The sequence below is a fragment of the Dioscorea cayenensis genome, chromosome 4 (assembly GCF_009730915.1).
Source record: "Dioscorea cayenensis subsp. rotundata cultivar TDr96_F1 chromosome 4, TDr96_F1_v2_PseudoChromosome.rev07_lg8_w22 25.fasta, whole genome shotgun sequence".
Lineage (NCBI taxonomy): Eukaryota > Viridiplantae > Streptophyta > Magnoliopsida > Dioscoreales > Dioscoreaceae > Dioscorea > Dioscorea cayenensis.
The window spans coordinates 22,152,681-22,224,320 of NC_052474.1; the positions used below are offsets into that span (position 1 = coordinate 22,152,681).

The window sequence follows — 71,640 nt, forward strand, 5'->3', positions numbered from 1 at the left end:
TCAGCTAATGTAGCTCCTCCAATATCATTGCTGGAGCCCGGAAGACATTGCCGAACCTCTCCTGGCATGGGATTTGAACATGCAGTCTTAAGTCAATAATTAAATAAGTAAATAAATAAAATTAACATAATATCTTGCCAAACGCATTAGCACAATGAAAATCCTCAAACAACAAGTTCCATGTCTCATAAATTCTAACATCCATCATAATGTGATAATATAAAGTATATGCTAACTAACCTAGACAATAGAGCATACAAGTGCTGACCAAAAGGAATCTCAATAGTCTATTCTTGAAAAATTTGTGGCAAAAAAAGCTGTCCACTTCGTAGATATTATACTTATATATATATATATATATATATATATGCAATCATATAATACAATATAATTAAGAAATTAATAGCATGAAATCAATCATACCAATTTAATTCTCAATTATTTACCCTATTCTCTAGCATCATCTGTTACTCCATTTAATCTAATTGGGCCCTGCTTAACCTAGCTAAGTATGTCTATTAGTTTAATGATTATATCTCATTCGGGGTATGTGCTATCTTCATCTATATGGATACACAGTCTAATCTCATCACCCTCAAGTACTACGATCATCACTTTTATGAACACAATACCTTGACACCCTATCGTCTACTATATGGATAGATATTTATATGATCACAACATATATAATATCAATCTCTAGGCCGAAAGACAAATCCAATCAAGGCAAACACTAATCTTCTATCCCTACCAATTATTCTATATCTCACATCTCAATATCAAACCAAATTCATAATTACACATTTATTCATATTATTGTCTTTCAATCACATCCATATTTCAAACAAAATAATGTGTAATTATCATATGACAACGCAAATCCTAGCATGTCATCAATCTAAGAACAACAATATCATAGTCAATACTTTCGCAAGATATTTGTACAAAACAATCACTCCCTCCAATAAACTCAATCATACATATGTATATATGTTAAAATCTTTTATTATTGGAGTGTTCTTGTTTATCTTTTCTATTGTTAGAAGATCAATTGATGAGAGACGCTCACTTTAAGTGAGACAAAAGACTTATGTCGTGGGTTCGACTCCGAGAAAGTGCGAAATACCTGACTAAGCAAAACAATACCTGGCTTGTGATGAGTTTGGTTCTGGGTCTTACTGAGGTGGGCTGGTCTACTTTTCTCCTTTTTAGTTTTTTCTGTATTATGTAATTTTCTCCATTTTTAATTCATATATGATTTGTTTTCATATCATGTAATTCCTATTATAATTTGTAACCTCTCTATATATAGAGAGAGCAAATTTTCTCAATAAAATCAAATCATTACTCCCTCCGTTTCTTTTTATCAGTCACCAATCCATATTCCTTTTTATCTGTCATTTTCTAACATCAAGAATCATTTATTATTATTTTTTTCAAAATTACCCTTAACACTCTATTCAATTTTCTTCTTGGAATTAAATATGAGAGAAAAATGTAAATATATAAATTAGGGGTAATTTTAGAAAGATAACTAATTTTTATAAAATTTTGTGAAATAACTAAATTTCGTGGTATGTAAGATTCGGTTAACCACGGCAAATTAAAAGGAACAGAGGGAGTACATCACATTATACCAGAGCCAGCAATTGTATGATAAGAATTTAGTTTTCTTTTTCCTCTTTAGATTGGCACAGTTTCACGTGTCCTTCTAGGCATCCTTATTGCGCCTCACCGTCATCTATCACACCACCTATTGTTGATCATTCTCGTCCATATCTTCTTGCAGCATCATCACTCGATCTTGGTTGTCGTCCTTTGCGCTACCTCTAAAGATGTCTTTCATCATCTTTGTTTGCGTGGCCTGAAGTTTTCATCTTCTTCGTGTCCTTGTCTTGTGTTGTCTCCCATTTCCAACTAATAATCTTCTAATTATTCCTTAGCATCTGTCATAAGGGGAACTGATCAAAGACTTTATTCTTTTTTCCAGATTCCTATTTGGTTGTGATTTCTTCTTGGGAGATTTCATTTATGGAGAACAAAAGATAATGTTTCCACCACTTTAGCATCACCCAACTCATCTGTACATGACCTTCAGGGGCACTACAATCAAATTGGATGGATCAAACTTTCTATTTAGGGATGTCAATGGCACCGGCACCGAAGATGAACCTGATTCCCCGCCCAGTTAGGGCTGGGGTAGAGGAAATTTTTTGAGGTCAAGGCCGGGTGTCACGAACTCGGATTTCTCTCCCGATCACTCCGTGCGGCACTTGATCACTTGAGCTTGATCAAGTCAGCCCTTTTGATTCCTCGGCAAGAAAGTTAACCTTTGGTGGCTAAAATTGAACAAGTATGGCTCTTGAGAAGTGTTGTGGGAATGAACTCTTGAATTGCTTGGAAACTTAGTTAGTTACAAATGAAGTCCCTTTGGCTATTTATAGGCCAAGGGTGCCCTAATGGACGGCCGAGATCTATTTGATCCAACGGCCCATATCATCCTTCTAGAGTATTCTATATTACTCTATATATTTCCAAGAAATATCTAGGTTTCTCCCTCCTTCCTAGAAGTTTCCTTCTCTTTTCTAGGATGATGGAGAAGACTCTAGATTATCCTACACATACAAGGACAACTCTTCATACATCTAGACTTATCTAGAAGACTCTACTTAGTTTACATGATATTATACATCAAAATACTTAGAAAATATTCTAAGTTAGGAAGAGAACCTCTCTTCCTCTCGGTCATGACACAATGTCACGCTCCTTGGCGCGCCGTACCGGCTCCCATCGTGCTAGGGCGTGACACGGGGCCGGGGATTATCCTCCCCACCCTGGCCCCGCACCGAAATATTAAATATTTAATTTCAATATTATATATATATATATATTCTATTTTATGTTATAAATATCTAAATAAAAATTGAACAAAATCGCATATATTTATTTATTTATTTATTTAGCAAATTATTAATAATTATATGAACATTAGTATAAAAATTAAATAAAATCCCAAACTTATATTAACTATATTACATTTTTAAATTTTTTCTAAATTTTGTAAATAATTTATTAGTGATTGTATATATTGGTATTTTGTGTTAGGTCATATTTGTAAATAAGATTCTCAATAATTATAAATTTTTATGGTTTTTTAGCAAATTTTTATAAATTTTATTTTAAATAATTATAATATTTTAATTTATTAATCGGGGCCAAAAATCCCCAAACTCAAAAAATCCCCATGGGATGGAGACAGGGAAAAAAAATAACCATATTGAGGTCAAAGCCGGGGTCGGGGGATAGGAGTAGAATTTTGGGGCGAGGCAAGGTGGTTGAATGTATTCCCAGGTGAATTCCCGCCCCGTTGGCATCTATATTTCTATTGTAGTCCACTACTTTTCTCCTATTTGTTATCTCCCAGAAGAAGAAGCATATACTTATAGATCCTGCACCAGAGTTTCAATGTTGACTGGGAATCTAATAATATTCTTGTAGCCACTTGGATGGTTAATAGTATGAAACCTCAATGTGCACAACCTATGATCATGCTCCCAACAACAAAGAAGTGTGGGATACTATTCATTGCTATATTAATCATATGATGCATGACTGTATGAACTAATTGAGAAGATCCTGAATCAAGAAAGGCTCTATGCCTTCAACGGCATATTATGGTGCTATTCAAAATTTATGGGATGAACACGATTTATGCTAACCTATTAGTTAAGATATTATGACTATGACTAAATGTAGAGAAGAGATTGGTAGTCGGGTCCCCAATAGAACTCTTCACAAGTGGTGAGAGTTCAAATCTTGAGTGAGGGCACATTTCTGGGAGTATGAGTAGTGATTGTGTGTGGGTGGTCCCAGCACCCATGTGTGCTCGGGCCCTGCTCCCACTTGCTCCGCCGAGGCTTGTGCACACGCCCCTGCCTTTCTTAATGGCTAGGTCGCTCATCTTGGCAAAAAAAAAATGTAGAGAAGAGATTCGTACTATTTAATTTTTAACCGACCTTGGCCTTGAATATGATTCAATCAAGGATCAACTCATGACCGGTGAGGAACTTCCCTTCGTAGATAGTCTCTATAGCCGGATATCACGTGCATGTTTCGGGAATAATGAATGACTCCCTTCATATGCAATTTCCTGAGATCTTTGCTATGGTTGCTTTAAGAGGTTGTGGTAGTGGCTATCCCTTTACTCATGGATGTGGTCATACATATTTCTCAAGTCGTGGTAAAGATCACGATGATTCTTGTAAAAGTGATCATTGTCATAGAACCAACCACAATTCTATTCATTGTTGGGATAATTTTGCTTATCCTTCACCACATGCCAATCAAACTACTATTGAAGTATCTTTTTTTGCTCTAGAGCAAGTGACCATCTCCAAGAAGGAATATGAGCACTGGTTTGCAATATCTCTGGGAGTTTCTACTTCTACTGGTGCATACATCATGACTACTTTATTGCCTGCAAGTAAATATGCATTAACCACTTCTTAGGCTAAATGGATTGCTGACTCAGGATCTCCTAACAATGAAGGGCATCCATCATGACTACTTTATTGCCTGCATGTAAATATGCACTGACCACTTTTTGGAGTGAAATGGTTAGTTCACATCAGCATATGACATGTATAAATGCGCTCCACATGGCTTATTAGGTGTTTATGTCAGATATTTCTCACTGAATTTAGTCGGGTACACTTTTGTTGAAATTAAATTGAAGTAGGGTAACCAAAAAGATATAAATTAAAGTTTGGTATCCAAATTGAAAATATAGCGATAGTTTGATGACCTCTTAAGATTTTTACATTAAGTTTTACAAACTTGATTATATAAAAATTTGGGTAAGTTGAATACCATCAAATCTGCAAGAATATCATCTTAACATGCAACCATCCGGAGCCGTGAAAACTTAACTTAAAAAAAAGGAAATATAAGAAATCAAATAAATTTAGTTTACAAACAAGGGTGCAAAGTTACATACTACTCAATATAGAACTTGGGGACATCAATCTGTAAAGGACGTTGCAAAGTTACATCCTTCGTCCAATCGCCCTTTACAACATCCTTTACAGATTGATGTCCAAGGTGGTGGCAAACATGCTAAAGACATTGATACCTCACATAATATTTGAATTTCAATTAGCATTTGTACTAGGACAAAGCATCATTGACAATGTGCTGCTTGCTTTCGAAACAATGCATTATTTGAAATGCAAATCAAGGGGAAAGGAAGATGCAGTGGCCTTAAAGATGGATATTAACAAAGCTTTTGATCGGGTACAATAGCCTTATCTTGAACAGGTTCTTTCAAAATTAGGCTTTCACCTTGAATGGATTGCTCTAATAATGTCTCTTGTATCTACTATCTCGTATCAAGTAAACTTCAAAGGGAGATCTGCTGGAACCTATTAGGGTGTGGTGTGGATTACGGCAAGGCGACCCATTATCCCCATACCTATTTATCTTATACATGGAGGGACTATCCATTCTCATCTCCAAAACAGAACTCGATGGAGCCATTTAGGGGATTCGAATCTATAGGCAAGCCCGTCGACTTTCGCATCTTCTCTTCGCAGATGACAGTCTCTTCTTCTTCCAAGCCACACGCGATGAGGCAAGTGCTATGAAACAGTTATTGGACTACTATGCGCGTGCTACAGGTCAGACCATTAACCCCACAAAATTAGGAGTACTTTTTAGCCCTAATTTCCAGAGCCAAACTATGAACATCATCAAGAGCTTGCTGGACGTTTACTCCATGTTGGAGAATGGAAGGTATCTAGGACTGCCTTCCTTTGTTGGGAAAGGCAAGAAAAGCAATTTTTTGCTTCATAAAAGAGCGGTTGTGGCGCAAGCTCATCGATTGGCAAAATCGATATTTCTCCATGGCCAGTAAGGAAGTTCTTCTAAAGACAATTGGTCATGGGACTTCATCCTGCGAACTTCCGCTATGATGAATTCATTTTGGTGGGGATCAAAAGCCAATTGTTTTAAAAGGTTTGCACTGGATATCATGGGAGCGGCTTTGTGCTCGAAAAGAGCATGGTGGATTGGGCTTTCGGAACCTTAGAAGCTTCAATTTGGCAATGCTAGCAAAGCAAGGTTGGAACTTCATCCTGCGAACTTCCGCTATTGCTACAAGGATCTTCAAAGCTAAATACTTTTCGGATGGGAATTTCTTTAATGCCACTTTGGGGCATAACACAAGCTTCGTTTGGCAGAGCATATTAGCATCACGAAGGATTTAAGAGCAAGGTTGTCATTAGAGGGTGGGTAACGGATCTCGCATTCACGTTTGGTCTGACGTATGGCTCAGCAATGACTCAGACTTTTACATTTAATTTGCAATCAATCCTAAGTTGGCTGACCTAGTAGTGAATGACCTGCTAATCCCTAATACAAATGAATGAGATGCAGAGCTCCTACATGAGCTGTTTGATGAAAGGGATGTAACAACTATCTATAACATTTACACGTGTGGTAGTTCCGATGATCAAATGATATGGCATTTCAGTAAGAATGGCTACTATCAAGTTAAATCTGGCTATCGAATTGCTCAAGAACTATTGACATCTACTTCGATGGGCATGGGAGAATGGCTTGCACTATGGAATTTTTCCATCCCTAATAAAGTAAAGCATTTCTTATGGCGCCTCCTTTGCAAATGTCTTCCTATACATTCACGGTTGCATGAGAAAGAGCTTAACATTGTCAATGACTCTTGTGTCCTTTATAACCAGATGAGTGAGACTCACGCTCATCTTTTCTTGAAATGTGAATCAATCTCCTATATTTGGCAGCAGTTAGGAGTCAACACAGGCATGATCACTGAAGAGGGACTTAATGGGTGGTTCTTTGAGCTTTTAAGTGATGGACATTATGATGAAGCCTGCAACTTATGCATGATGCTTTGGAGCATCTGGAACTTGCGCGATGCCAAGCTATAGGAGGCGCACCCTTCACCTCTCTACACCTTCAGCAGGCAAGGCTATGACTTGCTATCATCATGGCAACAACAACAACAAGCCCATAGTCACCACAATGATGTGGCAGGAGACACGCACTTGCGGGGAAACCTGTATTGGTCGTCGCCTCCAGAGGGACATTTTAAATGTAACTTAGATGGGGCTGTGTTTGCTGCCCAACTACAGGTAGAGTATGGAGTTATTCTTCGTGACTCTCTCGGTAATTTTATCACAGGTTTCACAGCTACATTTAGGGTCCGTTTGGATTGCAGAATAGGAATGAAAAGAGGGGGAATGAGAAGAAGGGAGGAGTGTGAATGAAAATAGGGGGAAAGGGGAGGATAATGATAAAGGTGTTTGGTTGGAGGATTGAGAGTTAGGAATAAAAAAAAGTAGGAGAGAGAAATATAGTATAATTACACCTATGCCCTTTTATGCAAATGAGATGATATTTTACAAAACAATGTTTATATTTAATAGTAAATAATTATTATAATTATCATTAAATATTTGTAATATATTTAACTATTTTAATTTATTGTTATTAAATATTTCATCTAATTAATATAACTTAAAATAAATTGTTATTTTAAATAATAAATAATTAGCATGATTTATAATTATTAAGTATTTATAATATATTTAATTATTTATTTTAATTAATTAAAATGAAATATTATAAGTAATTAATATAATGTAACAAATGTTTGTTATATTAATTAATAAATAAATAACATGTTTTATTGTTATTTAATATTTTTAATATGTTATTTATTTGTTTAATTGTAATTAACTATTTCAACTAATTAATATAATTTAACAATTATTTATTTATTAATTAAATAAATAACTAATATAAATTTATTATTATATAGGAGGGGTATAAAAGTCATTTCATTACCAAGGAGTCCAAATCCCCCAATTTTGGGAGGATTGGAAATGCCCCACATGCATGCTTCTTATTCCCATGCCAACCCACTATTCACTCCTTTCATTGTTGCCAAACATGGGTTTAAATATTATGAGTGTATGTCATTCCCACTCCCAAGGCATGAATCCATAAACCAAACGCCCCCTTAATGGTTTATTCTCCCCCATGGTAGTTGAAAGTTGAAACTATTGCTTTGAATGAAGCATTGTGTTGGTTGCGGGTTGTAGAGGTGGGCATAGGCCAGTTAACCAGGCCCGTCCCGTTTGACCCAGTTTTATTATTAAATTTAAATATTTTATTTACAAGTTGTTAAATAACAAAAAATTGGTGGCACAAATGGGGTTTGAACCTAGGACCTCTCACTTGGGATAATCACATTAACCAATTGGCCTACAAATCTTTTTTATTTTAGTATAAAACATAAATAAATATAAAGAAGTTGCAAAATATTTTTTAAATTTAATCCCAAACAACAAAAAATTTAAAATAACTTATAATAACTTAAAAAATTTTAAGACATATCAAAATAATTATAAAAAGGATAAAAAAAAAGCTACATTTTAATTTGTTTATCTATCAAATTAAATTATTAGCACACCTTTTTAAGTGCAACAAAAATTACATATTAAGTAGTATTCTTATTTTAAATTGAAGTTATCATCAACTTATTTATTTATTATAATTAGGGTTGGCTCTAGATGTCACTTTGGTCTCTAACTATAGGGTTATTATTATGCTCATCATGTTGTCATTGAAAAAAGTTACTAATCAAAATAATATGGTGTAACCATTATTCAAAGATATTCCTTTTTTACTAATATATTTTTTTTATAAATTGATATACATAATTTAAAAACAATTTTTTGTAATTTTATTTTTATTTTATAAATTGAAACAAAATAATTAAATATATGTGACAAATAAGAGTGCCCCTATTTAAGAGAATTTAAGAGTGTGCATGAGTAAGGACTTAGTGCTTATAAGCCAAAAAATGATTAACAAAATAATTATTTAAAAAAAAATATTTATGAAAATTTATTGTTTGATACTTTGATATTTTACAGATTGATTTATATAATTTTTTAATTTATTATATGGTCTCTTAATTTTTTATAAATTATATATATATGTAAAATATTTTTATCCATATTCTACATCTATCTATATATAATTTTTTTCCAATATATGTTAAAACAAATTGTAGCTCAAGTGATTAAGTTTTTGCGAAGTCCGTTTCTGAGCATCTTAGTGACTTCCAGGATATTATTAACAAGTTGACTACCATGAAAATTTGTCTTGATGATGAATTGCAGGCTTTGTTTCTATTGAGTTCTTTGCCAGACAGTTGGGAAACCTTGGTTGTGACTATTAGTAACTCTGCTCCGGATGGTGTTCTATCTTTGGATGTTATCAAGGAAAGCATGTTTAATGAGGAAATTAGAAGAAAGGAGATGGGAGTTGATAATTCACAGGCTCTTGTTGTTGAGAACAGAGGAAGAAGCAAGAGTAGGGGTTTCAAAAGTCACAATAACCCAAGGAGCAGGTCCAAGTCCAATGATGGGAAGAATGTAACTACATGTCATTATTGCAAGAAGCCTGGTCATATCAAGAAGTATTGTTTCCGTCTGAAAAGGGAACAGAGCTAGAAGAATGACTCACATAAAGAGGAAGATGACAAAAACACTGCAGCAACAGCTTCTAAGAGTGATGATGATGTTACTTTGATTTGTGCAACTTTTGAGTGTTATCATGTTGATAGTTCAGACTCAAAGTGGCTTGTAGATACAAGTGCTTCATACCATTGTGTTCCTAGAAGGGAGTACTTCATGAACTACCAAGCTGGTGATTTTGGTAGTGTTAAGATGGGTAACCAGAGCTCAGCAAGCATTGTTGGTTTAGGTGATATTCGTTTGAATACTAGTCTTGGGTGCATACTTACATTGAAACATGCACTTTTAATAATTAAAAAAAAACCTAACTAATTCAGAATTTGGGGCCCGGTTTGGAACCAGGTTGGTTCCAAACCGGGATGAACCGCCAGGCTGGTTCCGGGTAGGGCCGGTTTTTCGGACGGCCCATGCCCACCTCTAGTGGGTTGGTAACTACTCTAATGTTGTGCTAGAAATGGATGCTCAAGCTGTTGTTTGTAAGTTTCTGCAGTAGGAATGCTTGTTACAGAGTGTAAATCCCTCTTAAATCAATCCCTATCCTTCACCTTATAGTTTAGTAGGAGATAATCTAACCGAGCTAGCCACATGTTGGCAAGATCAGCTCCTTTGTTTTGGGTACTATCATGTATGGCACTCTTCACCTTTCCAAATAGTGGAGATCTTGCTCAAAGAAGCTTCTATTTATCAATGAAATCTCCTCTCTTTCCTTAAAAAAAAAAAACTTGGGGGGAAAAAGTCAATACATATCAGGAAACTTAAAAAAATATATATATATTTACATTTTTTTTTTTAATTGAGTGGGGTAGCGATTGTCACAATTTAGATCTGAGTTTGCCCATAGATCCAAATAATGAGAAATTGGTCAATTTGTTGAATTATATATGTGCTTATTAATATATATTATTCTGTAACCTTATTTTCACATTTTCGATTACATCATGCAAGCATTTTGATTTTGAGGTCAATATCAAGTGTTTTATGTAATTATATGTTCGATTAGATACATTTGATTTAGTTTGACATAGACAATAGGTTCATAACCCAATGGCATTGGTGCCATTGAGAAACCCATTTTATCAGATGCTCAGGTGTCCAGAACTCAAGTCTCATTAAACGCACGGATCTCCGGTATGAGTCTAAGCTTGCAACTTGAATCCTGTGTCGCTAGATGAAGTTGTACAAACTAGATGACTAATTCTTTGCCCGTATGTGACTAACTAAACTTGTTGTATTTGTAAAAAAAACATAAAAAGCAAAAATTGCATTTTACCAAATATCAATTAATTTTAAAAAAATTATAAAAATATTTTGCTCTGACCTTTTTTTTATCTGATCTATTGTTTTATGAAACATAATAGAGAAAAAAAAAAGTTTATTGTGAAAACTGTATTTGTTTTTGTTTTTTTGTTTTTTAAATTAAAGGTGGATCATATTTATATGGGAATATCCACCTAAAAAAAATCGTTGTCCTTACTCTATCTTCTAATCTGATCATCAAATCTAATGCATATATAATATACATTTATAGTCAGTGTTTTATCGCACTCAAATATTTCAAATGATAGCTACGTACAACTAACTGAATCCATTTTAAAAAAACAAAAATAAAAAAACAAGAAAGCCTTATTTAAAATGTTTTTCTAATCTATTATATGATTAATAAAAAAAATGATTCACATGCAACATAATGGGAAAAAGAATTAGAGCAAAACTATTTATCTCTCTCTCTATATATATTTATATCAAAAAGGAAAAAAAATTGACAAATATTAACCACAAGGATATATATATAAATATATATGTATAGCTTTGCATGGTCCACATGAGAGGGGAATGAATATAAAGTTAATATATTGTTATTTATAGTACAGAGGTGGGTCAATTACTCATATTGGGTGGGTTAATATATTTGATAATGATGACATACCACATGCACATTTAAGATAATATATCATGGATCATTACTCTACAATAATAAAAATAATTTTGTAAACTTTCAAAATAAATATTGGGGGAATCTAATGAATAGTGATTTTTTTTTTTTTTTTTAAACCATGTTTAGGTATTACGCATTTTCAATACCAAGGTGTTTCGATCTCTAAACTACTCATTCACCATTTTAATGAGATACCATTAGGTAATAGCTAGGTAGTCAAAACAGGGTTGGCCTGGCCGGACTGGATCCAGTACTAGGCCGGTTTGGTTCAGTCCACAAAACCGTTTAAATATAGAACCGGCCTTAACCCGGATGAATCGACAAGTTCAATTGAGAACCAGATGAACCAGGCCGGTTCACACAGTTCCAACAACCAATTAAAAAAAACCTCAAAACCTAATATCTATTATCATTGACACATTGACTCAGCCATCAAGCAAAAGAAACAATCTTCACTCAATTCTTCTCCAATCTCCAGTTCTCCACTTGTGATCTTGGCGACAATGGTGGAGTGGTGGGCGAGGCCATGGCGGAGGATGTGAGCGTGGGCTTGTTTAAGCTGGGACAACGTACGGGTTTGATTAAGGAGACAGAGGGCGACGGGCTGATGAGGTCCGGAGGAAAATGACTGGAAACTAACGTCGCTGGCGATGTTGGTGGGAAGCGGGTCAGGGATGGTTGGGAGGCAAGAGATCATCACAGGAAGAAACCGATAACGGCCCGCGATGCTTGCCGGATTAGATTTCATTTATTAATTAATTTTTTGTTTTCGGATTCGGGTCGAATATTTGTGGATCTGATTACTTTTGGTCAAAGAGCCTACAACCACACAAGCTTGTTAGAATCATCACTCTCATCCTCAAAGAAGTACAAACTATATAATTTGACCTTGGTCAGACCTTTTGACTCTTGAACTTTGGTCTTCTCCGGTTCAAAAGATATCTGATCGTGGTCGGACCTCTTAACTCTTGAACTTTGGTCTTCTCCGGTTCAAAAGATATGTAGGGTAATAGTGGTTATGCATTGTTATTTATTTATTTTATTATTATTTTTTTTAAATAAGAAATAAATAAAAAGTGGAGGGAGTCCAATACAAAGGCAGTTTCCCTGGTTTTAAGAAAATTTTAGTAAGGGTGGTTTTGTTTGCAAGTTGGAATTAGTTTTTGAGAATAATACAAAAACACAAGGAACACAGCATGCGCGTTGGCACCGTGGGGACTGCGCAGAAAGATGGAAGGCATGCATGCACTCAAGCAACACTGCCAAATGGACTACGTCTCTTTCTCTTCTTCTTGCCAGTTGCCACCATGCCTAAATCTAACACAAGCCTTCCTTTTTCCACTTTATTTCACTATTGCCCAAACATCAATTTCCCCATTTTGCCCCCTCCTCGCCAATCCAAATTCCAAAAGGGGTGATTAATATTAATTAATTAATTAATTAATCATTTATACCCTTACAAAAGTTGATTATTATATGTATACTTACCAATTTTTTCTTTAATATATATATATATATACACACACCACATAAAAACCAGTTTAATTTGATCCCTGAACCACCTCCCCCATAAAAAAAAACAAAAAATATATATATTTTTATCTTAACTTAGAAAACAGACAATATATAAATATAATCCAACTTTTTATTGCATCAATCAGAACATTTTTTTAATTGATGGACAAGGATGCATAATTCCTACTCCAATTTTGCGTTTACATCTTAAACAAAAGGAAAAATAAAAAGTTAGAAAAGTAACTCTTGATTTGATTTTTTTTTTTTTCTGTTTTATGTTTAACCCAGACAGAAATTGAGCAGAGTGTTTTATTTTAACATTGAGATCTAGACTAAGTTTTGATGAAAAAGACAATTGCTAAAACTGTTAAGAAATGTTTTTTGTTGCAAGTGAAAAAAAGTCTCATGTAGATTAGACTTGACTTTTTGACACATCAGTTCCTCTGGTAGTCTAAAAGTGGGTGAGAAGAGACCAGTCATGGTAGTTTATAATTAATATAAGGAACCAAACTTGGAGAGTTATACATCTACAAGCCAGTGGTTAGATATTTCCGCAAGACAATGTTCAAGGATACCCCTTTCAAGAAACACCATTATATATATTAAGCTCATTAATTAAGTCTAACCAGATACCTATCATTATTTAATATTAATAAACTAAAAATAAATAAAATATCTTTTATAAAATATATATTTATGCATTTTAATAAAATATAAAAATTATATATTTATTTTTATATAATATGTTTTCACAGTTTGAGTTATAATTATTTATAAAATAAATTTTAAAAATAAAGATTTTATAAAGAAAAAATAAACTTAAGGTATTTAAACGAGAGTTACAAATTAATTTTTAACATTGTCAACAAAAAAAAAAAAATTCTGTTCACCCGAGATTCTTATACTATTCTCATACTGTACATATACTATACATCCGGGTTCCAGTACTGTTTGGTACTGTTTATATTTATATAAAAAGGCCGTTTGTCGTCTATTATTCAAAAAAAAAAAAAGAAAGAAATTCTTTAATAAATCTATAGAGAATCCTTAGATTTTCAAAATATATGTCAATAGAGGAATTTAATAAAGGTATACATAAATTTCATGTTCTTGCAGGGTATAGATAAAAAATAATAATAATAATAATAATAAGAACCTTATTGGTACAACCATTGCATTATTCCAAAAATAAAAAATAAAAATAAAAACTCAAATTAAAATTAAAAAAGAAAAAGAAATAAAGGGCAAAATGGTAAGTTGGTCGAAATAGATGGGATGGTTGCCATCCCAATTCCCAAGTGTGGTTCTGATTTAATTGAGCCTACTCGCCACCTGTTTCTCCCTCTCCTCCTCAGCACCCAAGCACTATAAAACAGAGCTGCCTCCTTTTTCCTCTCTTCCGCCCTTCAACCGAGAACCACTAGGCGGCTGCCTTCCAGACCTCATCCATGGCCTCTACCAGGCTCGCCTTCAGGCCCGAGGCCTTCCTCTGCTTCTCCTCCTGCCCTCCCAAGAGGGCTGCTGCCAGATCTCCTCGCGTTTCCATGGCTTCCACCATTCCCTCCTCGAAGTGAGCTTTTTTATTTTTCTGCTTTATTTTCTGGTTTAGGCTTTTTTGGTTACTTTGTGTTTCTGTGTGGCTTCTTGTTGATTGCGCTGGTGAAATGTGTTTTGTGCTATTGTTTCTGATGTTTTTGGTGTGCTTTGATGGGTGGATTTCTTGATTTGGTTTGTGGATGCTTTTATTCTTTGGTTGTTACTTTTGTTTTGTGGTGAATTGAATTGGGTTCTCGTAATTTCTTCTCTTTGATTTTGGCATGTGAGGAAAAAAAAATTGTGTATTTGTTTTTGATTTCTTTACGCGATCTGGAAATTTGATAGGTTTTAATTATCAGTATGCCTTTTCCAGGGGCTCATGTTTTATGATTTTTCTTCGATCTGTGTGTTTTTTAATCTTTCCTTTTCTTTTGGGTTTTTTTTTTCTTTGCTTTTGATTCACAATCAAATTCTTTATATATATATAGCTTTAGCTTCTCATCTTAATGGACTAGCATCAACTTTATTTTCAAATTTTTTAATGATTTCACTGGATTGCGATGTAATTTTTCAGTTGTTTGTCTTGAATGTGTAGAATGCAATTAAAAAATTTTTTGCCAACTTTTGGTGTTCATATTATTGGCTAATGATGCCATTGTTCTACTGTAAAGATTTTGAATCAGGCGGGAATACTTATTTATCCAAATTGAGATTTTCATCATGACTGCTGGTGATATGTGTTTCTTAGTTGAAGGTGGTATTTCCTACAACAATTCTTCATAATTCCTCATTGATCTCACTGTTTTCTAATTTGGGACCGTGGGGGTTTTGTTTGATGGCCTGATTGATGCCAGATGAATGTCTACCATTGGTTGGAATACCATATTGTGCTTGATTTTTCCCACATTATTATGAGCAACCAACCACATTCTTTGTTGTTGGCCGTCCCAAAGTAGCTTAATGTTTTTGTGTCTTCAATTTTGTGATCATGCTTCTGTGTGGTTGTATTACTCAATTTGGGGTATTATTAGCTGAATTTTGGGGGAAAAATCATAGGTGATTCACAGTTGAATACTTCCCATTATCATTACTTGCCTGTAACTTTATATTGTTGATCTTATTAGTACAGAGCATGGAAAAAGAGGTGGCATAATTGATGCAGGTTTCTTGGTTTCACTGTATGATCATCTACGCAAGGGATTAGCTTTTGGTTTCTTCATCCATGCCTTTAAGGCCACCACCTGTATCCTTGGATGCATTGTAATTTTTATTCTGATGACCATCTTTAAAGCTTTCAACATGCTTTGCATACCTTTCAGAGATGTAGTGTTTTCAGCTCTTGTAGGATATATCCATTTGCCGGTAGTTTACAGATTCTAACTACCATGCATCAAAAGCAAAGCCTTTCTACATTAGAACTTAAACTGCCGATTGCCAAGGCAAATTTCCTACTCTGCTACCCATTCTTTTATCCATTTTTGATGGCTTGCCTTTCTCCTGAACAAATTCTTTCCTGGTTAGGAATTAATAAGAAAAAAATAAAGAAAACATATCTCTATTTTTGTGTGTATATTTACACCTTTTGTTGAGCTGACCTTCCTCGGAGCTGCGATCCATGGCCATAGAATCTTCTTCTTGAAAAATGAACAGACCATGATGTTCAATGAATGGAGCAACTTCCTGGGGCAAGTTCATTGGTATAGAAACCTCTAAATTGAAACTGTAATAGAATTTTTTTTTCTTCTGTGTGTTAGTAGTGCTTTTTGTTACCAGGAGAATAGGCATATATTTATGTGGTAAGTCTTAGGTCATGAAAAACGTTGGTCGTTTACATGCTCTATGAACTTCTTTGTATGCTAGAAGCGGGAAGATGTCCTAATAAGCTTCATAAATTTGAATTGCTCTGAAATATTGAAAGATGACATGTTGTCATACATGTGGCTCTAAACTATCCCTTTGGTTGATATTTGACTAGAATGCCTATTCACTGACTTAGAAATACCCCAGGTCCTAGGATTGAATGTTCAGTCATTGTATGTAATTTTAGGATTTTCTCAGAAAGGACAGCTGCAGCCTTGTTGCTTAAATAGAAGCTTTTAGGAATAGAATTAGTTTTGTGCTATACCATGTTCCCAGTACTTTATTTTCTTCTTATCTTCTGTTTAGTGATGCAGTTCTTGAATATTCTAGGACTGTTAAGTATTTTCCGAGCAGCTAAGGTTATATTATTGAGTTCTTCAGTTTACCTTTTCTGCTTTTAATTATTTACACTATGCTGACATCTAGCTTCAAAATTGTTTATTCCCTGTGTTGTCAAAAGATAAGGTAGTGAGCCACTGAAATTTTCTTCTTACGATGCTTTCATAATTGTTTCTATTATCTTTTAAGATCTATGGTTTTATTTGCATGTTCTCATTAGAACAAACGTTGTAATATGAGTTTTTTTTATTCATCCTAAATTACTATAAAGAATATGTCAAGGCTCACATTTGTTTATCTTTGGTGATCATATCAGGGTTGAGAATCTGAAAAAGCCCTTCACTCCTCCTCGTGAGGTCCATGTTCAAGTCACTCATTCCATGCCACCTCAGAAGATTGAGATGTTCAAATCACTGGAGGAGTGGGCAGAAAATAATGTTTTGGTGCATCTGAAGTCTGTGGAGAAGTGCTGGCAGCCACAGGACTTCCTGCCAGATCCTTCCTCAGATGGATTTTATGAAGAAGTTAAAGAACTAAGAGAAAGGGCCAAAGAAATCCCCGATGAATACTTTGTTTGCTTGGTCGGAGACATGATCACTGAGGAAGCTCTTCCTACATATCAAACAATGCTCAATACCCTTGATGGTGTCAGGGATGAAACAGGCGCAAGCCCTACTTCTTGGGCTGTCTGGACAAGGGCATGGACTGCTGAAGAGAACCGACATGGGGACCTCCTGAACAAGTACCTTTATCTTTCTGGGAGAGTTGACATGAAACAAATAGAGAAAACCATCCAATATCTAATTGGTTCTGGAATGGTAAGATCTAACTGTTTTAGTCGCTGTTAGTTGCTGCTAGTTGCTGTTAGTGAATTTGCTTCCTTTGCTTGCCTGTGATACTATTGAATCTTATTGGTGTAGAAATTTTTTTAATCCTCCAAGTGCAGTGAACCTATTATTGACTAGTTTCAGATATTAGGAAATTATCTGAGGAAACTATTAATTACTCCACCAGTAGTTTCAAAATTTCTGATTAAGGATTGGCGAGTATCGTTAGTGTTTCAATCTAGAGGAGTGCATTTTATGAAAGGTAAATATAAAACGTGGAATATCACTGCTAATAACCGGCATCAATGCTTAAATAAAGATACAGGTGTATTCTTGTTGATCACTGTAGCATCACATCTGATAACGCGGTTAGTCCTTATTGACAAAATCAGAGATGATAATATATGATTCAAACTTTTGATGGCTTCTTTTGCTGTCTGCTATTAGGACCCAAGAACAGAAAATAGCCCCTACCTTGGTTTCATCTACACCTCATTCCAAGAACGGGCAACCTTCATTTCCCATGGGAATACTGCAAGGCACGCGAAAGAACATGGAGACATAAAGCTAGCTCAGATATGTGGGATTATTGCTGCAGATGAGAAGCGCCATGAGACTGCATATACTAAGATTGTAGAGAAGCTGTTTGAGATGGACCCAGATGGCACTGTGCTTGCTTTTGCTGATATGATGAAGAAGAGGATCTCAATGCCTGCTCATCTGATGTACGATGGCATTGATGACAACCTGTTCGAGCACTTCTCAGCCGTTGCACAGCGCTTGGGTGTGTACACTGCCAAGGACTATGCTGATATACTCGAGTTTCTTGTGGACAGGTGGAAGGTGGGTGACCTGACTGGCCTTTCTGGGGAGGGTAACAAGGCCCAAGACTTTGTCTGCGCCCTGGCGCCCAGAATCAGAAGACTAGAAGAAAGAGCTCAGGGGAGGGCAAATCGAGCTCCCACTAAATCCTTCAGCTGGATCCATGGCAGGGAAGTGCAGCTTTGAGCAACTGAGGAAAATAGAAGAAAGAATGAGTTTTGGTTTGATAGTTTGTGTTGTCCTAGTTTTTTAGTATACAGGGTTTTGGAAAGTAGTTTTAAGGCAAAAGTACTATGTTATCTTTTTATGCATGGTTTCATCTGTACTGTCAAAGGTTGTTATTCTGGGTTGCTGTTGGTTGGCTGTAGATACTCTATGAGACTAATGGATGTATTGGAGGAGATGGTATTTGCCATAGGAGGTGTTCTGTTGTCAAAGTCTGTAATAACACTTTCTTTCCTTGTAGCATCCGATGGAGTAAATTGTGTTGCATGTGCTCATCATTAATATTTGTTTTGCTGCATTGGTTAAATCTGGAAATAAGTAGTTTGGGTAACCATGTGTCTGGCCCTCTTGTGGCTTTTGGCCGTTTGGGTTGTTTTCTTATAAAGTTCTTTGCTTTCCTGGTTTTGCTGAAAGGTAAGCATTTTGGTTTTTTTAATTTACTTGAACAGTGACCGACCGATATTTGCTTATTGCCATCATCTACAATGGTGTGCGCAGGAAAACAAAAAAAAAATTCTCTTGGTAATTGTCATTAGTTCCGTTGCATTGTCTGAGTTGCAGGATAAACAGACAATTTGAAACAACTTCAAAGAAAGGGGCTCTTTGAAATTAAACTTTCTTGAGGTGTATTTAGGCAAATTTGCGGACCATATCTCTAAAACCCCTCGGCATCCTCGTCCAGCTCCGGAGCTTCTCCGAGTCGCATCAATGGCGACCAAGCCATAGTACGGCACTTTCCTCCATGGACTCCGCCCTCCGCTCTCCCTTCCTTTCTTCCTCCATTATCCTCTTCAATCCCTCACATCATCCCCCCTCTCTCCTCTCCAAATCCCGTCGCTCTTCCTTCCATACCATCGTCTCAACGTCTCGAACTCCCCCGAACCCCAAGTTCCAACTCCTTGATCTTGCTCGGAAACCTCTTGCGATTCTTATCTTCTCCGCCACCGTCTCTTTCTCGCCATTCGTTGCCGGCCCACTTCCGGCCATCGCTGCCCCGACTGTGACCTCGACCATCGAGGACGAATTGGAGATTAAAAACGGGGATCATGAATTCTCCGGCTACACGAGGCGACTCCTTGCCGTTGTCTCGGACCTCCTCCGTGGGATCGAAGAGGTGAAATCTGGAAATGGGGACATGAATTTGGTTCGTGAAGCGTTGAAGATGGTGAAGAAGAAAAGGCGTGAGATTCAGGGAGAGGTTTTGAAAAAGTTGAACGCGGAGGTTAGGGAATGGAAGAGGGAGAAGGCGGAGGTTATTAAGAAATCGGGGGAGGTGTTGGACATGGGGTTTGCAGCGAGGAAGGAGAGGGATAGGATTTTGAAGGAGGATGAGGTGGATGGGGGTATTGGGGAGGCAAAGGAGAAGGTGGAGAAGTTGGAGGAGATGATGAGCGTTGCAGAGGACGAGTACAATCTGTTGTGGGAGAAGGTTGGGGAGATTGAAGATAGGATTTTGAGGAAGGAGACGATGACATACAGTGTGGCAATTCGGGAGCTGTCATTCATTGAGAGAGAATGTGACATCTTGGTTGACCGGTGTAAGATTCAGTTGAAAGATGGCGATCTTGCAGAGTAATTTCTTAAGCTTTCTTTTCGTATGTGATATATGCACCATATGCAAAATTTATGCCTCTTTCAGGTCCATAAAACGTGCCATTTCCATCATGAAGGCTGAGTGCATATTTGTAGCTTTGTTTGCTTGGACCCTTCTTTTTTTTATTTTTTTAATTGATTGATTAGTTGCTTGAACTATGGAACACTACAAATTCAAGCTGTGTTAAAAAGAAACGAAGAAACCTTTTTGGCTTTTTTTTTCCATCACAAATGAGTTGAGGAAAACCCATCCTCCTAACTCTGCCTTCTCACCATCAATTTTGATTTTAACATCCCCCTTGACATTATACTTTTAGCGTCATTCCTCCCAAAGTATCATATTGCCATCTTTCTCATTCTTTCAGACTTCTTGAAAGCTAGTTCTAGACTCCGGTAAACAATTTTTTAATGGTATTGAGGTTAATGCCTTATTACAAATGATCATGCTGAAGCACTAGTGCTTGCAACTCAAATCCATCGTTGTTGCCTTCAAATTATTGGAAAAGCTTTAACTATGAAAGTGTAATATTTCATGAAGCTTCATTATGTGCCAATTGCCTCTGGTTTTAAACTAGTCTGTCACAAGATGTACATTTATTCCTGTCATTAGTGATGTATTTTGCAAAACCAAAACTCTATTAGATATTATAGAAAGTCTATAAGAAAATATCCTCAGTGCTAGATGATGGAGGTCTGAAATCATGCAATCAATTGGAAGGGCCATTTGTTCGTCCTGTTCTATGTCTTCATATCCTTTATTTTTTATAACCATAGAATAATATATATTTTTTTCTTGCATTGCTTCTTGCAGGCAGCCAATGAGCTATTCTAGTAGGCTCTCGAAATACGACATTCAGAAAGAATTAGAAAATGCACATAAAGACTACTGGGAACAGTTGCTCTTGCCGACTGTTTTGGAAGCTGAACATTCTGAAATTTTTGAAAATGATACAATTCAAAGTTTTGCCATAAATGTGAAAAGAATACTTGAAGAGTCACAGCATATGCAAACAAACCTTGAAGCCCATTTCAGACAAAAGTTAAAGAAATTTGGAGATGAAAAGCGTTTTTTGGTGCACACACCAGAAGAAGCTCTGAAGGGCTTTCCAGAAGTTGAGTTGAAATGGATGTTTGGAGCGAAAGAAGTTGTTGTTCCAAAGGCTGCCAGTCTTCACTTATTCAATGGGTGGAAAAAGTGGCGTGAAGAAGCTAAAGGCAACTTGAAAAAGGATTTGCTAGAGAACGAGGAATATTATAAGCAGTACATTGCTAATAGACAGGTGATCCTTGTTATTCTTTTCTGTATGCAATTGTCCATCTTGATGCACATTGTCGCATCTTAGACTAAGGACCAGTTGTATATATGCGTGCTTGTGAGTGCATGAGATGCATGTGTGTGTGTGACTCCAACTTACCTACTGTTTTGAAAGTGCTCAATTCTGGTCTAGTTTGTGTTTTGCAATATTATTTGTTACACAGTGGTGATGGATTTGAAATTAATTATGTGAGAGATTGTTTGCATTGCTGTTTGGGTTCATCCATTTGTTTTTCAAGAGGCTTATTTTACTCTCTTTCCATTATAGTTCACTATGCCCTTTATCAAGAGTTATTTGGCTTGACTCTGAAGTATTTCACTCCTAGTCGTTTTTAGAATTGCCGTAACATATGATCATGCTGCTCAGTCTCTCTTATTTGGTGAAACTTGGTTTCTAGACCATTCAACTTTCCTTGTATGATTTTTATTGTAGGAACGTATCCTTTTGGATCGAGAGAGAGTCATGACTCGGACATGGTACAATGATGAAAGGAATAGATGGGAAATTGATCCAGTGGCAGTTCCATATATTATTTCAAAGAAGCTAATTGAAAGTGCTCGCATTAGGCATGACTGGGCTGTCATGTATATTGCACTTAAGGGTGATGATAAGGAATATCTTGTTGATATCAAGGTTTTTGCTTATCTATATTTAAAGCCAGTTTCAGTTCATATGTTTTATGAAGTTATCTTGTGTTTGATTCTGATAATTTGCTTCTTACCCTTTTCCTTTTCCTTTTCCTTTTCTCATACATGTGATGATTGATGCAGGAACTCGATCTACTCTTTGAAGATTTTGGAGGCTTTGATGGCCTCTATACTAAAATGCTCGCCTGTGGCATTCCAACTACTGTCCAAGTGATGTGGATTTCATTCTCAGAATTAGATATCCACCAACAGTTTCTTCTTGCTTCAAGGCTCTCATATCAATGCTTAAATGGATTTTGGAATTTAGGGGTCATGTCATATATCAGAGGATGGGGATTCTCTAAAATAAAGAATATAACAGATGACCTTATGGTGACCATTGGTTTTCCTCTTATAGAGCTTTTTATTCCGAAGCCGGTAATGAAAAGACAAACTTGCTAAAATATATTTTTTTAGCTTTTTTACATAAGATAAGCTCTTCTTTTGCATATTCAAGGTCTCATTTTTGAAAACGATGGACTTATCCATCAGCTTTTTATTTGTCTATGTTCTAGGTAAGGTTGAGCTTAGGAATGGTATGGCCTGAAGAAGTAGATCAAGCTGTTGGTTCAACGTGGTTCTTGAAATGGCAGTCAGAAGCTGAAATGAATTACAAAGCTAGAAAAAGAGATACCATCCGATGGTACCTTTGGTTTTTTATAAGAAGCATGATTTATGGTTTTGTTATATTTAATGTGCTACGCTACCTGACCAGAAAAGTACCAAGGCTTCTTGGTTATGGACCTTGGCGCAGGGATCCAAATTTATGGAAATTAAGAAGATTGGTAAACATTTTCTGCCTTTCATGTTTATTGTTGTTCTCTCATACCTTAGATGAGCTATGCTATAGGTAACAATGGGCGAGAAAAGTTCATTTCACTTACAAGTGAAATTATTAAAAACTCTGAAGTTAAATATCAGGATTGATTGGAAATTGGTATTTACTGACCTACTACTGTGGTCAATGTAATCTGTACAGCATTGTTTAATGCCCTTGGTGGTTGAACTCATCTTTAAATTTTTTTTTGTTGTTTTCACTTGCATTATGAAATTGAACATTAATTGGGTCTACAACATGATTTCTCATGTTTTATTATAAACAGGTAGCCATTTCATGTGTATTAAATCTTCAGTTTCGTGGTGGAGTTTGAGCTAATTTTATGCCTTTATTATGTCTATCTGCAGAAAACTTATCGTCAATTTCAGTTTAATAGAAGAATTAGGAGGAAAAAGGAGGGCATTGATCCGATCAGATCAGCTTTTGATCAGATGAAGGTATGATAGTGACAGTAGCTTAATATTTGATCATGATATCATGGTTTTCTCTATTTAGAACTGTCAAATTATGTGGACTATTTTGGGAAAGCTTTATTGTAAAATATATTCTTGTTTTGGAGATTTGATTAGCTGTAAATTCAGAAAGTCTATTTTCAGATTTGTAGGAGATTTTGTTGCAGATTCTTAGGCTGTTATATGTGTATATAAACCTCCTATTGTAACCTATTGTAATCTAATTTTGCATGAATCAAATTGAGCCTTTCTCTCATTCTTTTTCCTTATGATATCAGAGATTTAGGTTTCTTTCTGAGTTTTTTTCTCAAGTTCATTCTTTTCTTGTCTGGCCGAATTCCTTTCTCCCGTTCCACTTGTCCATTCTCTCTTCTTTCTAGTCAATCTTTTTGATTTTCTCTTAATCATGTATGAATCCATGGAAACCACAGCAACATCGGATGCTCTTGTAACAGAGAGTGTATTCGCTATCCAATCCGGAGACTTGCAAAATATTCAGGCAGCTTATCGATTGAACGGAAAGAATTATTTGAAATGGTCTTAGCTTGTTCGGACTTTCTTGAAGGCTCGAGGGAAATTAAGCCATTTAATAGGCACAGGTCCTTCAAAGAATGATCCGAAGTTTTCTGCATGGGATGAACAAGATTCAATGGTAATGTCTTGGTTATGGATTTCGATGCTACCAGAGATCAGCGATACATGCATGTTTCTCGAATCCACCAAAGAAATTTGGAATGCTATCCGACAAACATATTCCAAGGTCAATGATGCGGCCCAGATTTATGAAGTTGAGACAGATTCAAGCGGCCAAACAAGGAGCAAGAACCGTCACAGAATCTTCGAGTTTTTTGCAAGGCCTGTGGCAGGAGATAGACCACTATCAATGCATTCAGATGCGCTGTAGTGAAGATGCAGCGATTTTAAAGCGATTTGTTGAGAAGGAACGTATCTATGACTTCCTTGCTGGTAGGGGTGTAAATGATACACCTCTACTCACAAGCTACTCGGGCTTGATTCGGTGAAAACTCGAACTCGGCTCGGTCACAGTCGAGCCGAGCTCGAGCTCAAGTAGCTCGAGTAGTCGAGCGAGCCGAGTTTGAGTATTGTGATACTTGGCTCGAGTGCTTGCGAGCCTAATCGAGCATGTATGTATATATATAATATTAGATTTATTTGATAAAAATCAAGGGGAAAAACTTTCGAGCTCGAGTCGAGCTCGAGCATAATGTTTATGGTTATTTTCAGCTTTTTTGAGCTTAATCGAGCGAGCTCGAGTAGCTCGATTTGTGTACCGAGTCGAGCTCGAGCTATAAAATAAATACTCGATCGAGCTCAAGCCGAGTATCGATTACCAAATTTTCAGTCGAGCTCGAGCTCGCTACTGCTCGGCTCGAACTCGATCGATTACACCCCTACTTGCTGGTCTCAATGTTGAGTTTGATGCTGTCAGAGTACAGATTTTTGGGAAACCAGACTTGTCCTCATTAAATGAAACAATTTCGATCATCCGTGCTGAGGAAGGTAAAAGAAGTGTTATGATGGAAACTGATGGAGGAGACGGATCTGCCATGGTGTCCAAAGTTGTCAAGGCTACTGAAGGAAAAGAAACCAACCCTATTTCATTTTTTGTTCCAGCCCATCAACCCAAGTCTTTCAATAGGGATTCACTTTTTTGCACATACGGCAAAAAACATCGCCATACCAAAGATCGTTGCTGGAAGCTTCACGGGAGACCCAACCGGACCAATAATGACAGAGGACAAGCACATGTTGCGAGCATTCAACCACATGATGAAGGAGGTTCAGGTTCACATGATCTAACATAAAAATTTCACAAGGAATTGACAAATTGAGAAGTCTATTGGAGGCACTGGAGAAACCTTCTACGGCAGGTACTTGTTCATTGGCGTTTTAAGGTATTTCTTCCTCTTCTTGTGCTATTAGTGTCTTAGAAAAAATTACTTGGGTGATCGACTCTGGAGCCATTGACCACATGACTTACACCTCTAAATTTTTCACATCCTATATACCATGCTTTAGCCACTGAAAGATAACTATTGCTGATGGATCAGTTACCACCGTAGCAGGCCAAGGAGACATTTATATGAATAATTTCCTCACCCTTAAAAATGTTCTTCATCTTCCGAGATTGTCTGCAAATTTGGTTTCTATTCAAAAACTTACCAAAGACTCCAATTGCAGTGTAACGTTTTTTCCATCACATTGTGTCTTTTAAGAACAGGGCATGAAGAGGAAGATTGGACATACTAGTGAGAGGGATGGTCTTTATTACCTGGAAAATCAAAGTGTAAGAGCTAAAGTTTACATTTCTCTCAGAGTCGGTCATGTCAAACAACAATAAAATTTGGCTTTATCATCGTCGTTTAGGTCATCCTTCCTTTAGTGTTCTTAAGTTAATGTTTCCTTCATTGTTCCAAGGGTCCAATCTAGAGTCTTTCTATTGCAATGATTGTGAACTTGCCAAACACAAACATGTCTCATTTCCAATAAGTAATACAAGAGCTCTCTATCCTTTCTTTCTTATTCACAATGATATTTGGGGCCCCTCAACTGTTCCAAACATTTCTAGTGCTAAGTGGTTTGTTTCATTCATTGATGATTGTACTCGAGTAACGAGGATCTACTTGATAAAAAATAAATATGATGTTGGTAATGTTTTTCCGAATTTTTATACCATGATCAAGACACAATTTGATGTACAAATTTAACGATTTCTTTCAGACAATGCCAAAGATCACTTCAATCAAATCCTTTCTCCATTTTTCCATAAAGTAGGAATCATACACGAGTCTTCTTGTGTCAATACACCACAACAAAATGGGGTAGCCGAACGGAAAAATGGCCATCTTTTGGAGATTACTAGAGCCCTATTGTTTCACAAACACGTTCCTAAACAATATTGGGGGGAAGCTGTTCTAACAGCTGCTCATTTGATCAATAGACTTCCCACAAGGGTTCTTAATTTCAAAAGTCCCATTGAGATTCTTACAAGTTTTTTCCCTAACTTCTCTGCTTCTAATAACCTCATTCCCAGAATTTTTGGTAGCGTTGCCTATGTTCATGTCCATTCTCAAAACAGGGGGAAACTTGATCCAGGTGCTTTTCGTTGTGTCTTTATCGGTTATTCGTCTACCCAAAAGGGATATAATTGTTTCCATCCATTCACAAAATTTTTTTTGGTGAATGCCGATGTTACATTCGTCGAAAATGAGTCATTCTTTCAACATACCTATCCTCCGGAGGAGAATTTCGTCAAAGATAAAGCGAAGGACTTGTTTCTTCTTGAATTTCCAACTAAATCAGAAATTCAGCCCATTTCTTTTGAGCCCGTGTCTATACCATCTATCTCATCTAAGTCTCTTCCAAATCCAGCATCTGCTACAACTCCACCTGTACCTTTTGTTAATACATTAGAATCAGATACGGGAATCCAAGACAATAATCAACCACTGAAGCATTATTTCAGGAAGAAAGTTTGTATTCCTCAATCTGTGCAGCTACAATTTCTTGTTCGTGCTACTATTCAGGTTCCTGAAACTGATATCATAAACTCAAAAAGTCAACCACCATTAGACAAACCTAGCCAACTCCTAGATGAGCATGAAAAACTAAATGATGCAGACCTACCTATTGCACTCAGGAAAGGAACTAGAGCTTGCACCAAACATCCAATGAATCTATTTCTGATGTACCAAAACTTTTCCCAAAGTCATAAAGCCTTCCTAAGTAATCTCCATACCATAACCATTCCAAGAAATATATCTGAGGCACTAAGAGACAAGAAATGGGAAAATGCTATGAAAGTGGAGATGGAGGCACTTGTGAAGACTAATACATGGGAGGTTAAGTTGCCGAAAGGGGTCAAACCAGTTGGATGTAGATGGGTGTTTACTGTAAAGTACAAGTCTGATGGTTCAATTGAAAGATACAAGGCGAGGTTGGCTGCCAAAGGGTATACTCAAACCTATGGCATCGATTATCTCGAGACGTTTGCACCAGTTGCAAAGATGAGCACGGTGCGAGTTTTGTTGTCATTGGCTGCAAATTTTGGATGGGATCTACAACAGTTTGATGTTAAAAATGCTTTTTTGCAGGGAGATTTGGAACAAGAGATATACATGGAAGTTTCTCCTGTCTTTGAATCTAAAGAAGGTATTGTATGTAAGCTGAAAAAGGCGCTCTATGGGCTCAAGCAATCACCTAGAGCCTAGTTTGGAAGACTCACCAAGGTTATGATTGCCTTAGAATACAAGCAAAGCCAAGGAGACCATACCTTATTTGTGAGACACTCTGATTTAAGGAAAGTGACTGCATTATTGGTGTATGTAGATGACATGATACTTACAAGCAATGATACTAAAGAAATGCAAAACTTAAAGGAATGACTTCTGTAGGAATTTGATATCAAGGAGCTTGGGAGATTGAAATACTTGGTATTGAAGTGGCTCACTCAAAATGTTTCACAACAGAAGTATGTACTTGACTTGTTGAAAGAGACAGGGAAGTTAGGTTGTAAACCTGTGGATACAACTATTGATTTCAACCATGGACTATGTATGGCACTTGAAGATGCAACAATTGATAAGAGTTCCTATCAGAGACTTGTTGGCAGACTGATTTATTTGACGCATACGAGGCCATATATTGTATTTGCTGTAAGTGTTGTGAGCAGATTCATGCACAATCCTAAAGAAATGCATCTCAAGGCAGTTCACAGAATTCTGCAATACTTGAAGGGCAATCCTGGGAAAGGTATTTTGTTCAAAAAAGGAGAATGCATGACTCTTGAATCCTACACTGACGCCGATTATGCAGGATCATTAAATGATAGAAGATCAACCTCGGGTTACCCTACATTTGTAGGAAGGAACCTTGTAACGTGGAGAAGTAAAAAACAAAATATGGTTGCAAGGTCAACTGCGGAGCCAAAATTTAGATCAATGGCAGTGGGAATTTGTGAATTGATGTGGTTGAAGATTATACTGGATGACTTAAAGATAAAGTGGGAAGGACCAGTGAGGTTGTACTGTGACAATAAATTTGCTATTAGTATAGCTCACAATCCTGTGCAATATGATAGGACGAAACATATAGAAGTTGATAGGCACTTTAATAAAGAAAAACTCGAAAGTGGCTTAATTTGTACTCCATTTGTTTCTTCAAAGGATCAGTTGGCTGATGTTCTTACCAAGGGCCTGCCAAACCTCATGTTTCAAGACATAACTAGCAAGCTTGGAATGGAAGATATCCATTCACTAGAAACTTGCCCCGACATGGCTCGTTGCCTAGAAAACTTGCCCCGACATGGCTCTTTACTGAGAAAACTTGCCCCGACGTGCCTTGCTGCCGAGAAAACTTGCCCCAATGTGCCTCGCTGCCTAGAAAACTTGCCCCGACGGGGCTCGCTGCCTAGAAAGCTTGCCCCAACGGGGCTCGTTGCCTAGAAAACTCTCCTCGACGGGGCACTTTGCCTAGAAAACTTGCACCGACGTGGCTCTTTGCTTAGAAACTTGGCCCGACGTGGCCCGTTGCCGAGAAATTTTGCCATGACATGAGGGGGAGTGTCAAATTATGTGGACTATTTTGGAAAAGCTTTATTGTAAAATATTTTCCTGTTTTGGAGATTTGATTAGCTGTAAATTCAGACAGTCTGTTTCCAGATTTGTAAGAGATTTTGTTGCTGATTCTTAGGTTGTCATATGTGTATATAAACCTCCTATTGTAACCTATTGTAATCTAATTTTGCATAAATCAAATTGAGCCTTTCTCTCATTCTTTTTCCTTAAGAACTAATCATAACTTTCACTGAAAGCTTATCTTATTCATTTTTATAATTTTTCAGAGGGTGAAAAATCCACCAATACGCTTGAGTGACTTTGCTAGTGTTGACTCTATGAAAGAAGAAATCAATGATATTGTGACCTGTTTACAAAATCCCACAGCTTTCCAGGAAAAAGGAGCTCGTGCACCTCGGGTATGGTTTTCTCAGTCATCCTTATTGAACATATTTGCTTAATCATTCTAGGCATCATTTTGTCTTGTGTCTTTTGTGGTTTACCTTCTCAGAATATCTCAAATAAATTTTGATGATTACTCTTCTGGTCCTTTGATTACATTATTCAACGAAAATTTTTTATAATTGTTTTTTAACTCTAGTTATGCTTTGGCTTTGATATTATTATTTTGTTTCTTATATTATTGATGTCTAGTCTCAAGGTCAAGAGAAGTGTATACTTGTTATTGTGTGAGAGCCCTTGGAGTTGGATTGTGGGCCTCCCCAGTCTAAGATTTGTTGGAGTGACCTAGGACCAGTACCCACATTTCTATCATTATTTGTATTTGATTACTAGCATTCTAAAGAATCCGTTTTTGAACTTTTTTGTGCATTATTTCAGTAAGATCGGCAGTGGTGTGATCATTAAAACAGACATGCCTCCTCCTGATGTTAGTTCTGTAATGCTTTTTTTTTTTTTTTATAAAACTGTACTTATGTTTTTAGGGTGTCCTTATTGTCGGTGAGAGAGGAACAGGAAAGACTTCCCTTGCATTGGCCATAGCTGCAGAGGCAAAAGTTCCTGTTGTTGAGATCAAAGCTCAGCAACTAGAGGCTGGATTATGGGTTGGCCAGAGTGCTTCAAATGTCAGAGAACTTTTCCAGACAGCTAGGGATTTGGTTGCCCTCTTTTCCCTGTCTCTGTTTTTTATAGATATATTTTTGGCAAGAATTGATTATATTATCTCCATCAAAGGTTTTTTGATGTGCTTAAATCATTTCTTCTTGATGCATGTTTTTTCTATGAAAATTTTACTATCTTAACTATTATGATTTTTTTTTTAAATCATGCTATTACTTCTAGTATTAATTCACTTTATTTATGGTTGTTATGATATTTTGTGTCTTTGTATGTCATATCTTTTTCTACATAATGATATAATTTATTTGCGTAGGCACCAGTGATTATTTTTGTTGAAGATTTCGATCAGTTTGCTGGCGTTCGAGGACAATATATTCACACAAAGAAGCAAGATCATGAGGCATTCATCAATCAACTTCTAGTCGAACTTGATGGGTAAATATCATTTAGATTTCTAGAATCTAATGCACTTTACTATGTGCAATGTAAATTTACACCTAGTTGTGTTCAAGGATTCATTACCATATTCAATCTTTGGTACAAGACTTAAGGTAAAGAAGTCAGTAATTTATTTATGTATTCTGATCTTCATCCTTGAAATACTTGAACAAAAATTATAACTTGCATTGAATATGAATGCCAAACATTTTCTAAGTTATACTATAGGAACTGTTGATGATATCGAGGTTCAGTCCACAGACACTTGCTTCCAAATAGTTTGTGCCATTGAATTATCCTTGGTTCCACATGCGAATTGGCTGGAATGTGGCCTTGTAATTGTAAATGTGACAGTAGCCGCTCTTATAATATTTAGGAAGTTGTGTTGTATTTCCATGTCTTTTGTACAGGTTACTAAAAAAATACATAAAAGTGGAATAGTAATGAATTTGGCATGTCTTACTTTATGAAGCCTGTTGATGTGTAAAAGAAATACCAAGAATTTGCTTTTGGTCTCAAGTATTTTGAATAATATTGTAAATCATGTGGTCACATGAGGTACATCTTGTACGGGCTGAACTAATGTAGTCCAATTGGTTTTTCGTGAAGTGCAACTAGAGGTTGATACATTGATTTGTTCTGTAGTTTTGGTTCTTATAACAAGTCTAATTTAGTTTGTTTTATATTTTTTATTGCTCACCTTATCAATGATACTCCCTCGGGTCCTATTTACATGCCCATCTTAACCAATTTACACTCATTAAAAAAATTGGTTAAAATTAGTTGCTGTCTTAAATTTATGAAAAAATGTATCAACTTTCCAAAACTACTACATTTAAAAACCCATCAAGATTTCATTAATTTCTCTTTATAATTTAATTGTATCTTTTATTTTCTCTCTCAACAGAGTGTTTTAGTTTTCCAGAAAGTTTGGAAAATGTAGGAGTATATAAAAGATAAAGGGTAAAGTTGGAAAAAAAACTATTTTACACCTCATAGATTTTCTAAATGGACATGTAAAAAGGACCAAAGGAAGCTTTTAGAATGGGACAAGTAAAAGGACTGTAGGGAGTATATGCCTAATATATATTCTTAGAAGTCTCTACTCTTTAAAGGTAGGGAATTAAAATTCAGTTTTCTCTACACATCTGATTGTGCTATGTGTTTTCTTCTATATCGCTAACGCAAGTGCACATGTCGATTGAGTAATACATTATACTAAAAAACAAGGTTGTCGATCCCACAAGAATTGGAAGTACTAGTAGTAGTCACTCTATATTATCTAGACTATCAATCAAAGGTGGCTTTTAGAATTAATCGATTCCACGAGAATTGGAAGTAGGGAGTAGATGCCTAATATAATATTCTTAGAAGTCTCTGCTCTTTAAAGGTAGGGGAATTAAAATTCAGTTTTCTCTACGCATCTAATTGTGCTATATGTTTTCTTCTATATACCACTAACGCAAGTGCACGTGTTGATTGAGTAATACATTATACTAAAAAACAAGGTTGTCGATCCCACAAGAATTGGAAGTACTAGTAGTAGTCACTCTATATTATCTAGACTATCAATCAAAGGTGGCTTTTAGAATTAATCGATTCCACGAGAATTGGAAGTACTAGTAGTAGTCATTCTTCTATTATCTAGACTATCAATCAAGCACTTAAAAAAGGTGGCTTTGTATTCCCAAGCACTTAAAAAAGTTTAGTTTGGAAAAGATTTGGAAAAGATTTGATTACTAGTTCATGGTCTCAATCAAAGGTGGCTTTGTATTCCGTCCTAATTTGGAAAAGATTTTTTCAATATCCTCCCAAAAAGCTTCCATAAAACCCTAGTGTTGGCCCTTTTATAGTTGAGAATCTAGGCCAGACACGGGATCATACACTGTTGTGTACCAGGCCTTGTGCAGCACAAAGCCTAATATAGAACTGAAATCTTCCACAATCTACATGGGCATGTGGCTGGGCGTGTGCATTCACGCAGTCTAACAAAGGGCTGTGTTTTTGCTTATGTGGCTCCCAGGTGATTCACACTTAGCACTGAAAAGTCCTATTGTAAGGGCCCACACGTCTATGTGCATGTTGTGTGTTCAGGCGTGTTACTCTTTGGAAAGTCCAAATCTTGTATAGAATTCTTTCAAAACACCTTGAATTGACTCCTTTTGCTCTAGATGTCCAAATACTGGCCTAATATAAAATAGTAACTACTTAAGGCCCATATGAGTCCAAATTCACTAAATGTGTATGCAAAGTGCTTCAAATAATGATAGAAAATATGTATATTCAAACACTTATCAACATCTCAAATAAGATCATAACCAGTGAATTTCCCACGTATCAAAATTTACTTCCTAAACCATGGCTGTTATTGCAAGGTATTGCATAGAGGTAGGTGGTGATGGGTACAGGGTTAATGAAGAGTCTTCCACATTTTTTCTCATGCTGAGATTTACACACATTATTTTAAGCTTAAACCTATCAAATTAGCAGGTATGATAACCAATATTGTGGCCGTTAACATTCCTGCATATTCATCTTGGGACATCTGCAAGTCATATTTAAATTGGAAATTACGTTTTCTTCAAAATATTTTTTTTTCTTTTTCTCTTTTCAGGTTTGAAAACCAAACTGGCGTTGTTTTAATGGCAACTACCAGGAACCTCAAACAAATTGACGAGGCGCTGCAAAGGCCTGGTCGCATGGACAGAGTGTTGCATCTTCAAAGACCAACTCAGTTGGAAAGGGAAAAGATATTACAAATAGCAGCAAGAGATACAATGGATGAAGAGTTAATTGATTTTGTAGATTGGAAGAAGGTGATCACTTAATGGCTATGCATAGGCTTTTATCATCTGGTTTTGATGCTTGTTCGCCATAATTGGTGCAGACAATTTGTTATGTATTTTTGCATTGAATATTCAGTAATCATTCTAACTCCACATGATATCTATGCTCATCCTTGCATGGTGAATGGTGGTGAGTATTATTTCATCTTTCTGTATAGACTATATTGAATGACCATACTTTATGCCTGGTATTTTGTCATAGGAACTAATTTCTAGTAATAACAGTGTTACATGTAAAAGCAGTATGCTTGGTGAATCAGTTACACAAAAATTTATCATTAGGGTTACTGATTAATGTATCGCTAGGTGGGTGTCGTTGGCTATTAGGTGCCTCAAAAATAAAATTGCTCAGTATGATTACTGCTAGAGTTACCAGGGCTGGTTACCGGAGTAATCTTTCATCCTTTATTTTGCATGAGAGACTAAAAGGATGTTTGGCTTTTTGTGGTTTTACATCATTTTAATGTAGTTACGATTAAGAATAACACAGTTGGTGAGTAAGTTATGCTAAAATTTTCTGTTGGGGATGCCAATTAATGTATTAATAGTTGATGATTGTTGTCTATTAGATATCTCAAAAGGAAAAACTAGCTAAGCCAATCATGTGTTATTAGTTGGAAATGTTATCTATTACACACTTTAAAAGGCCTATATATATATATATATATATCACAGCTAGAGTCACTAGGCCAAGATGCATGTGTAATGTCTCATTCTTTATAATGCATGAAAGGCTAGAGGGAATTTCCATTTTTGCATGTTTGTTTATTATTCCATTGTAGTTTATGCCATGTTAGTGTAATTGGTTGTTAGTTTTACTTATTTTATTGTTCCCATACCGCTTATGTTAATGTAATCAAGTCATCTTCAGGTTGCTGAGAAGACAGCATTGCTGAGGCCTGTAGAGTTGAAACTTGTTCCTCTTGCATTGGAAGGGAGTGCCTTTAGGAGCAAATTTCTTGACACTGATGAACTAATATGCTATTGTGGCTGGTTTGCAGTATGTAGCTTTTGAATACACGGAAATTTTGATTCAATTGAAAACCTTCATATATTTTTTTTGGAGGTAGTTTAGTTTTCCATGATAATAACTAACTGGTTCTTACATGGTGCTTGCAGAGTTTCAGCAACAGCATCCCTAGATGGCTGAGGAGAACAAAACCATTGAAGATGATTAGCAAATGCCTTGTTAATCATTTAGGGCTGACATTAACATCGGAAGATCTGCAGTCAGTGGTTGATTTGATGGAGCCTTATGGTCAGATTAGCAATGGGATTGAACTGTTAAGTCCTCCATTGGATGTAAGCAATTTTTCTCCCTGTACATAATTATATGTCATGGCTTCCCTTTTCTTTGTGGGTTTTGGATGTAACTGTATGCCAGCCAAATAAATAAGCTGAATTCATAATCTTGACAAGTTCAAAACCTAGCCAATGCAATGATTGTAGTCCTCTAGTGCTGAGGGCTGATCTCTGCATCTTCCAGTTAGCCTACCTATAGAGACATTATAGTGGATATAGCTATGCCAACTATTCTGTGATCGAACCTTATCAAGAAACATTGGCAATTTGAGAACTAATTTCATTGATTTAAGTAACACTATGCCCTATAGTGCCAATATCCCAATAAGTCTCTAATGTTTTATGTGATTAGATGTTTCATTAGCTAATATGGAAATTGTCATTCTTTAGAGTCCAAATTTTGGATATAAAGCAATAATTTCGATTTGAGCATTGCCTAGAAGGGAAAAGTTGAGTATGGAATAGTTTCAACTGATACGATCATGAGATATAAGTGTTTATAATTGTTTTTCCCATAGAGACACTCATACATACATGCACTTGTGACTTGAATTGTCAGACAATTGAGAGAATTTGATTTAAGATGGAGATTTGCTGGTTGGTTGAATTGTTGGGCCAACTGTCTTATGACTCTACATTGTATAACCCAAAAATTCAGTTGATGCCCCAGCTGAATTCTTTGAAGACTAGGGTTTAAGCCCGATTAGCAATCTGGTTTGATTTATTAGGATTAGGGTTTGGGTCTGATTTGAGTGTGATTGTTCTGCTACCTCCCTCACCACACGAAATCTGCCAATTCGGTAGCACAGGAAAATGAAGGGATTCAAGTTGGTTTTGCTGAAAAACAGCAAACCTGAAGGGCTAAATGAAACAAGAAGCAATATGTTGTTGAAATGTAATAGAAAAGGGAATTGGATAGACATGTGTTGCACACTGACAAAGGCATCAAGCTTACACTTGCACCTAGATCACATAGAGCCTTCTCAAAGCTTGCTGCCCCAATTTCACATGGAATCGAGAAGCTGCCTGGGTCCTTCAGTTTTGGAGGCAATTTGTTTTGGATTAATGCACTGCACTCCTCCGTTAATGCCACTGTTTCATACTCTTCTAATCTCCTTTTCTTAGACAATATCCTTCAAAAACTTCGCATATGATGGCATTTGTTGCAAAGCTTCTGTGAAAGGAACGTTGATGTATAACTTCTTGAGAACTTCTAAAAACTTTCCAAATTGCTTGTCCAACTTGGCCTTGGCTAACCTTTGTGGAAATGACACAGGTGGTATGTAAGGCTTTGGGGGTATATACCTCGGTGTTTCATCAACTTTTTCTGCATCTCCACTGTTGTGTTCAGCCGTTTGCTGTTGTGTATCATTTTTTTCAGCTGGATTCACCCCAATGTTTTCATTTTCAGCTTGTTTTGACTTCGGATCTTCCAATTGTTTTCCACTCCTTAGAGTTATAGCTTTGCAATGCTCACTTGGATTAATTTCTGGTTTTCCTGGAAACATCCCTGGGGGTCTGGATGAAGAACTAGCTTGTTGAGCAATTTGATTTTCCAGCATTTTGTTGTGGGTAGCCAAGGAATCAACCTTAGAAGTAAGTTGCCGAATTGCTTCATTCATGACTTGACCTTGTTGCTTGAACTCTTCATTTTGCTTGGCTTGTGTTGCAACAAAATTCTCTAGCAAAGCCTCCAAATTTGATTTCTGCACAGGTTGCGGATTGGAAATTCTCTGCTGGAATCCTGGTGGCTGTCTAGGGACATTAGAGCTGTGGTTTTGATCAAAGTGAGTTTGATTGCTCTTGTAGGAAAGATTAGGATGATTTCGCCAACCAGGGTTGTAGGTGTTGGAGAATGGATCATTGACGGGTCTTTGACTGAAATTGAGATAGTTCATTTGCTCCACTGATGGTTCTGAAAAGGGGGATGCGATCAGTTGACAGTTTACAGCTAGATGTCCTGTGGAACCACAGATTTCACATGTAGCATTGGCGGCACTTGGAGCATTCAGTTTGTCAAATTTTTGAGTTAAAGCATCCACCTTGGCTGCAATTAAGTTTAAGGTCTCCACCTCATGTCTTCCTGCAGGTTTTGGAGCGGTGCTTCTTTCACTTGCCCATTGGCAATGGTTGAGAGCCATGTCTTCAATTAAATTATAGGCATCATCCACTTTTTTGTTCATCAAAGCTCCTCCTGATGCAACATCAACTGAAATGCGAGAGTTATAGTTTAATCCACTGTAGAAGGTTTGCACAACCAGCCATTTCTCCAAGCCATGGTGTGGGCATAGTCTCATAAGCTCCTTGAATCTATCCCAAGCTTCATACAGTGATTCACCATCCTTTTGATAAAAACCAGTGATTTGGTTCCATAGTCGAGATGCTTTTTGCTTGGCGGGAAATACTTAGAAAGAAAAAAACTTGGAGCAATTGATCCCATGTTTTTGATAGAGCCTTCGGGTAGTGAATGTAACCAAGCTCGAGCCTTGTCCCGTAAAGAGAATGGAAAAAGTCCGAGTCTAAGCGCATTCGTGGGACTCCATTGAGCTTAACGGTGTCGCGATGATTCGAGAAAAAGCGAGAGATGGAGATGTGGATCTTCTACTGGTGAACCTCCAAACTGATTCTGCTGAATTAATGACATGAGTGCTGGCTGCAGCTGAAAATTGTTTGCTTCAACCGGTGGCATTGCAATGCTGGAATGCAATCCTTGAGCACTCGGGGCTGCAAATTCCTTCAAAGTTTTACTATTATCCTCCATGTTTGATGCTTGTGAGGACTCTTTAAGCTTAGCTTTCCTTTGATATTGAAGTCGAAAATCCCTCTCAAATTCTTGATTAGGTTCTAACAGACTTCCAAGACTTCGATTTCTTTGCATAGAATGAGAATTGACCTGCAAAGAAAACAAGTTAAAAGAGTTGGACTAAATGGGAAAAACAGAGAATAAAATGCCTAGTCTAACCAGGTTGCAATTCAATTAATATCACACTATAGTCCCCGGCAACGGCGCCAAGAACTTGTTGCACAACCGCAAACGCACGGTTATTGCCAAGTAGTAAATAAGTATCGATCCCACGAGGACCAAGTGTAATTACCAACCTATTGCAACAAAAGGTTATCTAGACAATTAAAAAGATGAGAATTAAGAACAACAAGAAACAAGGAATGAAACACAATCAGGGCTGAAGGGACACAGGGCTGCGGATCGTACTTCAGGCTAATATAAACTTAGGTTTGGGAACTCACCACAAGGTATAATATGAACGATGTGTTGGATCTAGGTTATAATTGGGTAGATCTCTTGAAGGGCATTAATCCTAAACTACTTGTCACTCTCTTTCAAGAGATAACAAGTTAGATCTTGATTAGGCTACCTCCTACTTTCGTGGTAGATAAACCTCTTTAAAACCTGATTAAGTACAGTGATTAAGGCAAAGACCCTCAAGAATTACCTTTTGGTATATTCAGGGTGATTAAAGAGGTTCCAAGACCCAAGTTAACCTCTCAGCCAACCTAGATCTCTAAGATAGCAAGCGATGCTTTCACAATCACAAGCTTTGACACAAATCAGAAATCAACTCAAGAAATCTACCATTAAACATAAAAGATCCATACAAAATGTATCAACACATCATACACAAAACACCTTGGGTTAATCCCAAACCTAAGAAAAGTTCTACTCACACACCATCTCAGTTACAAAGAAAAAGATAGAAAGAATAGTAATTCTGCAGAAAGCAGCACAACAAGCTGAGAGGACTCCCTATGATGTCCACAGGGTTTGATCCTCAATTTTCAGCTCTCCCTTCCTTCTTCAACTTTTTCCAGGTCTTCAAAGCTTCCCCTTCTGCCTTTCCAGCCGCCAGCCTCTTTTCCTGACCTTCCTCCTTTTCCTAGAGCCCCTTTATGGTCCTTTTTATAGCCAAAAGATAAAAGCTGGGCCCCAGTCACTTTATGGACCACAGGTACTTCTCGCAGACCACAGATAGGCTGTGTTTCTTCCCAGTCTCCAGGTTTCTCAGCCAATTCCAGCTTCCTACAATGAAAACAACTAGAAAAAGTAGATTGTACAAGGAGAAAGGAAAATGACCATAAAAACTAGGAAAAATGCATGAATACTAGCTAAATGCATGATGTTTATAATGCAATTTATATGTGCAACAACATGAGACCTTGACCCGAGTTGTTTTTCTTAATGTTTGTGAATAGCTGACTCCATATTTGTACAATTTTTGGATTTGCCGTTGAGAGATGGTAATATGGTTTGAATAAATCTTTAAACATTAAGCTAGATTTCATAATGATTTTTACCATATGGTAATTATACTTCAAAATCGATGTTTTGGTGCTCCATATTTTAGTTCTCTTTCCTGAAAGATAGGAAGCAAACCATCTATATTTTGATACCTTTTATACCCCCATTTTGAATCTGGAATCATGACATGGTAACCTCAGAAATCAGTGCTTTCACTCATAAACCATTTGTCTAGCACCAAAGTTTATGTTTTAGGGTTAAACTCTCGGATTTCTCTAATCTCAAATATCTCATTTTGAAATATTAATATCCTCATATTTTCTCTCACATTTTTTATTAATGAGTTTATTTCTATGACAGTTTAATTTTAACTACTTTTCTGATAGACTAATAAAATTAAATAAATTTTAAAACTAACCTTGATGCAATTTTTTAGCTGTATGAGACAGTACAAGGGTAAAAAGTTTTCTTTTATCCTGACATTTCTTATTATTTTTGTCATTAGAGAGTGTTTCATTAATTTTATCATGGCATTTTTATCAACTGATCTGTAAGTCACTTATCAATTTGACTTACATTTACAAAGTTCATGTTTGAATTCCTCTAAACTTAATGTCCTTGAACATGAATATTAAACTCTGGTATATTCTTGTCATAAATCTTCTCTTCATATTTCATTTTTGTTGTTTTGACAATTATGTTATTGTGTTGTCTAATGGTCTTGTTGTTAGTGGACAAAGGAGAAGAAATTTCCCCACGCTGTCTGGGCGGCTGGCCGTGGTCTTATTGCTCTTCTTCTGCCAAATTATGACCATGTTGATAATATATGGCTTGAACCACTATCATGGGAGGTTTGTTTTATTACCTTTTTTTTATTATGTCAATTATTATTTTGATTAAGACAGTTATAGGTAAATGCAATTGCTTTTGCTGCTGAATTTTTTTTTTTCAGTTATAGTTTCTAACATAAGTTATCATTATTTTTTTATTTTTTATTTTTATGAAAATGTTCCTAAGGTGGTGTGACATGTGGAAAACTCGGATAGACAACCTTTCCTTGCGTGCGTCTGATGATTAGTGATGCAACTTATGGAAAATTTTCACTTGAAAACTTTTAGAGATGCAAACATGGGTTGCCACATGTGCATATTATAGATTTGGTGTGTTGGACGCCTGATGTGTGCCACAAGTGCACTGATCATTCAAGTAGTATAAAAATATCATTCCCACGAAGACTATGTTGTTAAGTACTTCTTACAAATGTGGGTTATCTAGACAGATCAATGTTCGAATAAAGAAATTAAAATAAACAAGACAAATAAAAGCTAAACTAACGAAAGCTAGCAAACAATGGCCTGAGGTATTAAATTTAGATGCAAAGGCTTCTAGGATTAGGGTTCACCACAATGTTAGATAAAAAGAGTTGTACTAACTCTTTTCGATTAATTTTAATTATCTTTGATAGTGGAATATCCTAAAGTACTAGTTATTTCCTTTTAGAATATAAGGATGTATTTAATTTTGATTAACTCCCTACTTTTGTGGTAGTTAAAACTAATTGGAGCCTTTAAGCTTTGCGATATATAGTTTTCCTCAAGAAGTCATAAATAGGGTTCTAGGTTCTAATTCCAGGTTTCCAACAGCTTAGTTCACCTTTCGGTTCTTCCTTCAATGTCTAAAATTATGCAAACACGGGATCTAACGAATTCACAAGCATTAACAACCATAAAATCAAATCAAAGAATAATTAAATATAGTACGAAAATAAAAGTCAATACATAGTCGACTACCTAAACATTAGGCTAATACCAATCCTAGAAAAAAAAATCTACTAGCTCATGTTTAGTTTACAACCTATAATATTCAAAATAAATATTGGACAAACAAGAATAAAAGAAAGAAAAAGAGTAAACTTTAAATCCTTCACAACAGTGTTGGGCTTGCTTATCAATCGATGGAGACCATTGCTTGATCCCTAATATCTCTCCTTTTGCTATGTTCTTCAACTTTAGAAGTCTTGGAGAGAACACCCCCACCCCACACACACGCACTCACTTTTGCCACCGCAGCTGTGTGATCTCTAAAAAAAAAAAAATCTTGGCTTTATACAGAGGAGGGCTAAATTAGAGTTGAAATGACAACAAAAATACATGGCCATGTTAGCTAGCATGGATGGGTTATGCTTCTCGTAGGGTTTGAGTCTTTTGAATTTCTACACCGTGGTTCATGGGTGTGGCTGCTATCAGGAGCCACCTGTGTTTTTTGTTGGATCTTGTTTTGTTCTCTTTCATTGCCTGGTAAATTTTTTTTTTTTTTTTTTTTTTTTTCCTCAAATAAAGGTCAAAATCCACTTATCTGTATGCAAATCATTGAAGAGCAGTAAGCAAACTTCAATTAAAAACATGGGGAAGGATGCATGATCAACTAAGAAATGAAACCTAATTCTATTAAAAATATATTATAACTTTAGTACTTATCAATGCCCTTAGAAGGAAATGTTGCCAACTTGAAACATGATTTCATAGAAAGATCTTAGTTTGAAAAGTTTCCAAAGTGTCTTAAGAAGTACTAATTCTTTTTGTTTTGAAATTTTGTATAATTTGTGAAAGTAACGAACTCAACTCTTACTTGGAGTTTCCACTTGTCTAACCTTACCTACTTTATTTGATCAGATTTTTTTTTTCATTCTGCGATTGGTTGAATATATTGACTCTTGTTTATAGCTAAAAGTTCTAATTTATTTAAAGCCAAGTTTCTTTGTTTCTATATATTCACTTAACCCCTTATTTTAGGATTTTAGGGTTGAATAATTGATGAATGAACCAAATCTCTTTTGACAAGTTGTTAAATTAGGAATAAATAAATTGCAAGTCTTGCCAGTGTTTGCAATTTGCATTGCACATTGGATTAACAGAAGATAATTAATTTACATTTATGATTAAAATATTTCTATTTTATTAAGGATAGAATTATAAAGGTAGAACTTCACACTGTAGGATCTTTTTTTTTATCTAGACAATATCTATAAAATACAAAGCAAGTATGTAATCTCTAATAGAAGCATGTTATCTCATTTTTTGCGAAAAATTTGAATGATCACTATATAGCTTAGTCACCATTTACTATGCAAAAATATAATTTTAGTTTAATTCTCACTTCAAGCTGCCTACTCAATTATTTGGTTGTTTAATCTGAACATCTGAACATGAGTGAAACAATGTCAACTTAAACCAAACTTTTAGTTGGAGTAACCAGAAAAGTAAAGTAAACAAAATTAATGATTAAGCCATGCTTCTTGAAGAGCAACTGATTTTCCAATGCAGCAAAATATGTAGTCATGTTTTTAAAAATGTTTTTGCATTATTACAATTTACGTGTTTCTGCCAAGGTAATTACATCCTAAAATGTATCAAAAATATTCTTATATACCATAAGGGCCACTGTATAAATATTATTTCTTTCATCTTTTCTTCTTTGTAACATCTCTTTGAAATGTCTCATCCTTTGTATAATGTCATTTATAATTTCTTTTTTGAATGCACCACACATTAATATTTCTCATTAGTGACATTTGCATATATACCCCTGGAAAATTTGAAATTGTGTGTACTCCGAAATATGTAATTGCATGTATACTCCTATAAATCTCATATTTTGTGTGTATACCCCTATGGTTAAGGTTCAGTTAGCAAGGCTGAGAATAAAAAGAAATGGTATATTAAATGACCCTTTTGGGTTTGTGTGTATACCCCTTGAAATTTAATGTGATCTAACCAGTTTACAGAGAGACCTCTCTTCTTCCTGTGGGTTCTCCTTCTTGTGTCACTACCTGAGCAGGGGGTGGCGGAGATGTTGAGGTTATTATCAAACAATCCAAAGTGTAGGGGTTTACAGTTGTTGTCTGATTGCTAAACAGACATGAGGTTATTTCTCACACAGAGTTTAAATTTGAGAAGACCTTGGCTTATCCTAAACAATTTAATGTTTCTTCTATGAGGTATACTTGATCTGATCTTATTAGCAATTTAGCATTTAGGTTCATTTATTGGATTTATTTGCAGAGTTAAGAGTCTTGTCTCGGTTTTCATTTGAAGCTAAGTAGGGTTATTTGGATGTTTTTCCCTTTTAAGTTTATGGAGAGAATCAATTCTGAACCAAACATGCTTCCTTTCAAGTTTAAGTATTGTTATTTAGCTTGGCCTTTTACTGATGCGAACAAGGGAGCCCTTTGACGAATATATGATCTAGTACTTTATATCTGCTTGACTCATTGATTAAACCTTCCATACAATGTTTATGCATAGCTATAGCCACTTATTACAATTCCATTTTGCTTTAAGGTTTATACCTAGAATGGATTTGTTAAAAAAAAAAGTCATCACTGAAGGGCAAAGATCTTGCATGGATTAATTTCCATACTTTATTCTGGTGTAGGCTTGCATAAAGTTGAAGTTGTGTATATGTTTTGTGACGTTATGTAGATATATATTTTTACTTTAGCTATAAAGGAAGTGGGAATCACCTCTTTGTTTGTACTGTTCTTTGTTCTTCTTCAGGATTAATTCGAATCTCCACCTATTCTCATCATAATCCTTTTTTAATGCAAATCCAATCAAAGAGATTGGATGGCAGTGAATCGCTGCCGGTTTTGAATGTTAAGTTGCAACAGTGGTAGTGGTGCTATGAGATTATAGGTTAGTTTGCATTAGAATCACTTGATTGAAGTGGTAGTTGCAGATTGGAAAAAGGATATTTAAGGTCAGCTATTTGGTGAGGGTCAAAGTGGTGGCTACTTGTCAGGACCATGTATGGTATGAGTTGTGTGGTTAGAGTTATGGGTATTAGCTTGGGTACTAATTGGAAAAGAAGATTGAAGAAAAAAGGTCGGCTGTCAGGTAGACTTCATAAAACAAGATGAAGGGTAGAAAGTAACTGGCATGTTCCTAATCTCCACTTCAAAGCATTATGTCTAACTCATGGAAGAAAAGCTATGTACTGCACAATAATAAATTTTGTATATATGTACACATATTTTTAAGTTGTGTTGGAGAAAGAAAAAAAAAACTTGGAACTGATGCTTTTGTCTATGAATTCCTCATCTTTTGCTCTGTCTCTGTTTTGCTTCTCAAAACTCCATTTGAAATAGTGTCCACCAGACAGCTGTCTCTCGGTGAATATATTTTCTTAAATTGTCTTGCAGGGCATTGGATGTACAAAGATTACCAAGGCAAAGAATGAAGGTTCTGTAAATGGCAATTTAGAATCTAGATCATACCTTGAAAAGAAGCTTGTATTTTGCTTTGGTTCCTATGTTGCCGCTCAATTGCTTCTTCCTTTCGGGGAAGAGAATTTCTTATCTTCATCTGAACTAAAGCAGGCACAGGAGGTGGATTTCCATGACTTCCTCTATCTATATATTGTAGTATTTTTGAAAGTTATATTCTAAAATAATCTTTCCTCTCTTTATTCTTTATAACGAATGTTATGTGCATTAACTTCAGATTGCAACTCGGATGGTGATCCAATATGGATGGGGTCCTGATGACAGTCCTGCTGTTTACATCACTAACAATGCGGTACTGAGCTACTCCCAGAAGCCTTTGTTTTAGCCAAAATAACTGTCAAAATGAGAGAGGTTGAATTCATATATATATAGAGAGAGAAGTATTTTCCTTGATTTAAAACTTTCAATCATCATATAGCTCATGCGATCCGATTGCAATTTTATAGTACATCTCTCACAAGTTCTAAAATATAATTTCCTTTATTGTTTGAAAATTAGCGTATTGACTTTGTAGGCTAGTTCATATGCTATTTGCTTTTATCACATCTTCCTTATCCATCTTTAATTTAGTTTGGAACACTGAGTATGGGGAAGGACCATGAGTTGGAGATGGCTACTAAAGTTGAGAAGGTACATCCTGTTGTCTGGCAGACTATGGTCAATGTTTTTTTTTTCATTATTTTAAATTAAATGTAAATCCATTAGTTTGTGGCTTCTTGAATTTGTCCAATGTAATTGCAGGTTAAGATAAGTCTTTTTTGGTTTTAAATGATACCATGTTATTAATCATCGAGTTTGAATGGGTGCTTTTTTTTCCAGATATACGCCTTGGGGTATGACAAGGCAAAAGAAATGCTTGATAAAAACCGGCTTGTGCTTGAAACTATTGTGGAGCAGTTGCTTGAGTTTGAAAACTTGAACGGAGAGGTTGGTAGAGATTTCAGTTCACAATGTTACTTAGCTTACATCCTGCATGTTGAAATTTTAACATTCAAAATTAGCTGAAACTCAGTCAAACTCTTCGCCTTCAGACTGTTAATGAAACTTGGAATAGATACTTTTCAAGTCATTTCTGTGAAGAGGCTTACCCTTTGACTGTTTGCCTTATAACTTGAGTTACATTGTCTTAGAAGCACCTTAGTGTTCATTTTTTAACACTTCTTTTGTCAGAAACATACAACTTGCTTCAGTATTGTCACCTGGCAAGTGCTGACACATATCCATTATAGATTTACAATCTCTAAACAAAAAATGTGTGCCCTGTTATATATGATCTGGTTATTTATTAGATGCACAATTATGGCTGAACTCACATGTCGATCGATGATAATTCTAAGTGTGTTAATGTTAACATGGTAGTGGGCTTTTTCATTCTTCGTTATGTGTTGAAGCATATATATGCAGCATGATGCTTATAACTTCTATAATTACAGTTTAGATGATATTGTTACACTTTTTTACACTTTTCTACACAGTGGTTCAAAACTTCAAATGTCAAAACTGTAGGTGAAATGGGTCTGATACATCAAAATGGTGGTATATGTTGTAGAAGGCAAGACTGAAGTAGTCTATATGCTTCTGTTGTGGAAATAAGCAGAAATGCCTATTTTAAGCACTTGTGCAGTGTGTGATTTAGTAGAAAGGAGATTCTCTTCCAATTAATCTTATTCTTGTTTTTAATTCTAATTTTGATTCAGTTTTCTATGTGCATATGTGATATGTGTGAATCTCATCTTCGACTTGAAAGGATGCAATTTAAAGTTTAACAGAAACAAATGTTCTTTGATGATAATTATGGGAATTCAGTAAAGCACAAATGTACATTTTAACCACTTAAGGAAAATATAATTTAATAGAAAGGAGATTGGCTTCCCGTCTGACTTATTCTTTGTTTTATTGCAAGCACGTGTATGCATTTCCTCTTTGTGCTTGAAAAATGCAAGTCAGAAACAGATTTTTATTTAATGTTTTAAGCATCAAGCAAGTCAGGCATGTTTATCAGTATAATTTTAGATTTTGTCCAATATGTGGAGGTCCTTTTTTACCATTCTGGTTATCAGCAATTTAGTTTTTTTTATTTCAGTTTTGTTGAGTTGAAAAATTGTACATTTTCAGGAAACTGAAAACTTTGGAGGAAAGAACTCATCAATTCAGACTAAGACTACAGTAATAAGAAAAACTTAGTTTGTTTTTTTAGTTTATTTTGTGCTAGCTTGTCAATTGGGTTAAGGTATGATCTTAATTGAGGTGTGGTGCTTTTAACCAATTTTAATCTAAATTGTAAGGATATTCTACTGATTTAAAGTTAAAACTAACTGTGTTTCTCTCTTGGTGTCCTATTGCTCAGGAATTTTAGCTTTTCATTTTCATGTCTTTGATATATTAAATGACAAAGCAGATGTTATAGAAATATGATCAAAATGTTGGAATACTCAATTAGTGTCTTCATTGACAAGGTAAATATGTTTGTGAATTTGACTTTTTGTAAGCTTTGCCTCCAATTTGTGAAAGTTCTTTATTTGTGGGATGCTTAATGATTGAAATGACAATAACTTATGTCAGCTGCAATTAATTGACATTATCATGTTTTTTGTCATATGATAGTTCCTTACATGCAAGAACTAAGCAATTTGTTTGAATATTATGTAAAATTGCAGCCTTTAAAATTTTGATGATATGCATGTAAGAATAATATTGTACACCTCATTAATCTCTGAGAAGTTTTTGTTTTGTGTGTGTGCGCCTGCATACACGTTTTCATGTCCTATGTATCTTTTCCTACTTTCATGGTTTGACAAGCATCTTTGCTGGAGGACTTCTTGTTTTAAAGTTCTGTTTGACTATGTCTTGATGTTATTTTATATTCTATTGGCATTTAGTCAAGAAGATTGATTATCACCATCCGTTGACCTTGCTGCATTTAATGCTAGGATTTGCTTAATATTTTTAAAGAATATGGAGGTACTCGGGAGCAAGAACCATTCTTTCTGTCTCAACCTTTTCATAAGGAGGTATCCACCATTGTTCCTTTTGCATCACTTCAAATTGACTTAGTATACATGATGGATTTATAATTGATTACATAAACCTCTGCGATAAATTTACCCATGAAGTCATGATCCAAATTTCTGTGATGGGCTTGTTGAATCTTTCTTCATTTATCAGATGTTATAGAAAGTGTTCAAATCACATTAATATCATATTTTGTGGCCCCATCTTTTATTGTTGTTGTATTTATGTAAATTAGAAAAATACAACTGTAGCTATTTAATTTGATTGCTTTTGGTCCTGTGTCATCTTGCTAATTCCTCAGAGTGATAATTTATCATTTCTATTCTTTGTTTTCCATTAGTATAGATATTAGTTTGTTAATGTGTATTTCATCTTTAACTGGCATATTGTCATGTATTGGGAGGAGCAGTTCTGCAGGAATGAGACTCAATTGGTTGATAAGGATTTATGGATAATGTGAATAGGAACTTCTATCTGTTTGAACAGAGTGTAAGAAGCAATGGTTCTCGATCAGGATTGTTTGTCCTGACCCAAAATTCCAACTTCTTTTATCAAAATATCTGGCAAACTGTGTTTTGGGTGATCAGACAAACAATCTGTGAGGAGCTCCTATTATAAAATAAAATAAAAATAAAAAATAAAAAAAAATTATGAGGAGGTCTATCATGCAATACATAAGTTGCTTTGAAATTAGTAAGACTACAGGATAAGTACTTGTAGTGACCTTCTAATTTATTAATTTGAAAGCAACTTATGTATGGTATGATGGGCTCATAATAATTTCTAAGAGGATCTCCTCTGGAATTTTTTTCCTGGCTGTTCAGGCTTAAGTATTTTTTGAAGGTGTCTGGCCTGAGCACAGCCTGAGTCCAGAAAGTAATCTGGCAAAAGGCCAGAATGGCTCATTCATTGTCCTGTGTGAGAAGAACGTAAGATTTATCTCATTTGGGCCTGAGAATGTGAAACATGCTATTGACTTCAAATTATATCATGCCAATTAGAGTTTACTTTTACTTTTTTTTGCTAAGACAAGGGGGGTTCATTTCGGAGGGAGTGATCTAAAGTGGGGAGAAATGATATCACTTCTAGTACTTTTAATGTTCATTTGTCAAAAAGTGAGAATAGAACCGAAGAATTCAGGTGCTAGGTAGAGTTTTATGAGTTCAAAAAAGACTTTGGAAATGAAAAGAAGTGAGTTTTTATAAATTGGCTCACTTCCCCCACTCAAGTAAAAAGCGAGTTCAGTTCAAAATTCACTGCAGTTGAAAATGGAGAAAGTGACACTTCTTCAACTTCAGGACAAAAAAACACCAGAAGTGGGGGACTTCCCCCCGAGTTCTCCCGAAATGAATGCCCAACGGCTAGATCTTTAAGAAAGGCAAGAGCGTCCGGCAGAGCAAGTAGGGGCGGGGCCCGCGTGCACATGGGCGCTGGGACCACTCGCATACAACTACTACTCACTCTCACAATTTGTGAAGGGTTCTAACGAGGATTTGGATTTAAGTAGGCCACTTGGTCGTTAGTAGTTTACTTTTAGTTGCCACATAACTTTTGCTCTAATCCCTATTTTGGAAGAGAATTCTAGTATGTGCTCAATATCATCTTTCAATTCAAAGTTTCTAGGTTTAGACATTGTCATGAGGCAAGTTAAGTTCTTGTTTGGTTCAAATATGTCATCTTGTCTCATATATGCTGATGTTGAAACTTACACATGCACACAGACATGCTCTCATGCACACAATTGTGTGGGCGCATATGCGCGCGCACACACACACACTACAAGGATGAAACATCCAGATATGTCATCCTGTCTCATCTATGTTGATTTGGTAACTTTGTTGTATCTGACACTAGTAATATTTGCTCAAAACAATGATTTTCTTCAATTCAAAGTTTTATGCATACACATTGTGATAAAATTTTGCTCTATGCCAAACAGTATAAATGGGAGACATTGTTACTGGGAGTTAAAATTTCATCTGGCCGTACAAAAATGAGAATGGCTTAAGTGAAGTTAGATAGATGTAGTTAGTGTAGTTCATCATTCACATTGTGACATGTGTCCCAAAAATATAAAAATATAATAACTTTCTTATAATGCCCTTATTTTTTTTTTTTAAATTACTCATCTCATGTCACGTGTCAAACATCCAATGGTGAACTACACTAACTACACCTATCTAACTTCACCTAAGTTATTCCCTACAAAAATACCCCATACAACACACTACACAAATGCTGTAAGAATGGAGCATCCAGATATATCTCATATATGTTGATTTTGAAAATTTCCTGTATTCAACACTCATGGCCATGCCAAACGGCATAAATTGTTGGACATTGTTATGAGCGATGTTAGAATTTCATTCAATTGAACATGCGTGCATGCTCAGTCGCACACACATATTTGACCTAGCTCAGTCAAAACTTATATAATTTTTTGAGAAACATACCAAATAATGCCTATCTTCTTGCAGCTATCTTCTAGCAGCATCGTCAATGAAGATGCTCAGGCATCAGTGGTATCCCTTTTGAGTGCTGGAACATAGCATAAAGTCGCTGTTTTTCTCTTAGCAAACTCTCCTACAACACAAAGTCGGTGCCTATTCTCATCGAAATCTGACTAATGATGCTTCCCTTGAGATATTTTTTTTCAAGGTACATATATGTGATTTAGTGTTCTCTAGCTTTTGCATAAAGATGCAGTGTTCTTATTATTTACTTTATAAACTGTCTCCGGACAGAAAGGAAATAAACACTGGCAGCTTCAAGAGCGATGACTGCTTTTCCACTAATTTTTACCATGTTTTCCAATAGTTGTGTAGCAAGTTTTGATGGATGGTCCATTTTTCTCAAGCCCCGATCAGTCGGAATACTATCAAGTCTCACCAACACTGATATGCTAGTATTGCCCTATTGATGAAATTTCCGAGGATTTTTTTTGACTGTAAGATACGGAGATCAATTTGATTGGCTTGAAGTAGCAATCTGAGTGGACTTCATTTTCATTTACCATGGCATTCTATTCATATGGTTTGAAGAACTCTGAAGGATTCCCAGTTAAAGGCGGTTCCGTTTTATTTGCAGATTTTTTTTTTAAAAAACAATGAAAGGGTTTTGGTTTGCAAATATTAGGCTAGAGAACAGCTTGCTATTGTGCTTAAAGTCAAATCTTGTTATGCATGTGTGAGCACAGGATGGAAAATCTAGCAGAGTCTTGTTCTTTCTGACAGCATTCTATTCCTTGTGCTCCCCACAAATTTATATATATATATATATATATATACTGTGATATAACTCAAACTTGGTACTCAACGATGTATCTGGCAACTGTTTTGTAGCTTCTCTGGACGAATGTGGTTCAACGTATGGATGATCTGGCACGCGTCTCTCTTGAAACATCTTAACATTTGGAGTTTGGTTCCAGTATTGGTTTACACACGCACAGATAGATAGAATAGCGATGTTAAACTAGCATCTGATATTATTGATAGGGAGTAGTAAGTTCATGTATACAAGTGGCACGCTGGAAGGATCAAACATTGTCAGAATTGCTTTCCAGCTCTTATGATAGGATTACAGCTATAAGAAATAACCGAGAAATAACAGAGCATTAGCAAATTCTGAATTACACATTATTTCTGGTCTATAGTCTATTGGGTGCTTCCTGTGAGCATCTTATCAGAAGTTTTTTTTCTCGAACCTTGTTCTTTTGGCTCTTCTGGCTCCCTTTGCCAGACCTGGCAGGGCCGTTTTCCTTTCTATTTTTTTTTTAATTCATTTTTAAATGTACAATTAAAAAGCATATTTGGGTCATGAAGCAATTATAAAACGGCTAGTTTTTAGTAGTTTGAGGGCATTTTGATACATAAAATATATGACTAGATAGATATATTTATGTGTTATTACTCCATATATGTATTACTGTATATATATATATATATATTTGTGTCATTATATAGATAGAGATAAAGGAAAAAAGCTTGGTCACCGAGAGTATTTTTTATTTTTTATTTTTTTCCCTTCTCAGTAAAAGAGAATGTTTTTTGCATACCCCTATGATAGCACAGTGAGCAGGTACGGGAAGTTTCAAGAGTCAAAATATATATATTTTTTTTAAATAACACTATTTTATAATCGCTTCTTTTTTTTTTAAATTATGTTACTATTTTTTTTTAAGCTAAAACAGAGTAAAAAAAATCTGGGTAAATGTTTTTCAAAAGATAATTAAAGCTGATCTTTTACCACAGAGAGTGTACGTACTGTATATGGTTTATAGTAATACAAACGGAAACATGAATTAGGAAGAGGATGTACATAGTTAAGAAATCTTGTACAAATATATATATTCATATCTGTCCTATATATGCATGCCAATTTCCACTTAGCTGGGCAAAGTTCCGAGAGCTTAAATTAGCTTGCCTGATGCATTCTATATCAAAGTTGGATTAATGTAGAAACAAGTACTTCTGTGGCATCATTTGTATGGACTACAGAGTGAGTTCCCAATAGCTTTCAGAAAGAACAAATTCCTTTCCTGGAGCATTAGACTAGTGAATGATTAGCTCATGAGGCCAAATAAGAAATAGTATGCAACCAACACTGGTAATGAAACCAGCATTCCAAAGATAACCCTGCAAAATTCCAATGATAACCATTAAATTTAATATTATTTAATATTATTTATCCATATAAAATACCAATTTAAAAAAAAAAAAAACTTACGCTGTGCTTAGCACATCAGCGTGCAATCCGTAGTCCCTTGCGAAAATGAACGAGGTTATGGACTGTGGCAATGCAGCCTGCAAAAAGATTAGAATCAGTTTGGTGATGATCAAGGAAGCATGCACTAGAGATTAAATTGTCAAGTAAAAATACCTTTATAATTAAAGTGTTTCTTGATTCTTAAACGTGTTCAATTCCCATCAATCGAACAGTGATTCCATTAAATTTTAAAATTATGGATGGTGGGTAATAATTAACCTAGTGATACACATGGTCAAAAGCTAGCATTGTTATTTATCTTGTCTTGATCACTACTGTACGTTTTTAATCCTTATGTCAAAATTTTTGGTGCGCAGTGTCCACGTCAACACTATGATCACAGTCTTTCTAATGACCCTTAAGTTGACAGAGATATTAAATAATTCATATTCAATTGGAGAACTAAAATAAATACCCTTTGATATGAAATAACTTAAAATGAACTACATACACTTTTTGTTAGATCAGCGAAGAATTTTAGCTAATAATTAATGGACGTAACCTGTATAATGGCAATCCGTAGTACGTCTCCACGCAGACCGACGGCTATGGCTCCAATGGCCATGGCCGCTGGCCCAGCAATGAACTTCATAACCATGCCAAACGCCATCAAGCTCGGTCCAGAAGCGACCAACTTCTCTTGCAACGCCATGAACAAACCTATATATATATATATATATATAAGCAACACTCATTAATTAGATATATGTATATATGCTTCAACAGTATTATATGATTAAAGTATATATAATTAAAGATTAGTTAATTCTCTTACCCATGCTAAACATTGCCATGCCAGTCCCAGCTTTAGACATGACCAAGATTGAACCTTCCATAATGCTTGGCATCTCAAAGTGCCACCTATATATATATATATATATATATATAATATAAATCAGTATGAATATAGTGATAAATATGCATGCATGCATGTTTGCAATTAAATAACGTAACTACGTATGCTACTACCTATTAGAAATAAAAGCCCAAGTGATGCCAATGATACTTGCATAAGAATTAGGGTTTAAGGCCAGCTTAAACCAAACAATCCTCATAAGAGAACAAAAAGAAGGCTTTGCTATAAGAAGCTCATGATCAGCAACACTGTTTGTGTTTTGATCATTATTATTGGTAGTAGTAGTAGTAGCAGCAGCAGCAGCAGCAGCAGCAGCAGCAGTATCCTTTGATGATGGTGATATATCTATTGAAACCACATGAGAGTACTGATTAGAAACAACGCCGGGTTTTGTTGGTATACCGATCTTCACCTTCCTAAATTCCAAGACAAAGAGAAGGAGAACAAGCCAAACAATGCCCTGAAATATAGAGGACTGCACCACAAGGTCCTGAGCAGAGGGCCCATACATGGCATTGAGCATGGGCACCCCCACAACAAGTGAGTTTGTGAGAGTGGACAAAGAGAAGGTGGTAATGGACCAGCCATAGCTCCCTTTACTGCTACATTTAGCCCATGCAAAGAGAATGGAGACTATTACTACCTTAGAGATGACATCGGCCAAGATAAATTGGTAATTCATCGAGAAAGGATCTGCGTGGATGGTGAACTCAAAGACGAAGAAGGGAAGGGTGAAGTAAGAGACGAGAAGGTTTATAGCCTCGCATTGTTCTGGTGTGAAGATATGCCACCACCTGACAGAGCCATAGCCGAGGCCAAGGGCTGTGTAAAGTGGAGCCACGGCCACCACCACCTTGTATATCTCTCCTACCCCTATCATCATAAAATTGATATAATTAATAGCGTATATATATATGTATGTATATTATATATATATATATATATGATGCAGCTAGCTAGAGATAGATGTTATAATTTTGTAGTGAAACTAGTGCTTTGTTTATATAAGATGGTGGTGGTGGTGTCGTGTTTAATTAGGGCGTTATGTTCTAATATGTGGATGATTAATTAGCATGAAATATATAGATAATGCAAGGATATTGGTCTACGTTAGAGTGCATATATGAAGAGTATTAGTGCATGGTACTAATTAATTAGACTTGGAATAAAGGAATGATGTTCAGTGGTTTATTCCACACCACCAAACACTACACCGTGCATGTTGTTGTTGGTGGTGGCATGGTGGTGGTGGTGATCGTGTTTTGTTTAGGAGATTTTATGTTATTTTATTTTGTTTCGTTTTGTTATAATGTTTCTTTTATATATTTTTAATGGACAGTATAAAATAATGGCGGGAGAAGCACCGGATTTGGAGAATATGGAATACATGCTTTCCCTAATGGCAGCTGATGATGTCCGCCTCTTGCTCATTTACACATTCTAAAGATCTCCACGTACGCACTAATTTCATCTATTATCAAACTTTTTACAAGTACAGAGTTAGCCAATAAATCTGTGATTTATCTACATTTACTTTTAAATATATATATATATATAGAGAGAGAGTTAGCTAGCTAGCACTTCATCTGTTAACCATTCAATTTTTCAATTTATATTAAGTGGGATAAATCTATATATTTTCGGGGGCAATTCATATGTCTACTTTTGAAATGTTGTGTATATATGGCATTTTGTTTTTAGTTTTTAGTTTTTTTTGTTTTTAAATAATAATAATTTATGAAATACAAACATTACAAAATCTCAATGATGAAAATTGACATAAAATTATATATTGTGTAACCAAAATCATACTTAAATAAATGACAACTATATTATACTATATTAAACATTTTGAAAGTAATGAAATAGAAATAAATATTAATATATAAAATGAAGGGTCGACCAAGGATATGACTAACCTGATATTCTTCCATTCTTTTTGTTTTCGAAAAGTTCAAAATTCATCCATACACTTCAACTAGCTACCATAAAATCATCAGTAGATAACAAGAATACAATAAAGGAATCAAATTCTTTTTTTAGTCTTTTTCATCAGAAAATTACACACACACACACACGTAAACATATTTATATTAAAGAAGTGGCCATCTTTTTCTCTACAAATTTTTTACATTAATTATCAATGTGCAGAGAACCCTTTTAAAGGAATAGTTCCAAATAATCAATCATATATTCCCTCCCCATGGTTGGAACAATACAAGAATTGTTCATTCTTCTACTTGCATGATTGTTCTAGACTTTTGATGCTACACCTTGAGTAAGACTGCAGGATTGATTATTAATGTTCTCTCATAGCTGAAAAAAGTTTCAAGATCTTTCAACGTTTGTCTCTTGTATCGTTACAATTAATTCTCTCTTTACCAATTTGGTTTTTGTTTGGTGCAATGCTTAGTCATCTTACCATGCATGTTTCCAACTGGCTAGTCCACATCTCCATGTATGTATGTCATCTCAACTGAAAAATTAATCTTTTTTTTTAATTTAGACACTGATGATTGTTAATTAATTAGCTAGCACTAAAAAACCTGTTTATGGAGTTGAACTTAAAGCGGTGTTTGTTTGATTACCTGACATTTGTACATGCACTTTAAATGGACATTGTTGTGCCACGAGTAAAGCTAGCATTCAACTCTTAATACTTTCTAAAATTCATCCAAGTACGTAACTAAGAGCTTCTTGACATAATTATAAACTAACATTATTAATTTGACCTTGCGCATTAATATTTATTGTTTAATACTTGCATTTAAATTAAGGTTCATTTTGCACGCTTAATTTGATCGATGACTAGGACGTGCGTCAAACTTTAATTTTGTTTTATTATGACCACTAACAATTATTAATTATATTGATTTTTTATATGTTAATTAATTTAATTAATCATGTTATAGAAAGAGCCGCAAACTGAGAATCCACGAGAGATGCCACACAATTCTTATTTTCCTTTGCTTTATGCTTAGTTCAATATCATGCCTATGATTTTTTTATGGAACCCAAATGAAGAAAGCAAACTCATGTATATCTCATTTTCTTTTTTCCGCCTCAAACTGATTATATAATTAAATTAACTTTTACATTGACTATGCACTATAGTTTATGTATACATATATAAACTCAACGGGCACCAGATTAAGGAATAAATATAATTTTAATTACAAATATATTGAACCAAATCTAGAAATGAATTTGTATATATATATATATATACAGCTGAATAAATTGATGCTTCAGAGACAGACATCTTGGGGGAAAAGAGCCACCAGAGTAGCTAATTTATTGATAATAAGAGAAAAAGGTTCAAACAAAGACAAAAACAGCAGACTCAAAGAGTCCACAAAAAAACCAAAACAGGAAAAAATAAACAACAAAAAAGAAAAAAAGGAGCAACTAAAACAAATTAACTAGAGAGACCCGACTGTTGAAGAAGCTTCATCAGCCAATGTGGCTTATCCAATCCTCGATGAAAAAGAGAAAGGCGGGAAGCATGAATCCCACGCCCAGCAAGACCAGCAGCAGCCCGATTCCATTGATGGGGGATGAGTTCGATCCGAGGATGATTCAGCAGACTTAAAAGCAGAGTAATAGTTTGCAGTGTAGTAGATTGACGCCAGGAAACCACATCGTCGTTGTGAAGAAGCTTGCTCCAAAGATCCTCAGAACTGATGAAAATATTGGAGCAATTTTCCTTAACAACCGAAAGGTGATGGAGAGCCCAACCAAGCGCCTTCAAGTCTAAATCCAGCCTGTTTGCAAATTCAGTTGAGCAAAAACCTGCAGAATACACAAGAGCATCAGAATTGATCATAACAAATCCCATACCACCCTTACCAGTGACATTATTCCAAGCAACAGCAGAAAAAACACCCAAACAACCAGGGACAGGTCTGCTGTTAAGAATATAATTTCTCATCAGGGAATTTCCGGAGCCAATAGAAAAGTCCCTGACATGCTGTAAAATCAAGTTGGCAATCTTTAAGCAATCAGGTATTTCTTGCCGAAAGAGTTTGTTACACCTACTTTTCCAAATTTGCCAAAGAGTAACAGCAATAATAGAGGCAGCAAGATTAGAGTTACCATTAGCCTGGAAATCCAGCCAATCACCACCATCAAGTAGAGCATATTGAGAAATTCTGGTTTCAGCAAGAGAATCCACCAACCTCCATATCTCAGTACTAAAACGACGCATTCTAAAAAGATGATCAGTGTTCTCCAGAGAGAGACCACAGAAGACACATGGGTCAGGAGGACCAAGATTTAGACGATACAAAAATTCAAAAGTTTTAATTTTGCCATGCATCAACATCCAAATAAATGTTTTAGTTTTGGTGCAACATTCAGCTTCCAAATGTTAGCCCACACACATCACTGACTGTTCAGCACATGATCTCTGTTAAGAAACTTGTAAATGTTGGAAGAAAGCTTGGTACCACAAGGTTCAGGGAACCAAACCCAATGGTTGGCATTATCATGATTGACCTTACCAAATTCTAAGATTGGAGAATTCCAATTAAAGCCAAAAATCAGATTAAAAGCATCAACATTCCAGGAGTTATGATGAAGTAAATCACATACAGAAAAATCCTCCACATTAAAATTCATATTAAGGAAGACCGGTTTGAAGGCAATAGGAATATCAAAACACCAAGGATGATATAAAAATGAAGTCAGAGCAGGGTTCAAACAATTAATCCAAAGAAAAGGGTTCAGAACCTTAGCATTGTCACAAAGACCTCTGAAAAAAGCCGAACAGTTAGGAGGGGGAGTCATGGTCCAGAAATTATGATCACCATATTTCAAGAACAGGATATCCACCCAAAGAGAATTATGCTTATTAAGAAAGTGAAGAAGATTCTTGGCCATAAGAGAATGCTTAACCTTGAGCAAGTTACGAATGCCTAATCCCCCCTCAGATTTACCCGCAGTAATGGTATCCCAGTTTATCATGTGCATACCATGATCATGATCATAGTTAGCCCATAAGAATTTCCTAGCAATCTTCGATAACTTAGCAAGAACGGAATCAGGAATGGGGTAAGCAGCAAGATAGTATGTAGGAATGGCCGAGAGAATGCAATTAATTAAGATTGACTTACCAGCCTTAGAAAGCTTAGACTTACCCCAATTGGCCACAGCAGTATTAAAACGATCAACCATGAAATCAAATTGACAAACAGCAAGGCGTTTAGGGGAAATAAGGACCCCCAAATAAGAGAAAGGAGTCTTGCCCATTTTAAAGTTAAGAATATTACTAATGCTTTTAGAAACCCTTTTGTTTAGCCAATGAGGAAAGAAAACCTCCGATTTGTTATGATTGGGAAATTGACCAGAAATCTGCGCATAGAGATTTAAACAGAATACAATATTTCTAGCAGACTTTCTGGACGCAGAAGATACCAAAATGAGATCATCAGCATACATCAAATGGTTGAAGTTGTGAGTTAAATTGTTGGAGAAACCAGGAATCAGACCTAAGGACTGAGCCTGATTCATGATTGCAGTGAGATTTTGGGCAACCAAAATAAATAAATAGGGAGATAGAGGATCGCCTTGCCGAATGCCACGAGAAGGACGAAACCAAACAGAGGGTCGACCATTCAGGAGAATAGAGAAAGAAGTAGCCGCAAGACACGTTCTAACATAAGAAATCCAGATGCTAGGAAAATTCATTTTAATTAATGTGGCAAAAATGATATTCCAATTAAAGGTATCATATGCCTTCTCAATGTCCACCTTAATCATCATCCTAGGGGGGAAGGTCCTCTCCTGATTCAAAGAGTGAAAAACCTCTTGGACCGTAATAATATTATCAACAAGAGAGCGACCAGGCACAAAGCCACATTGCTCCTTACCCACCAGACATGCAATGACATCTTTAAGACGATTGGCCAGAATCTTAGTAACAATCTTATAAGCCACATTACAAAGTGAAATTGGGCGATAATCAGAGGCGAATTTAGGGTGATCTTTCTTGGGGATTAAAGTAATAAAGGTCCTACCCCAGGCTCCAGGCATCACAGCTCTTTGAAAAAAATATTCAATGGCAGGAACCAAACGATTCTCAATATCATTCCAGAAAAACTTATAAAATTCAACATTCATGCCATCAGGACCCGGAGATTTGCCATCAGGAAGAGAAAGGATGGTAGAGTAAATTTCATCTTTGGAAACAGGTCTAGTTAAAGCCGACTGCTGGCCACTAGAAAGAGTAGGCAAATCTGGGGGAATCATATTAACAACATGATCAAGCATACGAGAGTCAGTGGAACTCCAAAGGGTAGAAAAATGGTTCAGGAGAACATGTTTAATTTGAAGAGAATCATTAGAACATCTGCCATTACTATCAGTAACATTCATGATGGCGTTATAGTGTCTACGAACTCTAACACTGCGATGAAAGAATGTAGAGTTCATATCCCCACTTATAACCCAATTTAATCTGGATTTTTGGGCCCACCGACTGTGATATTGTCTCAACAAAGCTCTGTATCTGTTCTGTAAGGCCCTAAAAGACACAGGGTCATAATTGGAGCTTAAACTATCATCGACCTCTAGAGCCTGGAGTTGGACCTCAAGAAGCTTAATTTCCCTATCAAGAGTACCCAAACCCATGTGCCTAATAGAGCAAACACTGTGTCTAACATGGGCGAGGACATGATAAAAAGCATGCATGGGATTGGAATGAGAAGTGCAAGATAAAGCTTTACGGATTTGAAAAACATAATCAGCATGCTCCAACCAATAATTTTCGAAACGAAAAATGCCACAGGGAACACGATTAGCATGCCCAATTTCAATAAACATAGGCGAATGATCAGAGAAGATCTTAGGCAAGTAAATAATATGAATAGAGTTAGAACGAGCTAACCAATGTTCATTAACCAAACAACGGTCGAGACAAGCCCAACGCCTCGCAAGACCACGTTGGCCATTACACCACGAGAAAGAGGCCCCCGAAAAACTAACATCAAGAAGGGCATTATCAGAAATAAACTTAGAAAAGAAATACGCTTTCCTAGCATAATAAGAAAAACTACTTCCCTTATGATCAGAATGGGATGTAATAGCGTTGAAATCCCCAAGAACAATCCAAGGGAGATCAAGCCTCTGAACCAGTGAAAGTTCCTTCCATAATTTTTGCTGAAAAGAGAAATGCTGAGCATTATAAACCACAGAAATAATCCAAGGGTGATCTGCAGAGGAAGAGAAGATTAAGTGAAGGGCACGATGAGAGTGAGCCACAGGAGAGATCTTGCCAAGGGTTTTAAGCCAAAAAACAATAATGCCACCAGAATACCCAGTTGCTGGTACGGCAACCCAATTCCAAAACTTGACAAACTTGGTACACAGGCGATAAATACGATCTTCATTAGCTCTCGTCTCCACAAGGGCAAAAATATCCACTCTTTTATCTTTCATGAGTCTACGAATCCTACAAAGCTTGTCATTGCCAGTAGTTCCTCTACAGTTCCAACCTATGATATTGAGTTTCCCAGTCATTAAAAACCTGAATTAAAAAAGGAAACAAACTGAGAACAAAAAAACGGGATATAACATAATTATAGACAACATAAATCCAGAGTTATGAGGTAGGAGATAGAGCACGGGAGACCCGAATAGGATCTCCATCATCACTCTCTCCATGTCTTCCCTTTTTCGGAGAAATCGTTTGCGAAGAACTAGCTTTTCGAACCAGTGTTTCTTTCCTTAATCCCTCCTGAAACTGGCCAAGGGTAGTAGAATCATCCACCTCATCATTCATATCCGTATCCTCATCAGATTCCTCGGAGTCAGTCATTGATTCACCGGAAACCTCAGATCCATCCTTATCATCGGAGAGGATAGCTTCCAAACTCTCCACCGCCCTACGATGTTTGTCATCATCAACCGCAGTCCCGGACTGTGGATCCTCAATACCTAAGATGAGAGTAGGCGGAGACTCAGGGACGGCCGAAAGAGGTGCCGAAGAACGAGCCATCTCCTTTTTCCAAGATTGAGAAGAGAGCATCATTTGACCAGCAACCGAGCCTGAAGTTTGAATTAAAGTTCTTTTCCCTTTTTTTATCAGTTTTCAAGGAGCCTTGAGCAGCGCACAACTCTAGCTGACAAGTCTCCGTAGTAGCCTGCAATAAAGGAACATCGCAAGTCTCAAAGGCAGGAGCATCATTAGTCTCAAAAGCAGGGTCAACAGTATTGGGGGCCACAGAGGCAGACGAACGGTCAGAAGCATGACGCGACAGGCCACCACGACCTCCACCGCGCGATCTGAAGCCGCCACGTACACCTCCCTCTGATCCTCTTCCCACCATGTGTTGGTCATCAGGCGTTGCCTCGGAAGAAGGATCCCCACAATGCGAATGAACGGTCGTGGACACATCACCCCTACCAAGCTGGCGCATGTGAGAGTCACGTGCAGAAGAGAAACCAGCACCACCCCGGTTCCGACCCCTGTTCCGCCGGCGGGTGGCGATCATCCAAGCCCCAAAATCCGTGGACTGAACCTCTCCAGGTGAAGCAGTCTGATCATTGGACGCAGCAATCCCAGTAGCAACCAGCCCAATCCGAGAAAACTCCCGACCCGAGCCAGGAGCAAGGTCACCTCCGACCACAACCGCGGCATCCTCCATCACCTGGTCAGTCAGAGAGTTTCCAGGACGGCTGCAGCAACTAGAAGCACCGTGCCCTATCAAACCACAGTGGTAACAAAAAGTAGGTAATCTTTTATACAAAATCACAACAAAAACTCTGGATTCTCCATCTTCAAGCCAAAAACCCCGCTTCAAAGGGCAAGATAAGTCAAGTTCAAGGCAAATCCTGGCGAATCTAGCCCTGGTTAGATTCAGAGTGAACTCATCAATCTTCAGAAGTTTTCCAATGGGCTCAGTAATGGATTCCAAAGCGCCATCCCAAAATTCGATTGGGAGGTTATGGAGTTGGAGCCAAACCATAGCACGCGAAAGTTTTGTGTGAGCGGGTTCAAAGTAAGGTTGCCAGGGAACCAGCTGCAAGGTAAGGCCACTAACCGTCCAAGGTCCACGGAAGAGGAGTTGCTGCTTGGTGGCGTCAGTCTCACAACGGATAAGCAAATAACCGTTCGGCATATCAGCGATGTGAATGACCCCGTAAGGCTTCCAAAGACCCAATAAGGTTGCCTTCACTGTTTCAAAGGGAGGAGACTTGCCAAATAACTTGCCATAAAGGGCAAGACTGAACCTCCTTTGAGCCTTTTGCTTGGTCTCAGCGTCAACCCGGACAGAATCCGAGACAGTAGCCTTGAGTCGAGCAAGAGTGGAATCGTCTAAGGGAGCCGAGCCAACCGGCCGTTTATGGACCGCACTGGCAATATCAGCCCAGGAAGGAGGTGGAGGAGGTTCTCCGGAAGAAGACATGAGAAACTTTTAAGTGTTGAACTCCAGATTATGGCGATTGGTTGGTGATGCGCGCTTAGAGACAGACATCTTTGACGAGAGAAAACTTGAGTAATCTATATAATTTAATTTGTCCATTATATTGTTGGATTGGCATTTGGCAATTAATATTGTGCGCGGCTCTGCAGATGTGATCTTGATTTGATGTCAAAGGTATATAATTGGGTGGCTAATTACTCAACGGTGGCAATAATCTAACACAGTTGGATGATCGATCTTGTGCATGATGATCTGATTCCTCCCATAAAATAAATTTTTAGGCCAATTAATTAAGCAGCTTCAAACATACATCTCATCATATATTCAGTGCAAGTACTTGTTCCCTTGTAACATCGATCAGACTAGTTCAAGTAACATATTAATTGTTCCCCTGTAACGTCAAACTCTAGCTCATTAATTAATCTGATTCTTCGCCTATATATATATATATAAATATATATTGTTGATGTAATAGTATGGCTATTGTTTTTTCATATTATTAATATAACACATAAACTTCCCAAAGACAACAGCTAGCAAAGATTCTGGTTTTTATGCCATCCAATGAAAGCTTCAACATCAAAGTATCAAACATTACCTGTTTTCAATAGCATTGCAATAATATGTATATATATAGACAGCTGCTTCATTGCCATTTTTCATTTTTTTTAATAAAATAGATAAATTACTCATTTGTCCAGAATAAAAAAAAGGTAAACGACATAACAAAAGGCATAAACTAGGAGGCAATCACCAGAGGTGAAATTTTTTATATTTCTCATTCTCCAAATATATACATTCAAGAGATACAGACACATACATACATCTGACTGACAATTACTGATCAGCCACCAATGTGAATTGTGACATTGCATTCACTTCATCATCTACTAAGACTGATCAGTAGATTTACTCCTGTCTTAATTATAAGATCATCTGTATGTGTTAACTGTACAAGGAACACAGAATGCATAATTTTCAACAAAGGTAAAGGTCAAATAATATCTGGCTATAATTTCACAATACGTAGAGCTTGGCCATTTCATCCTTAAAAGTACCAGCATTGCATTACCCGGAAATCTCTTTGATTCATTTCCCTTTGCTGACGGTTAGGGAAATTATGTTTGCAAGTTCTTCTCCATAATCTTCTTGTACATGATGACCTGCCTGCAAAACCATCAAATCAGTAATTCAACAATCACATTTTGGTGTTTATACAAGCAATTAAATGAATAAAAAGGAATATAGTTTCTTTTCTTCTAGAATATTAGGAAAACGTTTCTTCATCCAGGCTCATGAGGAATTTAATCATGGTTTTGTGTGCAAGTGAAAGTCAGATGGATCAGTCAAATTGACTCCTAGAATCAGCAATACATCAATAATTAAATGAGATATAAGGCTTGCAGGGCTGCAATATGCGCAATAATAAAGGAAGAGAAAAGATCAAAGAGATGAAAACAAAAGGTTAAAAACACAATAAGGTTTACCATCCAAGAAGAATATATACCGCTTACGAAAAATAGAAGTAAATCAAATCAAAAAATTTCCTCAATTGTAAGTTATGTGAACTTCTAATGAAAATCAGAGTAGATAAGTTGCATGCCACATTCTCAATGAGGAAGATAATCACTGTGCATAACAAGTTACTATATTTTGATGAGAGATAATCGACACAAGGTCAGTAGAAGAAAATATAGAAATCTTTGGCCACATGCTGCTTGGCAAATCATTTCTTATTGCGGTCAATGTCATGATCATCTCCATTTATAAGAAAATGTTATACCTGTGGCAGCAGTTATTGCTTGCAACACATGCATAAAAAAAATCATAACATTAAGATATAAAAAATCATTACTATTTAGACAAAAAATGTCATATTTCAAGAAGCAAAAGTGTAAGAATGCAAAAAATATAATTAAGGGAAAAATTCCAAACCATTTGCAGCTCCACTAGTTTAGAATTTGAAATCTTGCAAAAATCTGCAACACCGTCATAGCTAAGCCAGCGGTCTCTCATACCCCAACATACTGTTGTGGGGATTGTCCATGTCTCACTGATTAGCACTTTCTTCATTTCCTCGACATAATTCTGTCATGAGGAAATCATTAAAAGAAAATGCATGAACAAACAACCATACGCAAGTATTTATGGAATAATGATAAAACTTTAGAGACATAGTCAAAAGCACAAACATGACATGGGAATTCCAAAATGTCATTCAACTTAGTTCATTAACTGACAGAAATTTTAAAAGCAAAGTCAGAAGAATGACTCCAGAGGTGAAGCCTCACCCTCAAATCCTTCTTCATAGCTCTACTTATTGCATTTAATGCGAAACCAGAAGAGCCAGAAGTAAGATATGGTCTTCTATAAACCATTGCATCTTCCTCTTTCATCATGTATGGACCAGAGCTGGTCAAAGTTTTATCACTAGCTCTGAGAGGATCCTGGAGCAATAAACATAAGAATTTCTTTAGGGAGCGAAATCAGCTTTAAAATCTTGTCAGGACCAGAATGAATTATTAGGCAAAAAAGAAAATTTTTCAGGACCAGAATGAATTATTAGGCAAGAAAGAAATTTCAACAAACAGTATGTTCTCTAACCTGGGAGAAAATCTCACCCAGCAAAAAGTTGCTAAATATAGATAAGGTTGATGGCAGCTTTGCGTGCATGTCTGTCATCTAAGTGTGAAAGAGAAATTGTATTATTATCCATTAAAAATCTTGAATAGAACAATTTTAGATCTCAACAACATAGTAGAGGAATAAAGAATTCACAATCACTTAAAGAAGGAAGCTTCCTTACAGGGGGATTGACTAGTATAAGATTTCTCAACTTTTCTTGATGATGGCTGGCGTATTTCATAACAATTGGAGCAAAGTAACCCTAGGAAGAATTCTGACATAGCTTCAGCCTATGGTTTATTTCATGGAAGTAATTGGAAATTGTTCATCATGTGTCATGTGGAAAGACAAAATGTACGTACTTGAACAACAAGAGAGAATTTATCTACTGCAAGCTTCTCAACCAGAGATTCTAAAGCTGATACATATTCTTCAACATAAACAAAAAACACTTCATTAGGCAGAAAAAAAAAATCATTTTATCACTGTAAAAGATTTACAAAACCAATTTGCTTGTCCTGTGATGGCTTACCATCTAATGTGTAGTCAAAACCATATTTTGGCTGAGGCTTATCTGAAAACCCAAAACCTAACAAGAAGGAAAAACTTCATCACTAGGCAAAATGTTGAAAACATAAAAAATAACTGATGTTTTATTGATTGCTCCAAATCCTTATTTATTATAATTTCTATATTTAAAATAAATGGCACATCCACAACAATCGTGTGATTTCTATCCATGAAATGTCTCTGGTAATCAAATACACAATGAACACATTCTTGCATTTTAAATGGCATTCTTCGGGCTATCTCAGGAAAATCTTTGCACTTTGAAACATAAATTGAATAGGCACAAGGCTATAAGTTATTATTATTATTATTATTATTATTATTATTATTATTATTATTATTATTATTATTTAAAGAAAGAACCCAGCAGCCAATTTATTAAAGAAGAACAGAATTTAGGTCTGTTTAAAAGAAAACTAGGCACACTTTTTGCAGAGACTGATATTGATTTTCTACGGAACTGCACTCACAGAAACAAATATCAACTTTAATCAGCTGAGATCTCTCAAATTAGATAACTTCTACTTTACCTCAAGGAAGAAGTCTAGGCTATCTAAACAAGGCTCAATTGTCAATGGAATATAATGCTTCCAAGATACGGAACTTTGCTTATTTATTTTCCTTACGAAGTACTCATTTACCAGTCACACTTTTTGTTGGGGTGAATACCAGGGAATTGAGAAGAGAGTAGAGACTCACAGCAAGATGAAGAAGGCAAAGGAAGGAGAAAAGCTTTGAACTATGTATTAAGATAATCTTTTTCTCAGACTTCATGCTACTGGTCATACAAGATAAATAGAGTTGGAAAGGCAATAGCCATTTGACCAATCTCTGAAGAGCAAAGATATTGCTCTGACCAATACTAAAAGGACAATACACAAGGATGTAAACCTCGTACAAACCGAAAGTAAAGAAGCATTAAGCAAGCTCATTTGGAGTAACCCATCTGTCAAAGACTTGACTAGACATACCTTGACCCAAATGGTCAAGCCAAACAAAATGAGACCCAAGGAACTTTCAAGTCAAAGTTCTGAACACCCTTTTTCAACATACCCCCTTGTTCAGAACTCCAATTTTTTCTCTGAAGCGCTCGAACTTGTAGACTGGAAGCGACTTGGTTAACACGTCGGCCACTTGCTCATCTGTGCCACAGAAATTCAGCTGAATTTTCCCATCTGCTACGAGCTTCCTAATGTGATGATAGCATAAGTCGATGTGCTTGGTTCGACCATGCATTGCTGGGTTCTTCGTGATGGAAATAGTTGATCGGTTGTCACAATACAGGATAGTTGGTCCCTGCTGAGCAACACCCAATTCGAACAAGATACGCCGAAGCCAAATGGCTTGGCATGAAGCTGCACTTGCCGCCATATACTCGACTTCTGTGCTCGAGAGCGCAGTGGAATCCTGCTTCTTTGAGGCCCATGCAATTGAACCAGACCCAAGGTTATAAATCCAACCAGTAGTACTCCTCCGGTCATCTATACACGCACCCCAGTCACTGTCAACGAAATCGACCAGACCAAACTCAGAGACACGAGTATACTGAATTCCCAACTCGAGAGTTCCAGATATATATCACAGTATACGCTTCATCACTCCCATGTGTGTCTTCGTTGGTGCACTCATATAGCGAGACAACAAACTAACTGCGAATCCCAAGTCTGGTCTGGTGTGTCCTAAGTAAATAAGACCTCCAATCATCCTTCGAAAGATTGTTTCATCTGCTTTACCAGAGCCATCGTCTAGTTGAAGCTTCTCATTGGTATTTAACGGGGTTGGTGCACTTTTACAGTTCGCCATCCCTCCTCTGCACAGCAACTCTTCAGCGTATCGCTTCTGACTTACATGAATACATCCTTCTTGCTGTTGAATCTCTAACCCGAGGAAGTATCGAAGAGGCCCCAAGTCCGTCATCTCGAACTTAACCATTATGTTGTCTCTGAATTCCTCCATCAGTTGTGCAGATGATCCCATGTATAGGATATAATCCACATAGAGGCACAATAATAACAAATCTTTAGTTTCATCTCCTCGGCGATACACTGTGGGTTCACAGCTGCTTCTTTGAAATCCTAGCGACCCAAAGTAATCATCGATCTTGCAATACCATGCCCTAGGCGCTTGTTTAAGCCCGTAAAGGGCCTTGCTTAGTTTATAGACCATATGCTCCTTGTTCGGTATAGTGAACCCTTCCGGCTGTGAAACATAGACTTCTTCACTTAACTCGCCGTTAAGGAAAGCTGATTTCACGTCGAGCTACATCACGGGCCAATTCTTTTGTGCTGCGATAGCAAGAAACACCCGCACAGTCTCCATCCTTGCTACCGGCGAGAAAGCTTCTTCGTAGTCGATTCCTTGACGTTGCGAATACCCTTTGGCTACTAATCGGGCCTTTCGTTTATGCAGCGAACCGTCGGCATGATATTTAGATTTATACACCCATTTAGGCCACAACATTCTTTCCTTCTGGTCTTGGAACAAGATTCCAGGTTTGGTTCTTGTGAATAGATTGAAGTTCCTCTTGCATAGCGACCCGCCAGTCTTCATGCTGAAACGCTTCATCAAATGACAATGGATCCGCTGTCATTAGTGCAAAGGAGCACGAGTTGTAGATGTCTTCCAATGCTCGATATCTTGCTATAGTTGGATTGGATGCAGCAGTATCTTCGCTCGACTCACTTGTCGTAGCAGCTGGCAACACTTGTGTTGCATCATTTGGTGTAGTTACTCCTGCAGAGACTTCAATAGGAGCTGTTGTCGTGGTATTCACAGGTGCAAAGCTTTCAGCATTTTCTCCCCAGTCCCAAGACCGATTCTCAAGGAACTCGACATCCCTGCTGATGAGAACTCTACCAGAGATGGGATTCAATAGCCGATACCCTTTGGTTTCATCACTATAGCCGATGAACACCATTCTTTCTGATTTATCATCAAGCTTCCTTCTTTGCTGCGAGTTAGTATGAACAAAAATAGTGCAACCAAAAACCCTAAGATGGGTTACAGAAGGCTTTGTACCTGTTAGGATTTCGTATGGCGTTTGTCCTTCAATAGCTTTGGTTGGGGAACGATTGAGAAGATACACTGCTATTGAGCATGCCTCAGCCCAGAGAAAATTGGGAACATTCATTTCTTTCATCATACATCGACTCATCTCCAGCACGGTTCTATTTTTCCGTTCCGAGACGCCGTTTTGCTCAGGTGAGTATGGAGCAGTGAGTTGTCGCGTGATACCATGATGTTCACAAAATAACTTGAATTCTTGTGATAAGAACTCCCCCCCGCGGTCTGTTCGGAGGACTTTGAGAGATCGATCATATTGTTTTTCAGCCATGAGCTTGAAATTTTGAAAATGTTGAAATGTTTGAGCTTTACTTTGAAGAAAGAAAGCCCAACTGTATCTTGTAAAGTCATCAGTTAGAAGGAACAAGTATTGACATCCTCCAAGTGTCTTTGTTTGCATGGGACCACACAGGTCTGCATGCACAAGCTCTAATGGTGAGGTTGCGCGTCTCGCTCCAGTGGATGGAAAAGAATGTCGGGTTTGCTTCCCTTTGAGACAACCTTCACACAAGTCAACAGAGTTTATTCTAGGCAAACCAAACACATACTCTTTCTGTGATAATAATTGCATGCTTTTATAATTCAGGTGTCCATATCTTCTGTGCCATAGAGTAGAGAGTTCAGGTTGGGCAAGAGCAACATTGGCGATGCTTACATCGCTGCTCATTAAGGGAAACAACCTGTGCTTGGTCATCCCAACTTTTGCAACCGTATGCCCAGTAGTTCGATCTTTAATGGTGCATCCTTCATGATCAAAAGCCACCATATATCCGGATTGAAGTAGCTGACCAACGCTGAGCAAGTTGTGCGCCAACTTCGGAACAAATTGAACTTGTTTTAGCAATTTAATGCATCCTCCTCTGGACGGTAGAGCAACAGTTCCAACACCTACAACTTCAAGTTCCTTGTTATCTCCTAGTCGAATAGTTTGCCGAATGGAGAGATCAAGGTCTTGAAAAAGCTCTCGAGTGCCAGTCATATGATTTGAGCATCCACTATCTAACATCCATACTGAGTCCTCTTTTGCACTGGTGATGCATCCTGCCATGAAAAGCATACCTTCTTCCACTCCTTCAGCTATGTTTGTTGTTGCTTCTTCTCTGTACCAGCACTGGGCTTTTACATGCCCGTATTTCTTGCAATGGTGGCACTAAACAAAGCCTCGGCCACCTTGAGAGCCCCCAGCTTCATCGTGTCGACCTCGCCCACGACCTCTGAACCTTCCACGAAACTCTCTCCGACCACGGCCATGACTCCCTTGCCGTGAGAGCCGAACTGAGCATGATCTTCAGCGAGGCGCTCTCACCTCTAGAGCTTTTTTTCTTGACACTATGGTCTTCATATAGATTAAGGCGAGCTTCATGAGCACGTGAGGGAGCCACCCGGTTGTTCGACGGTGAGTGTAGTGAGATCTTGTGCTTCAATAATTGAGGACACAACATGATGAAACCTTGGAGTTAGGCTTCGCAGCACTCTTCCAACCACGGTTTGATCTATGATTGTATCACCAAGTTGACGAATCTGATAGACAAGAGATAGGATTCGATTTACATAGACTTGAGTGGTCTCCGTGGGTTTCATCTTAGCTATTTCAAACTCTTGCCGCAATGTATGAAGTTTGACTGCAACGATTTTAGAGCTGCCTTGATGCTCCATCTTTAACAGGTCCCATGTCTCCTTTGCCGTTTGAGCTTCAGATATCCTTGTGATAGTCTTCTCATCTAGTGCCTGTTGAATAAAGTGTAGAGCCCTTGCATCCTTCTCCAGTTGTATGCTTGCATGGGTTCCATCTTCAGATGAGCTGACTCCATTTTCCACCAAATCCCAAAGTCCCCAGGACCTGAGAAGAGTCTTCATGCGAAGGCTCCAAACACCATATGGTTCAGCCGTGAAGAGTGGGACACTTGCGTGCGTTGTCCCGAGCTTGGAGCTGCATCCGTCCATAGCTCTGATACCACTGTTGGGGTGAATACCAGGGAATTGAGAAGAGAGTAGAGACTCACAGCAAGATGAAGAAGGCAAAGGAAGGAGAAAAGCTTTGAACTATGTATTAAGATAATCTTTTTCTCAGACTTCATGCTACTGGTCATACAAGATAAATAGAGTTGGAAAGGCAACAGCCATTTGACCAATCTCTGAAGAGCAAAGATATTGCTCTGACCAATACTAAAAGGACAATACACAAGGATGTAAACCTCGTACAAACCGAAAGTAAAGAAGCATTAAGCAAGCTCATTTGGAGTAACCCATCTGTCAAAGACTTAACTAGACATACCTTGACCCAAATGGTCAAGCCAAACAAAACGAGACCCAAGGAACTTTCAAGTCAAAGTTCTGAACACCCTTTTTCAACACTTTTAACTAACAAAGTGGGATATGAGACTTGGTTATCCCATGGAAATGTGATAGTTATACTTATATCTATCCTGTAAAATGGAAGACCATACCCCATGCCTATGCTGGCCCAACACATGCCTCAATTATTATTTTTTTTTATTTTACATTAAAAAAAATTAAAAAAGTACTACTTAATTAGTATTGTTTTTTTTATAATATATACTGAAAATATGCTTAATTGTGCATTTACCTCTGATTGTCTATACACCCTTAATAAACTCAAAATTTTACTTCTATCCACATCCTTATCAAACATGACTAGTTTATCATAGATTTTTTTTTAAATGGTAAGAAAAACCTTACTATGCATCTGAAGTGAAATAGGTGGTGTACTAACTTAAGTTGTGAATAATAAGTCTCATTTTTGTAATAATAGAATAGTATAGAAGCAAACAAACACAATATCTTAAAGGTATTCAAACGTATAGCTGTTTAAATCAATCTTATAAAACTTTAAAAGGATAATTTATCTCTCATAACAGCTAGAACATAGTAGAATTATCTATTCAACTTATCACTTAAAATGTAATTTATATAATTTGAACTTTTTAAGAAAAAAACTTTGTAATGCACAAGAATTACATGAATAATTGTTTGTTTTGAACCATTTTATATGAGTTT

At 36.6% G+C, this 71,640-nt stretch overlaps 4 protein-coding genes and 1 non-coding gene across 13 annotated transcripts in view; 3 read left to right on the forward strand and 2 right to left on the reverse strand.

Annotated features, from left to right (window-relative positions):
• Positions 1–14,367: 14,367 nt before the first annotated feature.
• Positions 14,368–18,919, forward strand: LOC120258356 (stearoyl-[acyl-carrier-protein] 9-desaturase, chloroplastic). Of its 2 annotated transcripts, XM_039265729.1 has the most exons (4): positions 15,149–15,811; positions 16,175–16,265; positions 17,084–17,585; positions 18,042–18,919. In XM_039265729.1, exons 2-4 carry the CDS (start codon positions 16,222–16,224, stop codon positions 18,600–18,602), a joined length of 1,107 nt encoding a protein of 368 aa, XP_039121663.1. In that variant the 5' UTR covers positions 15,149–15,811; positions 16,175–16,221; the 3' UTR covers positions 18,603–18,919. The 2 variants fall into 2 exon arrangements, with proteins under 2 accessions (XP_039121662.1, XP_039121663.1); XM_039265728.1 differs by lacking the exons at positions 15,149–15,811; positions 16,175–16,265 and adding an exon at positions 14,368–14,602.
• A 248-nt stretch (positions 18,920–19,167) lies between these two features.
• On the forward strand, positions 19,168–50,976 carry LOC120259439 (probable inactive ATP-dependent zinc metalloprotease FTSHI 5, chloroplastic). 5 transcript variants are annotated; one of them, XM_039267040.1, is made up of 20 exons: positions 19,169–20,213; positions 21,046–21,514; positions 21,983–22,183; positions 22,321–22,614; positions 22,752–23,021; positions 23,422–23,511; positions 29,390–29,521; positions 30,047–30,220; positions 30,496–30,617; positions 33,235–33,436; positions 34,338–34,466; positions 34,586–34,768; positions 39,755–39,874; positions 44,224–44,409; positions 44,525–44,599; positions 44,878–44,937; positions 45,127–45,234; positions 47,238–47,318; positions 49,797–49,977; positions 50,661–50,976. In XM_039267040.1, exons 1-19 carry the CDS (start codon positions 19,384–19,386, stop codon positions 49,866–49,868), a joined length of 3,798 nt encoding a protein of 1,265 aa, XP_039122974.1. In that variant the 5' UTR covers positions 19,169–19,383; the 3' UTR covers positions 49,869–49,977; positions 50,661–50,976. The 5 variants fall into 5 exon arrangements, with proteins under 5 accessions (XP_039122976.1, XP_039122975.1, XP_039122977.1 ...); XM_039267039.1 differs by lacking the exon at positions 50,661–50,976 and adding an exon at positions 50,137–50,546; XM_039267042.1 differs by lacking the exons at positions 47,238–47,318; positions 49,797–49,977; positions 50,661–50,976 and adding an exon at positions 46,423–47,226 and having other exon boundaries at positions 19,168–20,213.
• Positions 37,040–37,146, forward strand: LOC120259639. Its single transcript, XR_005536196.1, has one exon. It is a non-coding gene; the product is annotated as a small nucleolar RNA R71 (small nucleolar RNA).
• A 557-nt stretch (positions 50,977–51,533) lies between the features above and the next one.
• Positions 51,534–53,901, reverse strand: LOC120259198 (auxin efflux carrier component 5). The gene is made up of 5 exons (XM_039266755.1): positions 53,053–53,901; positions 52,859–52,944; positions 52,586–52,743; positions 52,045–52,121; positions 51,534–51,953 (listed from the first exon to the last, which is right to left on the reverse strand). The coding sequence occupies exons 1-5, from the start codon at positions 53,820–53,822 to the stop codon at positions 51,881–51,883; spliced, it is 1,164 nt and encodes a 387-aa protein (XP_039122689.1). The 5' UTR covers positions 53,823–53,901; the 3' UTR covers positions 51,534–51,880.
• A 9,203-nt stretch (positions 53,902–63,104) lies between these two features.
• Positions 63,105–71,640, reverse strand: part of LOC120257877 (uncharacterized hydrolase YNR064C) — a 15,649-nt gene continuing 7,113 nt past the window's right edge. Inside the window, exons 7-13 of one of the 4 annotated variants that reach the window (XM_039265167.1) lie at positions 65,522–65,578; positions 65,352–65,419; positions 65,171–65,251; positions 64,986–65,039; positions 64,656–64,811; positions 64,300–64,452; positions 63,105–63,531 (exon numbers count right to left, since the gene is read on the reverse strand). In XM_039265167.1, the coding sequence (XP_039121101.1) occupies positions 63,454–63,531; positions 64,300–64,452; positions 64,656–64,811; positions 64,986–65,039; positions 65,171–65,251; positions 65,352–65,419; positions 65,522–65,578 (647 nt within the window). In that variant the 3' untranslated portion in view covers positions 63,105–63,453. Of the gene's footprint in view, positions 63,532–64,299; positions 64,453–64,655; positions 64,812–64,968; positions 65,047–65,170; positions 65,252–65,351; positions 65,420–65,521; positions 65,579–71,640 lie in introns of all 4 variants that reach the window. The other 3 variants (XM_039265168.1, XM_039265166.1, XM_039265169.1) reach the window with 3 other exon arrangements.

Excerpts from the sequence above, each read along its gene's own strand:
- LOC120259198 (XM_039266755.1), bottom strand. The coding sequence starts at position 53,822 with ATGATGATAGGGGTAGGAGAGATATACAAGGTGGTGGTGGCCGTGGCT. Across the intron at positions 52,945-53,052 it reads TGGGCTTTTATTTCTAATAG|GTGGCACTTTGAGATGCCAA; the intron begins GTAGTAGCATAC and ends ATATATATATAG. Across the intron at positions 52,122-52,585 it reads TACGGATTGCCATTATACAG|GCTGCATTGCCACAGTCCAT; the intron begins GTTACGTCCATT and ends ATCTTTTTGCAG.
- LOC120259439 (XM_039267040.1), top strand. The coding sequence starts at position 19,384 with ATGGACTCCGCCCTCCGCTCTCCCTTCCTTTCTTCCTCCATTATCCTC. Across the intron at positions 29,522-30,046 it reads AAGGAGCTCGTGCACCTCGG|GGTGTCCTTATTGTCGGTGA; the intron begins GTATGGTTTTCT and ends TTATGTTTTTAG. Across the intron at positions 47,319-49,796 it reads CTCAACCTTTTCATAAGGAG|CTATCTTCTAGCAGCATCGT; the intron begins GTATCCACCATT and ends ATCTTCTTGCAG.
- LOC120258356 (XM_039265728.1), top strand. The coding sequence starts at position 14,481 with ATGGCCTCTACCAGGCTCGCCTTCAGGCCCGAGGCCTTCCTCTGCTTC. Across the intron at positions 14,603-17,083 it reads TCCACCATTCCCTCCTCGAA|GGTTGAGAATCTGAAAAAGC; the intron begins GTGAGCTTTTTT and ends TGATCATATCAG. Across the intron at positions 17,586-18,041 it reads ATCTAATTGGTTCTGGAATG|GACCCAAGAACAGAAAATAG; the intron begins GTAAGATCTAAC and ends GTCTGCTATTAG.